This window comes from Coptis chinensis, chromosome 9 (genome assembly GCF_015680905.1).
Source record: "Coptis chinensis isolate HL-2020 chromosome 9, ASM1568090v1, whole genome shotgun sequence".
NCBI classification, from domain to species: Eukaryota; Viridiplantae; Streptophyta; class Magnoliopsida; order Ranunculales; family Ranunculaceae; genus Coptis; species Coptis chinensis.
In genome coordinates, this window is record NC_141464.1 from 40135131 (window position 1) to 40196078 (window position 60948).

The 60948-nt window shown below is 35.6% G+C and overlaps 4 protein-coding genes and 2 long non-coding RNA genes across 14 annotated transcripts in view; 2 read left to right on the plus strand and 4 right to left on the minus strand.

Moving 5' to 3' along the window:
• Positions 1-4582, plus strand: part of LOC147475964 (uncharacterized) — a 5182-nt gene extending 600 nt beyond the window's left edge. The window contains exons 1-9 of one of the 2 annotated variants that reach the window (XM_086583755.1): positions 103-224; positions 810-986; positions 1092-1187; positions 1283-1409; positions 1536-3174; positions 3311-3476; positions 3574-3738; positions 3856-4008; positions 4128-4582. In XM_086583755.1, coding sequence (XP_086439881.1) covers positions 849-986; positions 1092-1187; positions 1283-1409; positions 1536-3174; positions 3311-3476; positions 3574-3738; positions 3856-4008; positions 4128-4328 — 2685 coding nt within the window. In that variant the 5' untranslated portion in view covers positions 103-224; positions 810-848 and the 3' untranslated portion in view covers positions 4329-4582. Of the gene's footprint in view, positions 1-102; positions 225-809; positions 987-1091; positions 1188-1282; positions 1410-1535; positions 3175-3310; positions 3477-3573; positions 3739-3855; positions 4009-4127 lie in introns of those variants that run through there. The other variant, XM_086583754.1, reaches the window with a different exon arrangement.
• A 14249-nt stretch (positions 4583-18831) lies between these two features.
• Positions 18832-19816, minus strand: LOC147475965 (uncharacterized). Its single transcript, XM_086585592.1, has 3 exons — positions 19636-19816; positions 19234-19362; positions 18832-19187 (listed from the first exon to the last, which is right to left on the minus strand). The coding sequence occupies exons 1-3, from the start codon at positions 19814-19816 to the stop codon at positions 18832-18834; spliced, it is 666 nt and encodes a 221-aa protein (XP_086441718.1).
• A 10245-nt stretch (positions 19817-30061) lies between these two features.
• On the minus strand, positions 30062-31753 carry LOC147475966 (AT-rich interactive domain-containing protein 4-like). The gene is made up of 4 exons (XM_086585593.1): positions 31628-31753; positions 31145-31201; positions 30986-31017; positions 30062-30774 (listed from the first exon to the last, which is right to left on the minus strand). Exons 1-4 carry the CDS (start codon positions 31751-31753, stop codon positions 30639-30641), a joined length of 351 nt encoding a protein of 116 aa, XP_086441719.1. The 3' UTR covers positions 30062-30638.
• An 802-nt stretch (positions 31754-32555) lies between these two features.
• On the minus strand, positions 32556-33424 carry LOC147475967 (uncharacterized). Its single transcript, XR_015207448.1, has 3 exons — positions 33268-33424; positions 32900-32963; positions 32556-32775 (listed from the first exon to the last, which is right to left on the minus strand). It is a non-coding gene; the product is annotated as an uncharacterized LOC147475967 (long non-coding RNA).
• A 4736-nt stretch (positions 33425-38160) lies between these two features.
• Positions 38161-43268, plus strand: LOC147475968 (uncharacterized). Of its 8 annotated transcripts, none has more exons than XR_015208289.1 (5): positions 38161-40104; positions 40207-40498; positions 40574-40775; positions 40914-41160; positions 43252-43268. It is a non-coding gene; the product is annotated as an uncharacterized LOC147475968 (long non-coding RNA). The 8 variants fall into 8 exon arrangements; XR_015208288.1 differs by lacking the exon at positions 43252-43268 and adding an exon at positions 41504-41763; XR_015208286.1 differs by lacking the exon at positions 43252-43268 and having other exon boundaries at positions 38161-38421; positions 40005-40104; positions 40914-41193.
• An 11-nt stretch (positions 43269-43279) lies between these two features.
• Positions 43280-48318, minus strand: LOC147475969 (tryptophan synthase alpha chain, chloroplastic-like). Its single transcript, XM_086585595.1, has 8 exons — positions 48298-48318; positions 46276-46422; positions 46087-46154; positions 45871-45977; positions 45366-45442; positions 45022-45141; positions 43513-43572; positions 43280-43414 (listed from the first exon to the last, which is right to left on the minus strand). Exons 1-8 carry the CDS (start codon positions 48316-48318, stop codon positions 43280-43282), a joined length of 735 nt encoding a protein of 244 aa, XP_086441721.1.
• Positions 48319-60948: the final 12630 nt, after the last annotated feature.

The window sequence follows — 60948 nt, forward strand, 5'->3', positions numbered from 1 at the left end:
TCAGCTTCCTATCAACCTGCAACATACAAGGAGTACCTTCGGAGGTCGTTCATGCTCATACGTGGGCAAGGGGTTATAGGAAGGAATACAGGGCAAAATACCATAATCTGTCTAGCTAGAGGAATGCTTGTTCGTACAAATTTAATCATCGTTGCTCACCTGTCTAGAACAAAAACAAAAGATCTTCTGTTTTTGTGCATTTAAGTTAATGAATTTGGTATCAGGTTATTTTGTTTCTACTTATTTTTTTTTTTTATTTAAACCTTTATTTTTTCATGTATGATGCAATGGTTCAGTGTGGTGGGAAGAGTGACCATTACATAATAAACTAAAAAACTGCATTCATTATGCACATAATCAACTCCACATTTAATAGTATTAACGAACAAAACAGAGTGTATAAGGAAATTAAATAAAATGAGTACATGATATAGGACAAGTACACAATACAAGGCTCTAGAACACAAGTGTGTTGTAGCCATTAGAACAACTAGTTTACCAACTAAACAATAGCTTTTATGCGTAAATATAAATAGATTCCAACAAACCTACAAAAATAAGTATGTGATTTTTAATCTCAGAAGAAAAGAAAGAATAGCTTTATTCTCGAAATCTCAGGCAGAATAACGAAACTTAGATACAGTGAGGCCTTATCGGTGTTCTGCTTAAACATTTTAGAGCACAAACTGAGATGAAGCAACTAGCCTAGCTAGGATCACAAACTGAAAGAAAGAATAAAACACTACTTGTTTTACAGCCCTGTTAGTTAGTGAGTAATATCTGTTGACCGAAGAAACTTACTATTGCAGGCACTCAAGAGCTCTGACATATCTAAGAACCAGAGAGAAATGCAAAACCTACTGATAGATAACTCATGTACATCGGCAGAGAACTTACTGCTGATAGTGGAGTTACGGAAGAAGATACTTATATTTAGAGACATCATTGACCTTCCTCCTTGTGATGAACTGGGCTCCATAAATGAGGTACCTTTTCATTAGTTTCACAGCAACCGGCCAGCTATCAGCATCATCAATATGTAAACTTGTGCGTCAAGTTTCTTTCAATTTCTGACTAGCATCTTCATGTAGCTTGTCATTGGGACTGTGGAGGATCTTCACAACCTGTACCCCAAAATTTTACCTGGCCTTCCGATGGCAGAACAAGATGGAACCTCTACACACCAGGTCTAATAACTGCCCGGTTTTCTTAACAACAGGTTTATGCGTGCTTTGTAGCTATAAAAGTGTATTTGCTGATTGACATGAAGTGTAACATGTAGGTTGTAAGCGAGTTATATGATACTCTGACATCTATTGGAGATTCATGGGGCAGAAATCACCAGTGGGTAAGCAAATTCAAATGCCCGAAAGAAGGTGACATGAAGAACGTCAGTTTGGCTCAACTCGGTATGATGATATCTCTATCTCTGAAAGGGAGAAATATGATTTTATTTTATTTTCTTTATACCCTTTTATTTTTATTCCATTCGAGACCTTCAACCATTTTACTGACTCAAACCATTCTTTTGAAAGGTGAAAGAGTACTGGCGAAACTAGACTACATGATTAGGGTTGCAAGAGAAATGTTTGATATCATGGACGAGGATGGGAATAAAAATGATGAGAGTCCGAGGAACTCCACATTTGGAGACATATTAACTGAGTCTTATTCAGACATTAAAGCTTCACACTGTCACTCTCCGGTGACTCCCACCTCAGTCATTCCAGAGCTAACTCAAAGTTTTGCAGATGTTTCATACTCCCCACCTCTTCTCTATCCTCTTAGACTTCAGGCTGTGGGTAAGTTGAAATCATTCGACTTAAAGTGCCTCTCCTTCCACATCGTTCCCCAGGTAGCATCTCGCAGTCCCAGCCCTGATAAGAAGAGGACGACAAATGATGAGGTGCAATCAGAGAAGAAAAGGGCTAGGAATGGTTCTGAAATTATGGAAGTAACAGATGCCATTGTCAAACCTACTGAAGTTACAACACGAGTTCTGAAATCCAATTTAAATGCAGTGACATGCGATGCAAGTGCTGTTGAAAACAGTTGTGCACCTTCCATGCCGAAAGCCTCACCTTTGCAATCACCTAAGCCTGCAACACTAGGACATATGACACAGCCACAATCTAATGCATCTGCAGAAGCACCCCAAGTATTGCAGAAGATGCTACCTAAGGTACCTGCAGAAGTACCACCACAGTCACCTATATTGCCATCGAACCTATCCAGGGAACCATCCTTATCAGAGTTCATTTTGCCACCACAAGTAATTGAACCATCACTTTCACCTTTACAGATGATATCACAAAATCCGTGTGCAGCGACAGCAGCAGCAGCATCACCAGTAAATGTTGCACCAAATGCAATTGCAGCACCATCCCCACCACCACCACCTCCTTTGCAAAACCTTGCTGCTTCTGTACCATCATCAATGTTACAACAAATCCCCTCAGCAATGTCATCCCCACCACCTATGAAGCCAGGGAGTGTATGTGCTGAACCACCCTCCCTGTCACCAAACAATGTATCTGCAGCGCAACCCTCACCGTCACCACTGCCAATACAATCTATGCTGCCTAAAACTGCATCTACAACACCATTAACATCTGTACCATCAAGTGCATCTTTTCGACCACCACAACCACCACCACCACCTATGTCAGCTGGATCAGTATGTGTAGCTCCTCCTTCGGCGCCACCCAATGCATCTAAGCGCCCAACACCACCACCACCACCCATACTGAGACCAAATTCATCCACAACACCGCTCCCACCACCTCCACCAATGCTGCATACCAAAACATCTATGGCACCACCACCTCCACCCCCACCAATCTTGCGAGAGGATGGATCGGCAGCGCCACCACCCCCACCACCTATGGTGCCTTCAAGAGGATCAGTGCCATCACCACCACCACCAATGTCATTGTCAAATGGCTCTGCTCCACCTCCACCTCCGCCAGGTGCGGTTAAAGCCCTACGTCCAAAGAAAGCACATACCAAACTTAAGAGATCCTCCAACATGGGTAACCTGTACAGGGTGCTTAAAGGAAAGGTGGAAGGGTCTAATCAAGATGGTAAAACATCTAGTGGGAGAAAGAGCATTGGTGCGAGTGCTGGAGGCAGCAAACAGAGCATGGCTGACGCATTAGCAGAGATGACAAAGAGGTATGCTTCCCATACATGTGACATCTCTAAGGGACATACGGGGCAATATTAGGAGAATATTCTGAAGATAAATAGATTATAAATTGCTTTCTCTTAGGTCCACTAGAAAAATAAACTCTTTTCTTCCGTGTGGCAGATCGTCTTACTTCCAGCAAATAGAAGAAGACGTTCAGAAGCATGCAAAAACAGTCATGGAGATGAAAACTGCAATCACTTCATTCCAAGCAACCGAAATGGCAGAGCTCCTTAAATTCCAAAAGCACGTGGAATCTCATCTTGAGAAATTAACCGATGAAACCCAGGTAACTTTGGCATGTTTCTTCCTTTTAATTCTGATCTATCTGATTATCATTTACGATTGCGTGTATTGGCTTCCAACCTTTGTATCTCGGAAAGCAGGTGCTCGCAAGATTTGAAGATTTCCCAAACAAGAAGTTAGAAACGTTAAGAACAGCAGCTGCACTGTACTCAAAGCTGGATGCGATATTGACTAACCTTACAACCTGGAAGATAGAGACACCTATTGGATCTCTACTTGACAGGGTTGAGAACTACTTTAACAAGGTAAATGAAAAGGAAGAAAAACTCAATTACTATATTTATATTAGAATGGTATCTGCTTTTTTCATTAAGATTGTCGTCATCATTATTCCTACATTAACCGCAAACGCTAATATATAGATCAAGGGTGAAATGGATGCACTGGACCGAAGCAAAGATGATGACGCTAAGCGGTTTCAGAGTCACAAAATCACTTTCGACTTCCACATTCTGGTGCGAATCAAGGAATCAATGGTTGACCTCTCTTCGAGCTGCATGGAATTCACACTTAAGGTAAGACGATGAAGAGCAGTCTTGGCTGTGTTATTTCTTCAACAATTGAATGCAACCTATACTCCAGAGTTCATTTGGAACATTTTAAGAGATCCTTAGTGTTCTGTTTTCTTTTTCAGGAGAGGAGAGAAGCAAAGGCTGCAAGTGATGGAGAAGCTGGCTCGAAGACTGAGAAGAAATTGAAAGCATGCACTAAAATGCTTTGGAGGGCTTTCCAGTTGGCATTCCGGGTGTATACCTTCGCTGGAGGACATGACGATCGCGCTGACATGTTAAGCAGAGAATTGGCACAAGAGATAGAGAATGAACCTCATCACTAAATACACTCTTGGTACTCTTCACCACATATTACGGTATACCTCATACGTAACCTATATAGTATTTCACATCTTCAACATTTGATCACGTTGGAGATATTATTTTTGCAAGTGCATTTCATTGTGTCGTTCTTGTCCGTGTTAAACTTTTAAGTGGGAACAAGTTTTCTATAGTTGTAATACTTTATTCAAATACAACAGTTTCTCCTTGCGCGCTGTATAAATCTACGCTCTACCTTAATCTAATTATTATATGATATCTTGAATTCTTGATTGATTGCATGACTCTAAACAGAATGGTTTAATGAGCAACTTTTTTTTAAGCTTGGACATTTTCATGTTCATTTTTCATGACATTTTAGATCTTGGTTTTAGCAAATAAATTGATTCCGTGTTTAGAGATAAATGTTAAGGAGTGCACTCATATAAATACAAATTACCATTTACAGCATGAGACAAGGACTCTAGGAATTTCTCTGGGAATGAAACAACTTGAATAATTTGCCCCGCCAATATTCAATGACCGTAAGATGTTTGTCTTTGCTACACCCCTTCTAAATTGATGTTGTAACTAGAAAAGTTTAGTACATTTTTTTATGTTGCAAGTTCGTACCAATAAAGTGTAGCGACACTGGGGAGTGGGGAGTGACTTGAGGACAAAAGAAAGATGGATCGAATAGAGGCGAGATTTAGGAGAGGATTTTGCGCTATCACGATTCACGAGTCCGAGAAACAGAGAGCGATTATGAAGGACAAATCCCCCGAAAAAGTAACTCTCAACACTAAGTTTTTTTAATCACTCACAAAGACCAGATAGATGAAAGGTCAAGTATACTCTTGACGCAAAATAAAAAATGGCTCGGATAGATGAAATGTCAAGTATACTCTTGAGCCAGTGTATATAGTATGAACAATCATTGTTTATATACAAAACATGTGTGTTCATACCTATTGGAGTATGAACAAATCCGTGTTCATACCTATTTGTGGATATGAACAATCATTACTCATACCTTCAATATAAACGTTCATACCTCCACTATGAACGTGAGTTATGAGCAATGATTATTTATACCTATTGGAGTATGAACAATATGTGTTCATACCTATTTGTGGATACCTCTAAGCAGGTATGAACCATAAATGTTTATACCTCCACTATGAACGTGAGCTATGAACAATGCATGTTCATACCTATTGGAGCTATGAACAATGATTGTTCATACCTATTTGTGGGTATGAACCATAAATGTTCATATATACCTCTACTATGAACGTGAGCTTTGAGCAATGATTGTTCATACCTATTGGAGTATGAGCAATGATTGTTCATACCTATTACAATGAACACTCATTGTTCATACGTTTAAGCTGGTATGAACAATAAATGTTCATACCCCGAAATATGAACATGAGTTATGAATAAGCAAAATAATAATAATAATAATAAGATAACACATTAAAAACACCAATAGTTCATTTTCATAACACAAAAAATCATTGTGCACCAAAAAACAACACAAAATATATTGTTTTTTTGTCTTCCTCACATTTAGTCACTAAACAATCCTTTTCTGTAATTTTCGGAAAACTTGTGATTTTCTTGACTCCAGTTTCTTGGCAAGTCTGACAGCAATCTACATGCAATGTGCAGGCGCATGTTGCGTACTTCTCCTTCAGAGAAATCAATATGACCTTGTTCATACAAAATTTGGATCATTTTGCACACATGAAGCCCACAATCAACACTGAAATTTAGAGAATACACGGTCAATTTAAATAATACACAGTCAAATCACAATCAATTCTAAATATGACAAATCATTGTATTCATAATTGTTCATACCTATCTAAGGCATGAACAACCAATGTTCATAGCTATCTTAGGCATGAACACTCATTGTTCATACCCAATAGGTATAAACAATCATAGTTCACACATGTAACACAGGAGAATAAATAAATAATTACCTATTGTTTTGCTGCGAATATTTTTGTGAAAGTATTCTTCCTTTATTACTGAGAAGCTGGATTTTCAAATCCCCCTTTCTGACAAGATGGTTTATTGACTCAACTAGTACATTCTTCTGTAAAATTACAAGTTATTTCTTTATATTTCAACATAAAAAATTTATGTAATTTAAGTGTTTATTGTCGAACTCACAAGTTCTTTTGCAACTTACAACCCTTTTTGTGTGGCTTAGGGAGTTGAAGTGAAACCATTTTGTTTGTTGTCCCTCAACCAACTCCAACACAAGAAGAGTCCAATGATTGTCCGAATGAATTGGAATGGCAATGAATTTCGAAGAGAAGTCGATGCTCTTCAATATGGTTTCCAATCATCCTTCTTCCAACAATCTCTGTGTCAACAATTGTGTGAAATAATAAGAATGTGAAATAATAATAGATGAAACAATATTTTTTTGTAATAAAAAATTCACCTTAGTGTTTGCAAAGACTAGACAAGTCTCTGCTTTTCCAGTCTTCCTTTGTTGAAGTTCTATCGACCACCAGTCAATGATCTTTTGAATGGATAATTTTTTTTTTAAAATTGGCATCACAGAAAAAGCTTATGACTAGGAACAATGATTGTTCATAGTACAGTATGGATGTGAATAATGAGTGTTCATAGTTAAAGACTATTATGAACATTCATTGTTCATAGCCCAATTGTGGTATGAACAAAGAATGTTCATAGCTAACTACTATGAACAATCATTGTTCATAGTCCAATTGTGGTATGAATAAAATTTGCCTGGTGATCAATTTCTTTATCAAAGAGAAGATCTTCAACTAGAACACCTTGAACTTGTAAAATTCCATTTGACTAAGCAATAGCTCTTCAAAAACCATAAGAAATAACCATTAGTCAAAAAAGATATTTACTCAAAATATCATTTTTTGGTATCCTAAACTTACCTACTGTTCTCAATTTTGAAGAAAGTGTCAATGACTTCTCGATGGCTTTCTTCCAATCCCACATAGTATGGACACGTCTTCGGGTCAAGCAGAGGACGACTGTTAGTGTTATTAAATCCTTTCTCTTCAGTAAGAGTTTGCTTGCCATTGTCACATTTCTTTCTTTTTTTCCTCCCTTCACCAATAAAATCCTCGCCTATCATCTTAGTTTTCCTTCCTCTAATTTCCTTCACTCACTTTACTAGTGAACAAAGTTTCTCTCGTCCCTTAACACCCTTCTCCTCATCTTTATCTTTATCTCTAACATCCTTCTCCTCAGCTTTATCTTTATATCCCTCCTTGTCTGGAAGTGACAAAGTAAGATGTAGATCAAATGATGGACCTTCAAAGGGTTCTGCGACATACTGCCTCTACTGAACTTCAGCTGTGACTTCAGTTGTGACTTCATCAGAATGCCCCTGATGCACTTCAGCCGAGTAGCTTCATCAGGATTCCCCTGCTGCACTTTAGCCGAGTGGACTACATCCGTGACTTCATCATTCGTGACTTCATCAGGATTCCCCTGCTGCACTTCAGCCGGGTGGACTACATCCATGACTTCATCAGGATTCCCCTGCTGCACTTCTTTAGGTGGGGAATTCTTCAACTTTTCCTTTAACTTTTCAACTTCATCTCTGAATACATAAGTTGCTTTTCAAGCTTGATGACTCTCTCCTTCAGTTCTTTGTTCTCCAGTATCAGTGCATCAATGTCTTTTGCAGTAAACTGGACTGTTACTTCATCGTTTATTACTTCCTCATTTGTGACTAAATCACTGTACATGTCACGAAGTAAAGTCCTTTCAGTCTCCGTTGTTGCTTCAGCATTGACAATGATCTGACTTGCAGCTATTTCTGTAATTGGTGTCTTTTGAAACACATCAAGCAAGGTCTTCAAATTCCACCTTGCACACCTCGGGAATTTGGTTTCATGGTTATCTACTTTCTTGATGACTACATAGTGCTCACAAAACCAAAATTGCAACGCATGTGACGAAAGCCATATTAGTTCACACACCAATAAACCAAAACATTAAACAAATCAATGTTCATACCCTAATATTAATAGATATGAACATTAAGTGTTCATACACACAATATAGGTATGAACATTCACTATGTCAAAACAAAACTTTTTTTACCGTAAAGGCCGGGCAATATTTGATGGTTACTAACAGTAAAAAAAAAATATGACGGGCTTTTCGGTAATTGTCGGTCCATGACTGTGGAAAACTAAAGGCCGGGCAATTCTTCTTTTCAATATTTGCTACTTTTGATGCTTTATATATGAAAAATGTATTTTTTTTAATTGTAGGGCTTGCGTTTTCTATTTTTGCAAAGTTGTATGTTTATGCTGGATTAGCACTTCTTCGTATCTTTACAGATTTGTTCTTGTTTGTCAATATTTATTTGCTTTGAGAAATAAATCATATATTAACAGATGAGTGTTAAAGCTTTAAGTTGTGTTTGGAGTTGGTAATTACAGGTTCATAACAGAATTGAATCGTACAGTTGATATTAAAGTGCAATAAAGAAGTCGGAAACAAAGTAACTAAAGTATTAGTTCCAGTTCCTAATTTGTTTTTGAGTGTCCTTCTATTGCCCGGTATGTATCTCTAAGGTAAATTTTTTGGTGGTAAAATGTTTTGTTGTTTGAATTGAATCATGGATTTGTAGTTTGTCTGTTATGCCAAATGTTATTTTTGTTTGCTCGAATATTTGAGTTTTGAATGAAAAGTTCACACCCGAAACAAGGACATATTTTTGTCCATTTGATTATTAAGTTAAAAGTGTCGATAGATGTTTAGCTGCTTGCGATCTTATTCTGCTTTTTTATTGTTGTTGAATGTCTTATAATCGTATAATTTAAATGCTCAGGAAGGAAGGAAGGACACTTGCTTTTGTTCAAAATAATTAAGTGGTCTGTAGGCAAGCTTATGTTTTTGTGATCATATTGGTAAATAATGGTGTGATTTTTATTTAAAACTCCGATCCATACTAAAATTTTGTTGCAAACACAATGAATTAAATCGTAGTTTAACTATTTCAATTTCTTTGTAATAATTGTTTATTAGGTTGTGTGAATCATGTTCCTCAATTAAATGATGTTCAATCCCATAGTTTATAATAATTAAATTTCCTTCTCATTTTCTTTCATATTCGAAGTCCATATCATATTTGGACTTGGTCTAGCTCTTACTGTTTTAGATTCCCAAGCATTACTCCAATTGGCCGGAGTAGTACCAAGGGAAATAACATTGGCCGTTATAAAGTTAAACTAGCATTTGAATTACCCTAGATACATTTACCCAAAATACATTTCAATCTAGTGAATTTGTAATGGTTATGTGTTTGTTGAAGATGTCTGTGACAATGCCAAACAAGGCATGGATGAATGAACCGACATTGTCAACGATATACATCGAAGGTGCTAGATCATTCATCAAATTCACACAAGATAGTTTGGGAAAAGCCATTGACTGGTATTGTTGTCCTTGTATGAAGTGTTTGAACATAGAGAAGAGAACAGCCGAAGGCATTTTTTATCATTTGATTCGTAAGGGTATCAACACATCTTACACATTATGGGTTCAGCATGGAGAGTCCTTTTCCAAAACTAATGTCAATGTTGGTGTTGCTAGTACCTCCACTAGTATTGCCAATGAAGATCTGTTCCCGAGAATGGTGGAGATGGTGAATGACGCGTTTGGTCGTAGTCATCCTAATGACTTAGATGCATGCATGGATATTCGTGATGAAGATGATGACCATGATACTAATAATGTGCAAGAGGATGATACTAATAATTCGCAAGAGGATGTTAACCACAATTTGCATGAAGATGTTCTGTACAAAATATTGTTGGAGGTCGCATTACAACCATTGTATCCTATGTGTCAAGGTGAAGATACCAAGTTATCGACGACAATTGAGTTGTTGGGTATGAAAGCTAAACATAGGTGGTATGATAATAGTTTCACAAATTTGTTGGAATTCTTAAAGCGGATTCTACCGAATAACAATACAGTACCAGTGAAAACCTCTTGTGCCAAAAAAATGATAAAGTCATTCCGTATGAAGTGTGAGGTTATTAATGCATGTCCAAATGATTGTATGTTATACTGGAAAACCGATAAAGATTTAAATAGTTGTACCATATGTGGTTCAAGCAGATGGAAACCAGTCAAATCTTCCAAGCCGAGGGCTAAACCTGTGTCAATAAAGAAGCTTAGATATTTTCCTATAACCGAAAGGTTGCAGAAAATGTATAGCGTTCCATGGCTTGCAAAAAATATGACATGGCATGCAAACTCAACTGAAAACTCAAGTCATATGCGTCATCCTAAAGACTCTTCTTGTTGGAAGTCAGTGAACTACCGGTGGAAAGAATTTGCTAGTGAAAGTTGCAATGTCCGACTAGGACTTGCAACTGATGGATTCAATCCATTTGGTCAAAAAAATTGTATTCATAGTACTTGGCCTGTGATGATAGTTCCTTATAACCTTCCTCCATCTTTGTGCATACGCAAAGAGTTTGTAATGTTGACGCTGCTCATTCTTGGTCCAAGTAGTCCAGGAGATGATATTGATATTTACTTGCAACCACTTATCGAAGAGCTTCGTAATTTGTGGTCCAAGGGGACTGAAACGTATGATTCCTTATAGTAAGAAGATGTTCAACATGAAATCAATTTTATTATGGACTATTCACGATTTTCCAGCTTATGGCCATATTTCGGGGTGCAAGACTGCTGGAAGGTATGCTTGCCCTGTTTGTAGTGAAGGGATAGATTCGAGATGATTAAAAAATGGGAAGAAATTTGCATACATGGGGTGTAGGAAGTTTCTAAAAGACAAAAATCATCCTTTTAGAACTCAAAAATCACAATTTAATGGGAAGGTGGAACATGGAGAGCCTCCTCGCCGTTTGAGTGGTTCAGTAGTCAAGCAGAAAATGAGCCAAATCAAGACCATGTTAGGTAAGGTGAATGGTTTGAAAAGGAAGAGGCCCACAAGTGAGGAAAAGTTGACTGCTTGGTCAAAAGATTCTATTTTCTTTGAATTGGATTACTAGGAGGTACTCACTAATTTTTCTGTCAATATTCATTTTTTATATAGTACAACTGCAATTTTGTATTGCAACTTGCTTATGATAACATAAATGTCATGCTTGCTACAGTTCCTTCCTACTATTCACAATGTCGATGTGATGCACGTGGAGAAAAATGTAGTAGAGAACCTCCTTGCCTTAATCATGAACACTAAAAAAGTAAGGATGGGATGGAAGCACGTAAATACCTCAAGGCTTTGAAGACAAAAAAGAAATTGTGGCCAGTGAAAAAGGATGGGAAGTTATCATATGCTAAGGCTTCTTTTTGTCTTTCCTGTTCAGAGAGAGATATTATTTTTCGAACTTTGCACCAATTGAAGGTTCCAAAGGGGTATAGTGCAAATTGGAAACATAATGTGAACTTGAAAGATTTTCAGTTGAAGAACCTAAAGTCGCATGATTATCATATTCTTTTACAACACCTATTCATTTTAGATTAAGGAAAGTCCGGATGGTAAGGTCACAAGGACGCAGATATTTGTCACTACACATACAAGCAAGGATGGTTCCTGTTTTCCAGCAATGAAGCCTAGTCTAGTAAGGTTTAGCTTATATTGTTCTTTAAATTTTACTTTACACTGAAGTCATTTGCATTTAGATTATTGTATATGATTATAATTTTTTCTTGTAGGATGAAATCAAGTGGCTTGTGAGTCTTGGGAAATAAAGATTTAGATAATGACCCTGTGGCAAAGGTATATCCTTTTGAACCTTAGTTTTCCCTTGCATAAGTAGTGGTGCATGTAAATGCATGTGGTCTGGCTTTGAATATAATGTTTAAATGAGTCCACTGTTTGGTTTCTTTCATATGGGACAAGTTCCTTAAATCCTACTTGCGCACACTAGGTCTATGCGTTCAATTTCTATGATGCTTGTTGTTTGTATAGATTCTTTCTCCCATCACATGGTATATGTATCTTATCTATGCAGTTTAAGCACTGCTTAATCGGTGTATAATAGCTATAAGCTACTACACCAATATGATCATGTAAAAAGTTAAAGGTTTGAGTGGCGCATAATAGCTATAAGCTACTACACCAATGAAATGAAGTTGCATTGAACTTGGGCAAATTCCCACTTCTATTCCCAAGAGAAATTGGTACTGGACCTTATAATCGATATTCAAAACATCAAAAGACAAATATGCTGCTGATCCTAGCTTAATTAAACTGCACATTATCTTATAAGCAGTATTGTTAGGGTAATTCTTGTTTGAATTTGTTCATTTATTTGCTCTTTGGTTAGGTTTTAGGTCATGATGGCAAGGGCCAAGTCGAGGATTAGGAATTGGTGTTTCAAAGACAGTTGTACATGCCACAACTCCTTACAATCAAATTGCTGAAGAAGAAAAGAGAAAACGTGAAACAACAGATGGAAACTTCAGACTACTGATGCAACGACTTGATGAAGAGTCGAGGGCACGTAAGATTCTGGAGGAAAAGTGGGAGGTTTACGCACGTGACCCTCCAGAGTTTGAAAATATTTCACAGGTACTTATAGTTGACAATAAGACACCTCTTTATATATATTTACTATATACCGGCCTACATGAGTTAGATTTTAAAGGTGAAGTTACCATCAGATCAATTTACAGCCTGCCAACGGTGCTAATATTATATTTTGGCTTACGGCAGGTCTTTTGATATCTTTTGTGAAAATTATAAGTAGTATACTAGCTGCGACAAAAGTGAAGTAGTTCATTAGAGGTTGGCAGGCCATGATATACGTAATTGCTTGAAAACTCCGGGTATGATGATTTCATAACTCTGATTTCAGTGTAATCTTTAGGGAACATCTCTAGACTAACAGATTGCAAATCTGATCCCTTGTTTACCAACATGGACAAATGTTTAACTCTATCTCCAATGACTTTTCTGCTCATTTTCTTATCTCCATCTTGGATGCGTGGCTTCCTGTATCCTTATTATGCACTCATAGTATAATATGGCAGTCTTTATTGCTCCAACAGTTCTTAACCTCCTCCAGATATCTTGATCTATGTATTCTTAGTACATCAATATGATCAATTGTGGCACAACTCTCTCCTAGAAAAAAGCTTTGAACTAATCTTTTATTGGATGACAAGGTTTTGATGTATCACCTTAAGTGGAGGTACCTCTCGAGATTTTGCCACACTATATAGATCTAAATCTTCTGAGTCAATAAATATCTGAGCTGAGGTCTACTCATGCCAGAGTTTTAGGTCCAATTGTTAGAATTAGGTGCATCATATCCTAGTGTTATACATGGGGATCTCTTTCTGCGTTGCACTCCTTGAAAGTTTTCTTATTAGAATTGACTGTATCATTTGTATGGTGTTTGACTATCGAAGGTATTAGTTAGAAACCTTCTTAATTGTCATTAAGTAAAGAACATAAATAATCAACATAACCAAGTGCTTTTGTGAGTGTTTAGTACAATTAACCTGTTGGACCACAAGTTTCCTAGCTATCAGAGTATCATACCCAAATGTTGTCCCATATGGAAATTGGTTGTGCATGCTTAAGCAAAATGCTCTCACCTTCCTTTCTCTATTGCTATACTTGTACTGCAAAGCCATTTTACATTTTAATATTTTTCTTTTCATGTTTCTATATTTTGGTTTATATAAAAGCTCCAATGAAAAACTTCTATTGGAAGTTTGGAACTGAGTTCATGTACCTGCTAGTCCGTTACTCAAAATTATATGTAAATTATTTATTTTGAAAATGTTGCCTCGCAAATTTAATTTATCTAAAAAGAAGGCGAAAATTCGTGTGGCCCAAAGTGCTCATATACTATATTGGTTTAAATAGATAGAGCATTGTTACGAAATATATAACTTCTTATGTGAATTGTGAATTACGTGCATTCATGAATACTCTTTTATGTTTTAGACAAGACATCGTTCACCCGTTGTTGATGAAGAATCACATGTTATGCCATTCGGACAATGTCTATTGAAGAACTTCAAGAGAAAATCTATTGCACTTGGAAATGTGTCTAGTGATTTTACTTCTGCAGATTCATATAGTATCACAGTTGACGACATCTTTGATTATACTACTGAGTTGTATATTGGGGAAGGAACACTTGGCTATGTTTCAATCGGTGATACAATCAAATGGCCCAAGACTTTTGTTGAGCCGATTTGATAAAGGTTGGTTCACCTTTACGTGTATAGTAGCCAATTTTCTTTTGGATATTTTGTACACTTGAAGATCATATGAAGTGTAGGAAAAACTCAATGTTAAAGTTAAATTCTAGAATATTTTGATGTTTTGAAGAATGAATGGAATGTATATTTTGTTGGAAACATTACTTATCTAACTCATGTTAAAGTTGAATTCTAGAATTTTTTGGTGTTATGAAGAATGAATGAAGTCTATATTTTGATGGAAATATTACTTGTGACCTTTTGAATATGGAGGAATGATGAATAGGAAATATAAGTTTCTGCCAGGAAAATTGCTAGTATTTGCAGGTTGTTCTTTTGGGAATTATGTACTATTTTCTTTTTTAAAAAAACAAAATTTCCCATAAACTTGACGGACTATACCTGTCAAGAACAGATGGCCCCGTCAATATTTTTCAAAAAATGCACCTAATTATCTAGAAAAATGAAACAAAGTTGACGGGTAGAAAAGAGTAATTTGATGTTGGAAGACCGTCAATAAAAATAGAATATAACCACGGTTAGTGGCCATCAAATTTTAATTTGGAAATTGATGGATAATGACCGTCAAGAAAAAAAATGACTACGATAAATTGACGGTCCTCTTGACGGTCTATGTCAATCAAAAAAGCGGTTTCTTGTCGGGTTCTGCCTGTAAAAAATTCTCTGTTTTCACGTAGTGATTGATTGTTCATACCCACAAATGGGTATGAACATTGATTGTTCATATCCATGTATGAACATTGATTGTTCATACCCACCAATAGGTATGAACATTGATTGTTCATACCCACCAATAGGAATCTATGCAAGAACATTGATATATTGTTCATACCCACCAATAGCTATGAACATTGGTTGTTTATACCCACAAATAGGAATCTATGTATGAACATTGATTGTTCATACCCACCAATAGCTATGAACATTGGTTGTTCATACCCACCAATTGTTATAAAAACAAACAAACAACCATAAATTAAGGATATTAAGTTAAAGAAATATACCAAAAATATTATAGTGCATCCATTGATCATCTATTTCTTGGCCTCTTTGTATTCTCTGGCAGCAGCAATTAGCTCCTTGTGTATGGCAGTTGGCCAAGACAGATTTCTAAATGTATCCAAGCTGTCAACAGCCTTGATTAATGGCCATGATGCTCTGTAATTCGCATTGCTGAAGAAACATGTAATTAACATGAAAAACGACATCAGCGTTGAAAAATCTTCAGCTGCAGATTGCTTATCAGTGGTTGCCAAGGTCCTCATTATACCATCTTCAACTTGAGACTTGGAGTATCTGGTGTTGGCATCACCGAAGTACTTTTTAATGAAGATGGGTTTCTTTTCATCATATCCAATAGTCCTGTTTAACTGCATCAATGTCTCTGTGATAGGCAACCCAAACATGAGACTAACCTCATCTACAGTTAGCTTCACCATTCTTTTACCAATCTCAAATGCCTCTTCAGGTCCTGATTTGAAATTGTCCAAGAGATAGAATATTTCTTTGTTTGGCTTGAATTTGTTTCCTTCAACAATCCCACTGTTGTATAATACATCAAACATAAACCAGAACGGTGTCTTATTCATTTCATCAACATGTTTTTTTTGGAATTCCCATTTCCTTGAGTTTTTGTACCAAACTTATCATATGTGAGAAGGTACTTCGCAGATGCACAGGTGCTACTGTCCTACCTTTAACATTCTCTTTCCCCTCTTCCTCATCTTCCTTCTCTTCCACTCCTTTCTCTTTCCCTTTTACAGATTTCTTTACATTCTTGCCCACCACCTTCCCTTTCCTAGTATTCTTTGTCTTAAGTTTTTTAGATTGGCCAGTAGTGTTGCTCGACTCAAGTTTCCTTTTATTGGATGCAGATCTCAAACATAATTTTTTGTATGGTGTGTCAGATCTCGAACATAATCTTCTACTCACAGGGGACTTATCGACTTTGTTCTTCTTCTCTTTATTGTTTTTCTTCCTTCCTCAGATTAAGTCCTGCAAATAATTGAAGGTTAGGCATGCAAAGTATAAACATAGTTTTGTTATTGTAAAGGTATGAAATCAATGTTCATACCTAGGGACTATGAACAATAATTGTTCATAGTGAACAATTAATGTTCATACCTACAGAACTATGAACAATTAATGTTCATACCCAGTGGACTATGAACAATTATTGTTCATACAGAGTTATAAATAATCACTAATGTAAATGTACCTTTAATGGAACCTCCAAATCTTCTTATCCTAACATGCAAAAATAGACGTATGAACACTCATTGTTCATACCACTTTCTTGCAAAAAATAAAATCAAGAATTTAAAAAAAAAAAAAACCTTCATTGATTCATCATCATCTTCTTTCCCCTTGTTCTTCTTCTTCTTCTTCTTATTCATCTTCTTTTCCTTGTTCTTCTTCTTCTTCATCTTCTTCTGCATTTACATCATCATCGGTGTCTATTTTCTCTTCATCTTCAATCTCACCAACTACTTCTTTTGTTCTCTCCTCCTCCTCATCTCCTCCACCTTGTTCTTCCATAGTATCATTTACAATACTTTCCACAACATTTGATATTTCTTGTTTGTGTTCTTCACAATAAATGTCGTTCTCATACCTAGGGTTCTTGAAATTTTTAGTATTGCACAAATTTTCGTCCATTTGCAATGGAAAATTTTACATTTTGATATATTTTGATTTTAATTTTGGAGAAAATTTTGGTTTACAAAGAAATCTAGGATTTTGCTGTTTTAGTGTTAGTTGTGTTTTTGCTTGCGCTGTTTTTGCTTCAACTAGAAATGTGTGAAAAATGAGAAGTTGGAACCGTATTCGAAAGTGGACAAACAACCGTTTGTTTAGAACTTGACACGTAATACCCTAAATTTGGTGGGTATGAACATCCATTGTTCATACACGAAATAGGTATGAACACTTATATATTGTGCATACCCAAACAATCACTGTGTTTCTCACTATTTCATTCCCAAACAATAAATTGTTCATACCTCAACTAGCTATGAACAATCATTTTTCATATTGTCATACCTGCTAACTATGAACATGGATTGTTCATACCTATTTGGTGCTATGACAACATTGATTGTTCACACCTATCCATCTATAAACATTGATTGTTCATACCCTAAAATAGGTATGAACTTTGATTGTTCATACACACCATGTATGAACAATCAAAGTTTATTGTTCATAAATATGTATGAACATTGGTTGTTCATACCTATCCATGTATGAACATTGAACTTTGAATTGATATATCAACATTGATTGTTCATATCTATACATGTATGAACATTGATTGTTCATACCCTAAATAGGTATGAACATTAATTGTTCATACCTACCAATTGATATATCTATGTATTAACATTGAACTTTGAATTGATATATCAACATTGATTGTTCATAAATATACATGTATGAACATTGATTGTTCATACCTAAATAGGTATGAACATTGGTTGTTCATACCTATCCATGTATGAACTCTGCAATAACTCTGCAAAACACAATAAAAATTAAATAAATGAATGAAATCATAAGAAACTTTAAAAATAGATTCCAAAACTGTATTAATATCTATCAGTCAATCAAAAAATATTTCATACAAAAACATCAAACAGCCTCACTAGTGTTTCCCACATCAAAAAATTGCCAAGATCACCTTAATACCATATCACCGCTACCACTAGGCAACTCATCTCTTACACTAGCCAACTTATCTCTTGCTCTAGATTCCACATCAGCAGTGTCAGAAGTTTTCCCACGACAAGTCTTTCGGTCGTGCCGGTCGATTTTGTGGCATTTTCTGCATTTGTGGCCAGTATAACACATAACACCCGTGCTCTCATTCCTCTTAACTCGTGGTCTACTCGGAGCCCTCTTCACATCTAGTGGAAGAATTTCTACTTCATCAGAAACATTGGAATAGATCTCATTACGGCTAATTACAGTGATGCCATGAGAGTAGGTGTTGCTGAACGAAGTGGCGAGAAATGCAACTTCAATGTATGAATACATTGAATCCCCTTTGCAATAAATACTCGCAATTGCATGCCGACAAGGAAACACGTCTATGCCCCAACTATTACAAGTGCAATATCTACTAAGCAAGTCAACCCAATACTCATGCTTCTCCTTAACAACTTGAAGCACGTGCTCGTCTGACCTTGCCACAGTCACAGAACGAGCCTCCTCAACCCTGTCAGCCAATTTCAATTCCATTTTAGGATAAAGAATAGTTTTCCAATTCTTACACTCCATCTTTCAGTCCGATTCCATTTTCATCATTTTCATGTGAATTTCATCTAACATTGCTATGATGAGCAGATGACGCTCTTTCTCTATCCAACTATTGAAACACTCCGCCAAAGAAAAGCACATCTCACCATACCGAGCGCCACAGAAGTATGCATTAGCCCAATTATCATAAGATGCCCTAGATAGAAAATTAGATACTGTATCTCCACCTATATTCAACAATTCAGCCATGTGCTCCTGAAACTCCTCATGCATGGAAGCATAAGCACATTTCTTGAATAAACCCACCAACACTTTTGAAACACCACATGTCTTTGACAAAGCTATTATAAGGTTTGTTCTCCATGTGCCACAAGCAAAAACTATAATATGAACCAGGAAATACAATAGGAATGTTCACAAGCAAACCATGTTGTCTATCACTCAAAAAGGTATATCTTCTCTCATACCCAAAAGCCTTCTTAAACATATCGAGAAACCAAAACCAATTGGATTCATTTTCAATGTCAACAACAACAACAGCAAGAGGGAATAATCCTACAAAACAACAGAAAATAACCAAATATGAGATAACTGAAAAGGTATGAACAATACGTGTTCATACCCAAAACAGATATGAACAATGAGTGTTCATACCCACAACAGATATGAATAATACATGTTCAATAATAAAACATACAAGTAATATTAGGGGAACACCTTGATGTCCATTTTTGACAATAGCAGCCAACAAGCACCCTTTATACTCTGATCTCAAGAAGGTTCCATCTAAATGCACCATCGCTCAATAGTATTTAAAACCATTAATACTTGATTTAAAAGCAACAAACACCCTCTCAAACTTCCCACTCTTTCCATTCACCTGAAGATCAACACAATTTCCAGGATCTCCTCTCTTCAACTCTTTCATATACCACAAAAGTTCATTATATGATAAAGCAACATCACCATACAACTTTGTCAATGCCAACTTCTTACCCGCATAACTCATATGTTTAGAAATCTTAAGCCCATACTCATGACTTTAAAAAAAAGTAATATCTCCTAATGACAAAGATGGTTTATCTCTAGCAAAATCCAAAATATGAGTCATTACAAGATAAGAAGTGAGAGAAGGAGAGTTGTAGTCTTTAAATGCAAAACCACAAGTGTGTGTGAGATTAATCTTCTTAATTTCAAAACTTCCATATGTATTGCAAGTGTGTATACACCATTCATAGTTTCCCTCCTTTTTATTCTCACAAACCGCGGTCACTCTAAACTCGTCATTCTTGATTAATTCATATTTGTAACCACTGACTATCGAATACTCTATCAATTTAGAGTGAAACTCAGGTGCTACCCAACACTGCCATCAAAGTTTCTTGCCCAAAAATCAGACTTGTAAGGTTTATGAACAACAACCACACCACCACCACCACCACCACCAACTAAAGAACTTGAAGAACTTATAGAAATAGAATTACTAGAGGTAATCAATGAAATCACACAAGTCACACAAACATCCACTTTGATCTCAACAATTGCAATCTTCTTTGCAAAATAATAACAAGCCAAAGAATGCAACTCCCTATCAGATTCAATCAAGTATCTTTCCCGTCACTGTTGAAACACATATTATAACATTTTAATCCCAAATCAGGCCATTTTCCACATAACTCTTGTGCAACACCATCAATAGAAGAATCCAACCCAATACGAATGGAAAGATTACCGCCATTGTAGCAAAAAACTCCAATCACACTATGATCCATATAAACTGCAAAATCATAGTAAAACATGCATAATCAAATGTATTTACAATACGGGTACAACATTGGAGACATTCAAAATACACAACAACTATGAACATTGGTTGTTCATAACTGTTTGTGTATGAATAATGATTGTTCATACAACAAATATGTATGAACAATAATTGTTCATAGCAAAAAACAAAATCAAAACCTAAAGTTCAATTAAGAAAAGTACATAAAATAGAGTTTTCAAAACAAACATGAGACAAACAAATTATATCTCAAAATCACAGATCTGATCTAAAAAATGAACAAACAAAACATGATATAAAAACTAATGTTTTTAGACATCATTGCAACACATAATAACATTGCTATAAACAATAGATGATTTCAAATCAAAATCAATAGAAGATTTCAATATGCTATAAACATATAGGTTATAAATACAAAGTTTGAATAAACCTTTTTAGACGACAAAAAGAAGAAGCTATGGATCTAAAACCAGAGAATGTTGTTGATTTCAAATTTTGGAAACATATTTCATTTATATATTAACACACGAAAGGGTAAAAGTGGTATTTAATAAAAATATAATGGACCAAATCAACTTAATTTGTCCTTGAGGGTTATTAAAATAAAAAAATTGGGTTCATGAGTTGTTTCGACGATGTAAATGGTTTTGAGAGTGATTATCAAAAAAACCCTGAGTTGTTTTGAATCGAAATTCGGCCTTCGGCCAAATTTCTTGTATAATATAATACTTTTAAGATCTTGGATTTAATTTCTCCATAAGCTCGAATTTATGTGAAGGGTCAATTCTATTAATATATTAAAGGCTCATATATGTCAATACTCACTCCCACTCACCAGGACATGCTGGAAATACATACACAGGTAGAATGACTAGACATCTTAACTTCATCTGATATGAGTTGAACCCGAGACCTCTTAGAAACCAGTGACTCTGATACCATGTTAAATTACCAAATTCTCCAATTACGTAAAGGGTCAATTCTATTAATTAATATATTATAAGCTCATATATGTCAACAAATTTGATAAGAGGTGCAGATTCATGGAAATGAGCGATATCCTGTATTCTTGTTACTTCTAAAGTACATATTATCCTATGCATATGAGAAGTCAAAGATGGAAATGTGTGATGTCCTGTAACTTTATATAATGTAGGATTACTAGCCCCTCTTTCTTGTCAGAATTCCTTATGATTGTGTTAAGATTATTATTTTCAAATTATAATTATTACTTATTAGGATTTTGGAATATTTGATATTTTCTATTTAGAGTTTAATTAGATTTAGAAAACAAGTGTTCTCGGGAAGCTTACCTGCTCAAGATCGATTAAGGCATAAGAAAGTCTTGAATTCTTCTCAGTGTTGTTTCTGCAATTGTAAGAGAGAAAACTCAAAACATTTGTTTTTTTATTGTCATTTATCTTCAAATGTCTAGGCAAGAGTGAAACAGGCTTTGGGATTAGGAAGCAGTCTGAAGAGTTCAAATGAAGCATGGTGCTTCATTATTAATCACTATAGAAAACAATCTCCCAAGGCTGAAGTCTACAGAGCATATGTGAATGCAACTATAGGCTATCTTTGGTCAGAAAGGAATATCAGAAGATTCTAAAATCACTCAGTAACATGGCAAAACCTTGCTAACACCATCCTGCATGACATGAAACTCTATCTCAGTATCAAGATAGACTCAGTACTTGATGTCGTAGAGATCAAAGCTTTACTCACACGACTTGATATACAAGTTAAGTATAAGAACATGACTCCTCTTCCCTGTAAGTGGAAACTGCCACCCTCGGGGTTTTTTAAACTCAATATAGACGGATCTGCAGCTGACTAGAGAGTAGGCTATGGTGGCTTAACGTTTGATCTAGAAGGAAATGTGATCTTCACATACTCAGGGGGAGGATATCGAAGGTTAGTTCTTTTTCAAGAGCTTAAAGCAATAAAAGTTGGTATCACCATGTGCAAGGAAAATGACCTAAATAAAATACAAGTATGCTCAGATTCCCTACGTGTAATTCAGATTCGGAATGGTAAAGAGAGAGCCCCATGGTATTGTATGAACATCGTAGGTTCTATAATTAAGTTTGTAACTCATTTACTTGAGGTCAAATTTTGTCATGTCTACAGGGAAGTGAACAGTAGTGCTGACTACTTAGCTAGCCTATCTTCTTCCGCTGATGAGCAATGTACATGTAATATCCCCCCTTTGGATTCTACACTAGTAGAAATTGTAGCTACTGATGATGTAAGAGGGAAGGTTTATCTTAGATTCTAATGCAGGTCTAAGGGTCAGCCGAACCCGATTAATACTTCAAAAAAAAAAATTTAGAAGTGTAGGTTAGATTTAGAAGTTTAGGTTTCTTGGTTATCAAGTATGGCTTATCTATATAAGGAGGTCATTGTAGTTTAGTTCAGGTATTCAATTATCAATTATCAAATAATCAAATCTCCAAAACCTATTATATTTTTCTCCTTCAACTTTTACAATTCTTCTATTCAATCTTCTTCCTCTTTAAATCAATCCACCCTTTTGAAGATCTCCACATCTTTTTTTCTAAATCTCGTTTATTCCGCATCAATTGGTATCAAGAGCCTCACTTTTTAGATTCTCATCTAGAAAGATGTCTGATAAGCACCCAAGAGTGTAGTTTAAACCCCTTAATAGTATTACATTTAGGTCAATTATATTTATAATAAATAAGAGTTAATATTATTTATTTTTGTGTTAAGTCTTGATTGATTTTAAAGATATTTTTCATTGAAAATGAATGATTGTTAGAAGAGATATCTAAAATACTTTTTTTGTCTACAAATTTTTATTATTTTTTTAATGTCTCTCTTAGTTACTTGGTCATTTATTATTTGTCCTTAAATTTTTGATTATTTACCTAATTTACCCTATTTAAAATGAGTCAGATGATTGGCATAAAAAAGAGATATATGGGTTAAAGCCAAAGAATTTAAAGAAGAAAAGAAGAAAAGCTTTTCAACCCCAGTCAAAGCTGGGAAGTCAAAGTCAATTTGAGTAGAAAAAGGATAAAAAGCCATTAGAACTTCAAAAGGGCATATATTTGGACTCATGCCTTGGAATTGGGCCTACTTTATGCCAAAATGACCGTCTCGGAATAGGAATTCCAATGGACCCAGTTTTGCCCCAATCAAAGCTGTAAAAATGGATAAAAAGGGTACTGAAGTAATTTCCAACAGTTGTTTCCTCTTTATACTTAACCTAATGGACTTTGGGCTTACATTAGAGGACTAAAGTCCCATTTTTGGCCCATGCATGAAAATGTAGCCCAAACCCTCTCCTATATAAAGAGGGTTAAGGAAAAATCTAACTTGGCTACTTCCACATTAGTTTAGTTGTAATTAGGGTTCTCTCTCTCTCTATCTCCCTCTTTAGTTTAGTTTAGGTTTAATTAATTAGTTTAGTATTGTACCCTCCATTAATTCCCTATCAATAAAAGCTTAGTATGTATTCAATTCTTATTTACATTATGTCTTTATTCTATTGTTTAGTTAGTTTCAATCCGATGACGCAAGGCTAAACCTCCATTAGAGGGGGTTTATGAAGCCATGAAAGGATGAGTAGTCATTAGAATGGTTATTGTTTTATAAATAGCGTTCAAGTTTAATTCTTATGATTGTTTAGAAATAAAAATTATAAGAGTTGAACTAGAGTTTAGAGCCACCATCAAAGAGATTTGTGGTGGAGCTAAACTCTCATGCTAGTGAAACCATGATCAGAGATCACTTGGCATATTATTCACTAGGATCAACAAGCAATTCGATAACCAACCTAATGGTCAATCGAATTGCGTGGTGAATTAACCTTCTCTAATATCTTTCTCATAAAATAATTCACTGTTTAGCATATTTATTTAATGTTTTTATTATCATATTACTCTCTCATTAGTTAATAGTTGTTTAGTCTAAATTTGTGTTAAATACATACAAGCAAGAGTGGAGAACACGATTACTCCCTTTATCCTATGATGTTGAGAGTATTATAATAACTTAATATGCATGATTTAGTACTGTAGAAACACTGTTTTTACATCTATCAAATCTTAGTTATCAAATGGTGCCACTGCTGTTTTGCTTTGTTACGTATCGCGTGTTTAGAATAATCAAAACTGTTCACTATTGTCACCACTAAAACACTGATTTTACTGTTCACGATTTTCCGAAATATTTCTGCTACTGTTTTAGTGCATACGAGTTGGGAAAGCAACTCCTTGCACCTCCGTGACCTGACCCTAGAAAAATCACACTCCACTTTTTACTTATGAGCATGCACGCACCCTATATTTGCCTGTCTAGAGCGCGCCTCGCGCTCCTTTAAATTTATGAAAAAAAAAATACCAAAGCGCGACCTACGCCCAATTTAGCCTATGTTTTAGCGCACCCGGCCCTAGGTGAAGTAGAATAGATTTATTTTTTTATACTAACTGCAATATTTCTTCAAGAGTACAATACAATACTCATATGCCCAAAAACTTTTAGTAATTAAAATTAATTCTTTTCATACTATACGGTGTCTAGAAAACTGAAAGAATTGGGGTTCTCTAATTAAGGAACGTGCATGTACAGACAATGATCCTCAATTCATAAGTAGCCTGGCCATTATTTTCATCCAAAAATACTAAAAAAAAATTAATTAATATTAGTTTAATTTGTAAGGCCACCCACTACCAATGCCCGTTTCATAGGCCTGACATCCAGGCCCAACATGAAACCCATAGTAAAAAGCTTGGACCATATTCTTAAAACTCTAGCACTAATAAGATTAATCTTTTTACAGGACTTCACCATCCACCTCGTGAACTTGGACCAGTACTCGTATAATTGTTCAAGTAACACTGGACGTGCTTCAAGGCTATTGAAGGTGTTATTTATATGCCTAGCAAGGACGCTCCAGGTAACACCTCTATACATCCTCGAATCTACTGTCAGAGGATTCTATTTCTAGTAATAATCAGGCTTATTTTTGTATGCTCATTAGGAATTGTCTATTAGACTTCAAACTTGCATGAGATTAAGATCTGGTACACATAAACCTGCCTTATTAGTTTATCATCGATGCAAAAATAATCGCCTATCTAGAAATTCACACATCACCACACACACACCACCTACACACACCCCAACTACATTTGTAGCAATGGGTGAAAAAATAGCAGAGAGACCCCTCTCTAATTTTTATAAGGTTTTGAACGATGGACCTGAGTCCTGTATAATTCTTGCAGATACTACGGGAGATTTCAGAATCCCCCATATATATTTAATATGCTACCTGTTTTCCATGGGTTAGACCATGAGAAGCCTTATCAGCACTTACGTAGGATACAACAAGTTATTACTACATTCTATCATCCTAACGTAACACCTGAACAAATAAAGCTAAGGTGTTTCCTTTCACCCTAGCTGACAAAGAAACAGTTGGGCTAACAGCACAAAAGCCAAACTCTGTCGACACATGGGAAAAACTAGTTGAATTATTTATGGAACAATTCTACCCACGACAGAAGACTAACGAAGATGCTACAAAATATTCACTTCTTTCACCAAGAGCCTCGAGAATCTTTTTCTGAGGCTTGGAATCATTTCACTGGTCTTCTAGTAGAATGTCCCAATCATAATCTTGGTAAAGACACACTAGTTCGTGCATTCTTCAAAGTCATATCCCAACACCATAAGAAGACTTTAGATATCATGAACGGAGGTAATTTCTTAAGTAAAGGAGCTACAGATGCATATAACTTCTTAGATAATCAATCCAAGAAAAGTAACAACTTGGGAGGCAATGATTACTCCCGCTCCATCCCTTCTTCTTCTATAGCTAAGGCAGCCAGTATGTTTGAGGTTAAACAAGATCATGAACTTAGAACTTTAATTAAATCCCTCACTCGTAAGGTAGATGCCCTCTTTGTACATAAACAAGAAGCGAAACCCACTCCAGTCATGAATATAAACTCTCCTCGTTGTAATTTTCTATTTTAGTCCTGAGCATTCTAACTTCTATTATCCTCTTGTCGATGAACATCCACCACCACAGCCAGACAATGTCTGCGCTTTTAATAACAACCCTAACACACAATGGAGGCAAAACACTTTTTATAATCAACTACAACAAGCTACACCTCCAGGTTTTAATAATCAAAATGTTAGGCCCACTATATACTTCCACCTATTTAACCAACATCTAAGACAAGGCGATTTAGGACACCAACATTGAAGTTTAGTGCCCATGACCCAGAACTATCAACACTCAACAGGCCTTAGCCCCAGTCAACCCTCCTATTATCGCACAACCGGCTAACCCATCAAAAGATAACTTATTATTAACCATGATACAAATCCAACAATAACAAAATAATATGATCCAGGCATTGTGCCAAAAGGCACTTGATTTGTCTCCTAACCAAAATAATAACCAAACAGGCATGTTTCCAGGTCAAGATGTGCCTAATCCTAAGTCAACAAACACTGCCTTCGAAGTAAACATTCAGTGTAATGTTAATATAACCCTAGGGGAACTACAGGCAGTCACTACCCTTCGTTCTAGTAGAGTAGTTGATAACAAAGTAACTATGCTTGAAGATTGCCCGCAAATGGAAGCTAAGAATGAAACCATACCACATACTGTCATAGAAACTGAAGACCCTACAACTGTAGAAGTTCCAGTCAAACCACAACTACAAGGGTAAACCTTACAAGACCCCCTAATAGAAATTGATGATCCTACACCTATAGAGGTTCCAATATGGAAACCTAGTTGGAAAGCGGTAAAAGATAAAGACAAGGTTATACTTTGACCCTTATGCTAAGTATAGAGAAAAACCAATGTTTCCTCAGAGACTAGTTCTGTCTAAAAAAAACGAGAATTTTGATGAGATTAGGGAAGTATTTAAAAATGTGACTATAAACCTACCTTTCCTAGATGCTATAAAAAGTCTACCTGGACACGCTAAGTTTCTAAAAGATGTGCACCACGAAGAGGAAAACCAACATATCCAAAGAAGCCTTCTTAACTGAACAATATCCCTCTTTATCTGAACATAACAAAATTGTTAAGTACAAGGATCCTAGTCGTCCTACTATACAATGCATCTTAGGCGATAACTTCATAACAACTGCACTATTAGACCTCGGGGCGAGTGTTAACTTACTCCTTTTTTATTTATATAAGCAGCTAGGTCTCCACAAACTTAAACCGACCAAAATGACCTTGCAGTTATCCGATCGTTCTATTAAATATCCTAAGGGCGTAGTTGAAAACATTCTCGTTAAAGTTTAGGATTTTTACTACCTAACCGATTTCGTTATTCTTGACACAAAAGTTGCTCATGAATCTATTCCAATCATCTTAGGGCGTCTTTTCTTGGCAACTGCTAATGCCCAAATGAACTGCCAGGATGGATCAATGACTCTTTCCTTTGGAAATCTTTTTGTGGAAGTTAACATGTTTAGACTCAAGCATGGACAACTAGGTTTGCCTATAGAAGGAAAAGTGAAATCCATTGAGAGTTTTGTATATCACATTAGTGCTTCCGACACTTTTCTTCCCACAATAGTAGATACCCCTCTTAGGGAAGAAAACAAATATCATAATTTTGACTCCCTAAACATAACTGAAATAGAGGAAGAATTTTCCACCCTACCTTCCAACCCTATGGGAGATGTAGTCATTCTCACAATGGAAGAGATAGATGAATTCCTCAAAGATGTAGATGAATACCACAATTATGTAGATGCGAACAACCTAGATGAGGAATTCGATGAGTTTCTAAGAGCCTGTGATGATCCACCTTCTCAAGAACTACCTAAAGCACCACCCGACTATCATCCGGCCACTTGAGTTAATCCCTCATAAATACCAATCATTTACCACCACCAATATTCCCCGCCCTCCACTTTTTCAGAGGAACCTTCAGTTTGCACTAAATCTTATTGTTTCTCCTGTGTTTCATGACTTTCTAAACCCATCTGGTGAAGAAGTAATACCCAAGGACAAGCCACCTAACACTTTCTCATTTTTTCTATCCCTTCCTTCTAACACTTATCTAGATTCCACGTATTTTTCACAACCATTCTTTTTCTCACTATTATTTACTTTGAGACCCTTTCGTTGGAGGAAAAAGAAGAAATGACATGCTCCATTAGGTTCTAGATCCATCATAATTCACTCCCATTCCACTAAGCCACCTCATATAAAATCTTGGTGCTTAATTATGTTTGTGGGTGCTTTCTGTGATAATTATTTATGGAAAGACCCACAACTCTTTCGATTGTTGATATATATATATGGTAACTGCATACTAATACATGTTTTAGATAAAGTCTCGAGTATCTGACTATAAAGACTCACCATTAAGGTAACCAGACCCTCCTTTTGGAGTGAGTGGTTGTAAGTACCGGATTCTTAGTCCATGTTTCATTTAACTCACGCATTCATCTCTTATACTTTTTCTCGTTATTCACCACACCATAACAGGCTATTACTAATGGCAAAAAACCATTGTGAATAATTTTTGCAACACTTAAAAAGCATTGCAAATAGGGCGTGGGTAAAGTATTGGAAATGTTTGCAAAGGTTAAAAAACGTTGCAAACCAAATTTGTCAACGCTTATTAACCATTGCAGAGTGACAATTACTAATGAAAAAGCGTTGCAAACCAAATTTTCCCACACTTATTAACCGTTGTAGAGTGACAATTACTAACGGTTAAAAAGTGTTGCGTAGTTTGATTTGTAACGATTATTGATGGATGTTTTAATATTTAGGATTTTTTAGTATTACCCCCCTACTAGATGAGCCAATTAGGATTTCCCCCAACTAGATGGGGAAATTAGGGTCTCCCCTCTGAGTACACACAAAAAAAGTCAACTTGGGTTGACCGTGTTTTTTTTTGTGTACTCAAGGGGGAGAGTTGACTTTTTTTTTGTGTGTCCTCAGGGGGGAGACCATAATTTCCCCATCTAGTTGGGGGAAATCCTAATTGGCTAATCTAGTAGGGGGTAATACTAGTTAACCCTAATATTTATTTTTTTCTTTGCAACGGTTTACAACCGTTACTAATGTATTGATATGGTAAAAAAAATTATTTTTACTTTTTCCCTGCCCTAAACCCTCCACCTCCTAGTTTCATATAGAAGCAAATAAAATTACCAATGCTTTTTCATACCATTTGACAAGTAAAATAAACACAAGCAAACCCCTAAAAAAATATCATATTCATTTAACCATATATATAGCGTCAAAAGAGTTTTGAGGGTTACAAATTTCTATATGATTTTCCAAGCAATCCCGAATCTTCAAAATGCAATAGCAAGCATTAGTGACGATGACTTCACTCAATAGAAATCACAAAGCCCATCTAATTCCAAAAAAATCACAAAACAAATAATGAACTCAGAAAAACAATCATACTAATTAAATTTATGTAATAACCGTACCCTTCCCTTCCATACGCCAAAGCAAGTGGGCACGCTAACACTATGTCTATAACTTCTATAAGTTTTTCTATTTTTTTTCTTGAAAAGTTAAATATGTCCATTAATATGGTCTCAGAATAATCCACCATGGAAATCACAGGGTTACAAGACAAACTGGTGCATAGGAATTAATGTAAGGATATCTAAAAAGAGTTAAAAGACAAGTGTTATTAACATGAACCTCGTACAGTTGTGCTACATAAATAGAAGGTAAGCAGTCAAACGATAACAAAAAATTTAGAGGGAAAGACTGAAAAACCAAACCTGTGATGCCAATGCTGGAACCTTCATGCAAACTTCATATACAGTTGAGCCACAAGCTATTGAAGCAGATGTTCTAGGTACATATAGAGATCTATTGCTTTCACCACGGATTGGCAATGCATGGACTAGCTGACTTTTCTCGAGAAGTTTGTTTTTTATATTATTCTCCAGTTGTTGAAATTATTTAATGACAATAGATTCATGTGTATTTCAATACAAAATAACTACCCATATATTAGGTATATCAATCAGCCTGCTCATTATAACTGTTTATTACCTAATCATCAAAATAGGTTTGAGCACTGCCCGACACTAGAAGAGAGACATGGCAAGAACTACAGGTTGAAAAATCACATCGCATGGTCACAACACCTCGAGAAAATGCTCCTGCATGGAGAGGAGGTAGGGGAGCACTGCAATGAACAACTCAAATTAGCACAACTTTAATTATTTTCAACCTTTAAATACCTCTTCCCTGTTGAAGGTGGGAACCGATTCTGAGCCTTTTCTCAAACATATTCTATATAAACCAGTTAAATTTCATCTCTCAAGTGTTTTTCAAAAAATCCATTTCAAAATTGTTCCCTAGCTAAGCCGAAAAAATTGTTCCAGTTCATAGCATACCTGACCCGAGTATTAAGTTTACTTCCACGTATCTGGAATAACATAAAAGGAAGTAATCAGACAAATTCAACAGTAACAATCAGATGGCAAGCCGTGTTTAATAGCCTCTAGTTTTGCAAAACAAAAAAACACCCCACCACAATTCAAACATAAACTTACTTCAATTTTCAATAAGGCATTTAGGCCATCTTCTAATGATCCAAATAAGCATGCATCCTGAAAAGTTGAGAACGTATGCTTATCAACTCATCGAGAAATAACTACTTTTTCCACAGGAAGCAAAAATGAACTGACTCTAATAGTCTTCAATACTTAGTTTAACTAAGTTGTATTCATGAGCTACTTTTCCCTTAAGAGTTTATGGTTTACACCGCATAAATAGTCTTCAATACTTAGTTCAAAAGTGCAAGTTTTACTCTTACTACATTATTATTAAAACAAGTTTTATTTCAATTGCATAGTATCAGACTTCGATGTACATTTCTGAGCTTGGTAGTGGAGACTGTGTTCTGAGACATTAAGAAACTCTAAGGGTACATCAACTTAGAAGTTCAGCTTAGCCAGAGACATCATCAATTGAAAAATTCATAATAAGGGGAACCTTCCCTCATTGAGTGACTAAACATATAAAAATCACAATACCTCTGAATTGCCGACAACAACGTTTAGCGAAAATGGCAAGCTGAATAGCAAGAGAATGCATTCTTCCAATATATTACATAAGGAACTCCCTACATCAAAAAATAAACTAATAACAGAATCATCCATAGATTAAGAGAATGTGAGACCATATTAAAATGCATATGTTCACCCTAGGATCACAAATTGTTTGCAAATGACGTAAAAATGTTATAAGATATCTTTAAGCAAATACTAGCATTAAAATCACCTTATGGCAAAGTGCCTTTGCTAATTTCTCACCATTGGGTAACTCCAAATAAACCTGCACCCACATTCAACCATTTTAATTAACCACCATACTTCTATACCTGATGTTATCAAAGCGTACTTCAGTTCTTTGTAGGAGTTACTAAAATGTATATCAAATGTTAAACTATAGACACATCCTCTACTTTTATTAGCACGTAATCACTTACAACATCGGGTAATGTGGAACCAAAGGTGCCCACATATAGCTTCAGTCGTGGACAAGTGAATACCATTCCAGACAAGAGAGCCTACTTCTTCATCATTTGGAAGCTGCTCTCCTTGCAAGTAGATGATATTTGGCCTCGTTGATTCTAGAACCTGCTGGAACTCATCAGTTGTTGGATTACGCAATGTATGAACCTGCTCAAATTTAAACCTATGCGCAATGTAGGAGTTGGAGAAGAAATATCAAGTAACAAACAACATGTTAAAAAACTAGAACAATAGGGACAAGATTTGGACCTCAAGGCGACCCAAAGAGACAAGCTCTGGGAAGGGATATCTCGGTCCATCTTCTTTCACAAAATTTTGGGAACCCTACTACTTGCTCTATTAAAGAAAAAAAGTAAGATATAAGGAAACAAGTCCTACGAGTCAGAAAAGACTGTGTCACATAGAAATAGCAGTCTGGCTCATCCCACCCTGATGGCCAACCTTTCCATTTCCAACATTGTGCTCAACCTATTGATAGCCATCACCACCACGTCTTGATTGGCTTCGCCGACCAGAGAAGTCACCCCGGTTTCCATATTCATTTCTTCCATAACCACGACCGCCAACAAAATTACATCGGCCTCTAAAGTTGTCATTGCGGAAACCAGGTCTTGCAGGAGGATATCGAGGTCTCCCAGTAGCACCAACTACAATCAACAAAATATCCCCGTAAAGCAAGTGAGCATAAAGTTTCTTAAATAAAGAACAAGAAGATGAAACACAACAAAATTACAATTATTTATGTTATTATTGTATAAGAATTCCACTTACCTCTAGTTGAAGTTCTCTTTTCCTCTATGTAAACTTGAAGATCCCCGAAAGTGATAGGTGAGGCCTTCATAATCACATGATCAATTAATCAGATGAGCGAGCAAGTAAGAATAGCACGTATGAGCAAGAACAAAACTATATATACATATCAAGTTTATGAGCTTTTTAATAAACATCAAGCATAATCATTTAGTTGGCTTTTTTAATAGAAGTTGTAAGTTCTTATGAACAAAACCAAAACAAAGAATTCAGCTTCCTTAAATACGAGTATAAAAAAACTATGGGACCAAAAAGATGAGTCGTTCTAAGATTAGCCTACTAATTCACAAATCAAGATAACATATAATATTATACCAGAAAACTCTTACTCACTCATCTCCCTTGACGAACATAAATACAGTAGATTCAATATCTTTGGTTAATGGCAGGAACCTAGCCCAAACATCTGAATGTCTCTAGAATGGGATTATCAAGCCCAAATAAATTTTCATTGCATCAAGAATTTGGGATCAAACAAGCAGCCAAGCTCACTTTGTAAAAGGTCAAGAGTACTTCAAATATCATTAACCGAGGAAAGGCAAGATGGAAATAGAAAAAAGAAAAATGATGCGTGTCACCGACCTCGCCACGTAACTTTTATTGAATTACAACAAAATCCTCCTGAATCAACGTACAATTGATTAGTGCATTAGATCTCAAAGAAATATGGGCAATTCCAGTTTGGTGATAATGTTCTCAAACACGCCGCAGCTCAAATGCTTGAGAACTACGGTAAATGAGCCACTTCAACAACTCAATCGGCAATATACATTCATCCCGATCATTAAAATCAAATAGTTAACATTAATTATTGATTGACAGCCTCAGGTAGTGCCTATTTTAAACCATGGGTCAATATCAGTAATTGTTGAACTCGGCTGGGGATAACATATACAGATAAAAAAAACCTGAGACCAACATAATTTTCCAACACATCTGCCTCAATGCTCTTATTATGACTTTTGCTATTTACATGTATTCATAGAATGTGTACTGCAGAAATGAATTTTTTCTTCAGAAATGAGGATAAACAAACAAACTCGCAAAGTGAAAAACGATTTCTTTATTTAAAATTGCTTATCGGAACACTGAGTTTGCTTTATGGAACGGAACCAAACTCATTCTTTATAGAAGGACCATTAGAACAAGTTTTCAAGTCATGTTCTTGAGAAGAAACAGAAGAATACCCTTCTTCTTCTTCGTCATCATCTTCAACAACAAAGTCTTTCTCTTTCTCTTGAACATCTTCATTTGAAAAGTTTAGAAGACCTTCAACAAACAAGTTATCACCAGCAACACCATTAGTTCCATTTCCATACCATAAATCTTCATTGAAAACTTGTTGGGTCGTTGTTGTTATTTTCAAAGCAGACATCTCAGGCCAAAGACTGGTTTTCAAAGCTTTGGTTTCAACACAATCCATTTGTTGGGAATTAGAATAGGAAGAAGAAGGTAGGAAGTGATTGTTCTGGGGAAGAGGAGGAGGGGTTGAAGGAGAGAAAGAGGAACAAGGGTCACCAACAAAGATAAGAAAACCCTAACCTAGCGGCTGTGAGAGAGAAAGAGAGGTTTTCTATTTTGTCATACCGAGTGTGATTTCTTTTTTGTTTCCCTAGAACTTTTTGAAATTTCAAAGTTGTTTTGGTTTTTGGATTTGTAACACTTCTCAAATGATTTTCAAGTGTTAGCAATTAATTCCGAAAATTCACTGAAATAAAGTAATGCTTTACAACATTACTAACGCTTATATAGCGTTGGCAACTTGCTAACAGTAAATAACCGTTGCAAAGCAAAAAAGGTGCGTGTTGCAAATATCTTATTATGGTGTAGTGATTTGAGTAGTGTTTATCTATGGAGTGAGTTTCATTTTTATTTCTTTTTTGTAACTTTGTTTTTCCAAAAATCAAACATATAAAAATTAAAAAATTAAAACATAAACATATATTATTAAGTCCATGGAATTTGACTTTAAAAGACCCATATAATTTTTTGTAACATACCACCTTAATGGAGTATAAACCATAAAATTTTTCAAAACTTAAAAAAGAGTTTTCAAATGTTGTTTGGAGGTGGCGTATTTTGGTATTTCATTTCAAAACTTTTTACCACCCTTTGTCTGTCATGTTTACTCCAATAGAGTCTAGGTTAGTTAGTTAAGTAATTTAATTTTTCTATTGAATTATTTTTTGAACCCCCTTCTCCCAAATTGTTTGGGGGTGATATATTTAATTTTAGCACATTGTATGTTCACGTATTAAAATTGCATATATAAATATTGAAATATAGAACCCATGGGCCTTGATTGATTTACTTGGGATGCATAATGTAATTAGGTATCTTAATTTCGTAAAATTTCCCTATTTCGCTGAATTTCGAAAGCTAATCCTATAAGAGCCATGATATGTGCATGCTTGATTTGTGAGCGTATGGTATTATTTTATTTCTGTTAAAGTCCGCTTATGTCCCAAACAATATTTATTATTTCATGTTATCCCCATAATGGGAGGAACTCATATAGAAGTTGCGAATGTTTTTATTTTTTTTATATTAATATAGATTAACCTTCTTTTTCAGGTGCTCCCATTTACAAGTACGCTTCTATGGTACTCTCTATCATTTATTTTCATTCCATACTTTGGGGACAAAGCATGATTCCATTTAGGGGTGGTATAGAAACACATTGTAAATGTTTAAGCACATATTAGGTTATATATTACGTATTATTTGTCGTATAAAAATTAGAAAATTATAAAAAAATTATAAATATAGTCTATACTATGCACTTAGTGATAATGGTATTGTTTCCTTTTCCATGATGATATTAGTCTAGAAATCTCACGTAGTACTTGAATTAAGATTTAATTTTTGAAACTTAGATTAATATGTAGGTAATAGTCATTGCATCTTTTCTTGATTATCTTGGATGAGCATCTATGATTGTACTTGGTGGCATTTTTTTGAGACCTAGGTTATAATACTTAATACATATCATGTGAGCATCTAGCCTAAAAGCCTCATAAAAGTGAAATATTTGAGTGATGACACAAGAGAGAAGTCAAATTCGAGTAGAGAAATCACACATCCACTTGCTTGATCACCATACCATATCCAAAGTGAGAATTTAGGCCCTCTTTGGATCAATATAACTAAAAATTCACACCTAAATAAAATTTATCCGCTAGTCGCCCCACTATGTCTTTTCATTAGCCTTTTCACAAACCACAAATCCTTTACCCTATAAAACAAAATAAAAAATAAAATCAACCTACCTATCTAGATAAGTCTGAGAAATAGGATGAGTAAAAAAAAAAAAAAAAAAAAAAAAAAAAAAACTGTGTAAACAAAAATTATCTAGTTGCTTCAAAAGAAAAATAATTAGAAAAAGAAAATAAAATAAAGTTGCCATCCAAAGAAAAGAAAAATAAAATAAAAAGTTAGAACTCTAAAAAACAGAATAAATGAGTCAAAAGCCAAAACAAAAGGGATAAGGATGGAAACAAAGTGTAGAAGCAAAGTAAAAACAATATTTTCTCTAGTTATATATTTTGAAGACCCTATTATCTCAGACTTGTCTATTTGAATATCCATTTGCTTCCTTCTTTAACCAACACCTACTCCCTGTATCTCCTAATAAAGACATCTAGCTCAATTAGAAATAGGTTGGTGTGATAGTAACTGGTAGATGTGTCTGATCGACCTCATCATTCTTAGATTGTAATTGGGATTATGAGGAAACGTGTGCCCACTATACACTGGAGTTAGCAAACTTGAGTGGAAAAATAAGAGTGTTATATGTCTTGACCCATTCTTTGTGAAAACTTACTTAGGCACGCTACCCAAAAGTTTCATAAACAAACCTGCCATTGCATTTCATAGCATAATTCATTGTATATTTATTTATCTTGAGATGATTTGGTTATTATGCATGTATTAATGTAGGAGTTAGATTGATGATCTTTGTTTAACTGCTAGTGAGATGCATAGATATTTAATATAAATTTAAGGGACAATTACTTTTATTTTTTAGTCGTTGTAGTATAAATGAAGTTTGTGAGTATCTTATCTGAAAAACTCTCACGAGGCTATAACTCGTCCACTAGGGAATTCTTAGTGGTTTAAGGCCTTATTGCATATGGTCAATGCAATCATACTCTACAAAACGAGATTAGTTAGGACCACATTTTTGGCCACTTATCTGTTTTTATTTCTCATCTTTGCTTGAGGACAAGCATAATGTTGTTTGGGGGTGGTGTGATAAGCACCCAAAAGTGTAGTTTAAACCCCTTAATAGTATTACATTTAGGCCAATTATGTTTATAATAAATAAGAGTTAGTAATGTTTACGTGTTTTTGTGTATTTCAGGTCTTGAAGATGTTTATGTGCTTCAAGATGTCATTTTACGTGGAAACAAGTCAAGATGATTGCTAGAAGAGTTCTATGTTTAAAGCCCAAGAATCAAAAAGAAAAAGCCTTTTCAAGCCTAGTCAAAGCTCGGAAGTCAAAGTCAATTCGGGTAGAAAAATGACAAAAAGTCATTAGAACTTCAAAAGGGCGTATCTTTGGACTAGGGTCTCGGAATTGGGCCAACTTTATGTCAAAATGACCAGCTTGGAATAAGATTTTCAATGGACCTAGCTTTGCCCAAATCAGAGATGTAAAAGTGGACAAAAAGGGTACTGAAGTAATTTTTAGTAGTTGTGGCCTCTTTCGACTTAACCTAATGGACTTTGGGCTCACATTAGAGGCCCAAAGTCCCCATTTTTGGCCCATGCACGAAAATATAATCCTAACCCTCTCCTATATAAAGAGGGTTAAGGCAAAACCTAACTTGACTAGTCCCACATTAGTTTAGTTGTAATTATGGTTTTCTCTCTCTCTATCTCTTTAGTTTAGTTTAGGTTTAGTTAATTACACTAGTACAAAAAAAGGGTTTTTGTGGTTGGTTTAAAATGTTATTTGTGACTGTTATGTTCAAAATGGTCACAAATGGCGAAAAAGGTTTTTGTGACTGTTGTAGAAGCCCTTTTGTCACACGCACCGTGACAAATGTCATTTTCATTTTTTGGCCAAGCACATAAACTAACCTTGGCTATTTGTTATTACTATTAGGGCGAAACAGTCATTAGTGGTATTATTTTTCGTCACTGTTATAACTTCTAAGCCCATAGCCCATGAAGATAATTAGTTTCTTCTGAAACTACATTAAAACCCAATATCTGAAAACAAACTCATCTTATCGTTCATAACCGTTTAGTCATTGCTCTCATAGTCTCATCTTCACTCATGACTCTTATCTGGTTCGTTGATTTCAAAGCTGACGATCAATTAAAGCTCTTCAATTTAGATCTCATTCTTTCGCACTCAACGCTACTCTCGCTCTCTCTTCTTTGCTTTGGGACATGCCGACAGGTGATAATTTGGTTAGAGGTAAAGCTTCAAAGCTTTGGACTCTATGGTTGTTATCACCAAATTCCATAACCAGGTTAGCCAATTGGATACAAATCCATGTTATTATTTCGAGCTAATTATTTATTAATAATTGTTCTTGACTAGTATGTTAATCATAGTGACACAAGCAGACCCTATGTAATACCTAGTTTATTGATTTATTAATTTAGCTATTTAATTAATTGCAAGAATTCGTTGGTAATATTTTCTTTTGGACTTATCTAAATATCATTAGTATGGGACTATTGGAATCTATTCTTTGAAATTGATAATGTACAAAAAGTACGTTTGTGAATAAGTGATTTGGATGAGATTGTGTTTTCCTTAGTTCCTATTGACGTTTTGTAGAACAAAATGGTTAATTAACTAGTGTACCTTGTACACATGGTGATAGGTTGTTACCTTATTAAGTTCTACATGTTTCTTTTGAATGAAAATTGTTGATGATGTGGTGGTTTCTCACATGTGAACAGAGTGTGTTATGGAACTGGTCAATGGTATAAGAGTCATGGTCACTTAGCTAGGGACTTGCTAACGATCAGATAAAAGTGCAAAAGAATGTTAGTGGGAGTTGTGCATACTGGGTAGTTCGCTTAGAGGAACAACTGCAATATATAACTTCTTTTAGTGAGTGATTCCATTAAATATTCTTTTTCATACATTGAGAAAGAGAGAGAGGTGCTTAATATAGTCACTTCCATTTCCTTTTATTTGAGTGCTAAGTGGTAACTCGATAAGACATGGCTGATATGGGTGGAATTAGACTGGGGGAAATTAAGTACCTTAGTTTATTGAAAGATATATCATTGCCTCTCTTAATTAGATTTGACAAATTACATCACCTTAGATGACTCGTTTTCAGTGTTTTATTTCTTTGTTTCTATCCATCAGGTGCATATATTATTTATTTTCTCTGATTTGTTGGGGATGACTTATGTCCTTTTTTATTTATAGTTGTAAAGTGGTTGTGCATTTATCTTCTTTACCTATTTTGCACGGGATTGAATACTTCCAACCATCAGTCATAGCCTTCTCTTTGAAAATATCATCTTATCATTATCTAGTAGTGGGGTAGAATAGATATCAAAGTTTAAAGTATAGTCTCAGGTTTCAATTTCAATCTCCATGGTGGTATACACCACATCTCGTATCATCTTAAAGCAATGTTACTATTTTTAGTGAGTTTAACCAAGAACTTTTACGGTCTTATTTATTAAATTATAATCAAACACTTGTATAGTACTAAAGGAATAGTGATTGATGGCGGTGGAAGCATATATTCTAACTATGTGTGTAATCATCCACACAAAAGCCTTAGTCCTAGTGACAGGTACACTGTACTACCAATTCTACCATTAAAGTTGAGGTGAAAGGTGGATAAGGCTAAAATAATCATTTGCCCAATTAGAGTTAAGTGGTTATTTCATCCGTCCATCATCATCAATAAGTGAAAATTATCTAACTGGGTGTGTTGTCACGCCTTGAATATTTTCTTGTGGTTAGTGTTTTGGAATCTTAATTTTACATGACAAGTCTAGTAGTAATAAATAACTCTTTAGCTGCCTAATATTTTTATTGGTTATATGCTATGACTTGCTTTGTTGTAAACAAATCAAGGGCTTTCGTGTATTTAAGTTTCTGGTGCAGATGGCAACGAGGATAGAGATGACGACATACTTGGAGCAGTTAGTAGTCAACCAGGGGATGCGTAAACCTAGTTAATTTTTTCATATTCTTCCTATTAGTTTTTTTTTTTAATTTGAAGTTCTTACTTTCATTTATGTAACTAATAAATGTCTAATTGTTTGATGCATGCAAGGTTCATATATTGAAACTTCACTATTGGCTTTTTGCTACTTGTGATTATGCTCAGTCCGGTACATACTATCCTTTTAGCTGTTTTCTTCTTATTATTTTTACCTTTTTCTAGTATATGAGAACAGTACGTAACTGTTACATTTTGTGGTTGTTGAGAACATATGCTATGAGGACCAGACCCACAAGACAGTTTCCTTGATGAAGCTGATGTTATGAAACCCAACTTGATAGCTCCCGGAAATTGTATATGCCTACTTGGAGTTCCCTAGGGACTGACTCGGTTGAATTTCAAGGTAAAATTTTGGTTTTATGTTTTGCTAGGTTATATTTTGTCATTGGTTGATTGTTAAAATGAGGGCATTCCTTAGAAGTTCACTCAAAAGAGATGTTTGAAGGACTTGGTTGATCATATATGGAGGATATGCTATTACTGTTATTACAAAGAAAAATAGTGGAAGGTTATTCCAATGAAGAGAGTAGTACCAACAATTCTATACCACTATCCATGCCCATACGGAGCATTCGCAACCCTGGCTGCACACCTCTACTTCTTTGTAGCATCTTATCATGGTATCTTCTTTTCCTTTGTCTCGCACACTTCTATCACTCTTTATCTCCAGCAGAAGGGTAATTTTTTTCCCGTATCTTCAATCTTCTCACATCCTGCTAATTTTTTGAAACCTAATTCGTAAATCATGGGGTTTGCAGATTCGTTGGGTTTGTTTAAAAATAATGTTGAAAGCTCCAATCTCTGCCAAGAATTACTCTGCATCCATGTTATTCATTAGGTTTGTTAATCTCAGCTGACCCTGATACTTTGAAATCTAAATGTATTGTAAATATGAACACCAAGTTGGATTGAATTTTTTTTCATATCCAATTGTTAGGTTCTTGTTTGCGTTTATTTGTATTTGTTTTCAAGAGCTTCTTGTACTTTAATGTGCACATCTCACTGGTAAGGAAGGAACTGTCTTTTATATTGCCTTTACTTTGTTTTGTCATGCATGAGTGGTTGTTCTTGAATCAGATCTGCTTAAAGGTTAGATCAATATGAAGTAGAAGTGGGCTTTTGTGATCTTGATCTCTTCGTAGTTTAATACAATATATGAAGGTGGTTTTCATGGTCTACATAGTTAAAACAAAGTGTTATTGTGACTGGGTGTTGAGTTTTTTGAGTGTTAAGCTATAACGTGTTGAAACAAAAATGTTGAGCGAGGTTCCTGATATGAAGTTATTAGAGGTAGTTGGGTGTTCTTGTTTTCTGGATATGGCTGTTGTTAACACCTTTTCTGGTGTAGTGTTGAGGGAAGGACTGCAATTTATGATAGCGGTTGTTGAAAAACGCAAGTGGTTGGAAAGCCGGGATGTGCACTCCAATTTTATTAAGTAGCATATACATGTTCAAGGAGTTCTAGTGTTCTTAGTAGGGTATCCAGTTTGTAATTAATAACTTTTTAACGACTACTAGCTTTAAAACTTTGATATAATTTGTATATGTTACATGATCAAGTAGTGAGGCTTAATCAATACTCATCTGGTCACCTTGTTTTGCATTTAATATAGCTAACCTTTTTTTTTAATGCCAAGAAGTGTCTTCAGTATAATAAGGATATTTTTACCATACTTTTTATACCATAGTTTATACCACACTCTCTTATAAAATGAATTAAGTGTTAATAATTTGTGGATATGATCTTCTAACTATAGATAACATCTCCACAAAAATTCATCTAATTTCGAAATCTCTAACCTAGTTAAAAGTTGTTTTACACTTTGATTTTTTTTAACGGTTCAGATTTTTCGATTTTGCAATCATCTTTTGATATAGTTAAACATTATCAAATGAAGTAAAATTTTATATAGGTGATCTTCATGGTTAGTTGAATACATCCACAAAAAACTAGGTTAAAATTTCTGTTATAGGTAAAGATATGGGGCATGTTATAAACTATGGTATAAAAAGTGTGGTAAACGGAACCTCGGGAACAGACTTACAAGTTAACAAAAGTTGTTGAGTTTGGGCCTTTGGGGAAAAGGCTTAAAGGGTCTAGGCCTCTCGGAAAAATTAATTGGGTTGATTGTTTATCGTTGGGCCGTAGGCACGGGCAACCTCTAGTATCAAACAAATGACATGGCATTAAATCGTGTATTTTGGGGAGGATGACCTTAACACCATAGAGATCATCATTTCCGAAAAAAATCAGCTTGTTTTAACTTTGTCAAATGTCCAAATCTACTTCCCAATCTTCTATCACTCAAGTATTTAGACCGTCAAAATCTGCAGCCTTCTTTGGTGAGCTTAGGAATTTGATAACAAAGATTTTTTTTTTTTTTTTTTTGGTAGGATGATCTCTATGACGTCCAAATTCATTAGCGCCGTCTGGGGAGTTTTCACTCGTGATGCAGGATATATCTAGGACATTAAATATCTTCATATAAATAGAGACCAAACACAACTTTAACAATTTCACCACCAGTCTGATCTTCTAAGGTTGAGTCCAATGGTAGTGGCACTTTGTACCTGTAAAACCCGATAAAACAGTGTTTTAGAGAAGAAAAAGTTGAGGCAAACCCACATCTTGTGCACACTGAAATTACTAAAAAAAATAGAGAGAGAGAGAGAAAAACAAGTTGTGTTGGGGACACATGCCATATTGAGCTACTTCAACTAGCACAAAATGAACTTTCTATCTCTCAAATTACTCTGTATATATAGGGATAAAATTGAGATGAGGGGTAAAAACCGCCGGGTTTGCCATCACTTCTTGTGGGATAAGGGCCATTGGACTCAGCCCAAGAAACAAAATATCCCACGACACATGGACAGACATGCCAGTTGCCTGGCTACTGAGGCCAGAAGACGTAGAAAATGTGTGCATGTTAGATTACAGTAGAAAATATCGGCAAGGTAAATGAGATAGTAAAAGCAAAAAGAACATCTGCATTATTTCTAGCCAGAAATAAGAATTTTCTTACACACTATAAGATATCAATCTAGTTATTTTGTACATTTCTAAATGATATGTGATGGCATTACGAGTGACAGGCTATGCCATGTTCGTGGAAAGCTGTTGTTAAGGTAGAGCAGATTTGAGAGACTTGGTGAAGATTTCTAGTTCTTTCAAGCCCTTTACAGGAGAGTTTGCTTCCCCAAGGAGCTTCACCAGGGCACTACCGACAATCACCCCGTCAGCTCCCCATCGAGCTATCTGTAACACATAAAATTATAATTGAAATTGCATGTTGCCAGAGCAACTAGCTAGTGTTTACGCATTTATACACATCAACGCTACATAATTTAATTTACCTGTTGTACGTGCTCTGGTTTTGATATGCCAAAGCCAACTATTACTGGTTTACTTGTCACCTAATTAAGAAAGGATTGTGTATTAGGCAATAAGCCAATAAGGAAGAAATAATAGCACGCATCTATGTCATCTGGTATTAGCAGCTTAGCACTAGCCATTAAGAAGGTGCACACACTACCACTAAGCACTAGCTATGCAAAATATATATATGTAGGATCTTGTTTCCCTATTGTGTTATACATTTTTAAATGAGCTGATTTTTTTGTGAGGGTTATCTTTGTTGTGTGAGGAACATCTCCACCAAAAAAACCGTTTCTAATTCATTGATTTTTTGCTAGGTCCTAATAGAGTAATAGATATAGTGGTAACTAGATGAGCTATAGTACGCGGTAACTAGATGATTAATATTCTAGGTTAGTCTTAGGGATTAGGGATTATCTATCGCATTAACCAACAATTAGAAATTTATAGACAAGGTTAAATCCAATTTTAATTCTTTCGGATAAAAGTATAATATATATATATCGGGGAGGGATCAATATACCATGGTTTTCATACCATGGCCCACAACTTCACCCACAAGACGAACTAGAATCTAATTTTTTGTGGATATGTCTAACAAACCATGAAGATCACCTCTACAAAATTTCAACTCATTTGATGATGTTTAACAAGGTCAATAGTTTTTAAATAGATTAGAGGTTTCCAAATGAGCCAATTTTTTGTAGAAAATCTATCTATAGTTAGGAGATCATATCTACAAAATATTAGCTTTTAACTCATCTTTTAAAAGAGTGTGGTATAAACTATGGTAAACAAATCCTTCTTATATATATATATATATAATTTGAAGATTGAAGAAAATTTGTGATAATGAACTTGATCTGAAAGAACTGATTGATGCAATTATCTTCAGATGATGCAACAGGAAAATGTTAACAATATATAACTTAACACATTGAAAGGAGACTCTGTCTGGGAATCAAGAATGACAAGATTAGAACCTAGGATACAAATATTCAAATGCCAAGTTGACCCTCAAACAGTTAGTTTTCCTTTGCAACTATGTCTGGACCTTATTTAACTCAAGCAAATAAAGGTATGATCAAGGGGTGTCACTTAAAATTATGGCGGTTTTTTGTCTCTGTATACGTACTCTTTTCTATTGAATATCAGCATTTGGCCCCTTGACCGATAAAAAAAAAATAGGGTTAACTAGTATTATCTCTCCACTAGATAGGAAATTAGGGTCTCTCTCCTAAACACACGGTCAATTTGGTTTGACCGTTAACTTTCAAGTCAAACAATTGAAAATGACACAAATGCCTCCACCTAATTAAAATTGAACATTTTCTTTTTGAAAATAATGAGGACATTTATGTCATTTTTAGTTGTTTGACTTGAAAGTTAACCGTCAAACCCAGTTGACTGTGTGTTTAGGGGAGAGACCCTAATTTCCAATCTAGTAGGGGGAAATCCTAATTGGCTCATCTAGTGGGGGGTAACACTAGTTCACCCAAAAAAATATTGAACGAAGAACCACAACTTACAAGATATACAAATCCTTCCGCAGCTTCAACAATAAGTTTCATTCGTTCTATTGGTGTAGTGGGTGTTGTCAGCTGTACCTGGTGTAGCAAATTTATTTGTTAATTAATAATTACATATTGCAATTATGAATTTCCCTGGACCATATGTAAGAAAAGGAATTGAGACTGCTCCTGTACCCGAGTTTTAAGTTTTAAGTAGTGATTATATGTGGTAAAGGGTTCCTTATTTTTTTCTAAAACAAGAATCACATTAAGGAAGATCAATGATCGACAAGATGGAGAATTGGAGATAAACGACCTACCATTTCAATGTCGTTCTTGGCAGCTTCCTTTCTCAAGTATGCAGTCTCCTCTAGACAAACATCTGGAACTACAAGGCCTGAACGAAGGATGGGTGTAGTGAAGTTACAATGCAGAATCACGTTCGTAGAACTAGAAAGAGAAAATTAAAGGAAGGTGGCATATGTTTGTTTTTCAGGGTAATTATATTTTTGAGTAGAAGTCGAATTAATGAAGTTCTTATTATCGCAAATTTATTTGTAATACATTTATTTGTAATAAATTTATCGCAAATTTATTTGTAATCTGGAGCAGGACTTTATTTGTAATACAGTTGTTGCTTTTGAAAGCAAATTTATCACAGTTTTGGGCAAATCTCTGCCTCGTCCCCATTCTTTTCCAAGGAAACACCACCGTACCAGACTTCATAGATATAAAAGTATAAATTATACAAAACTTTGATTCTGGATTTTATTATACATTAATGTGAATGAGACAGTTATACTCAGGAAAAAGGTTGAACCTAACCGTGTACACCAGCATCATTTAAGGCAGCCATAAAATTTCCAATACCACGCTTATGTATCACATTGTAGTATGTGAATAATGTAACTGGACAAGATATTTCCGGTAGCACTTGGCTTGTCAAAGTTGAATTCAGATTTTAGAAATCCACAGGACACCAAATCCTACCCCATAAATCAGAATTATATATGATAGTCCTACACGTATGGCTAGACTACTACCTTCTTCAGCATGGACATTATTGAATCCAAACTGGTTCCATTTGCTAGAGCACGAGTACAGGCAGCCTAAAAAACATATAACCAAAAAGAATTTACCAAAAAAAAATATATCCAAATAAAAACTTTAGAATCAGATATTGCTAAAGTAAAAACGACATAAGAAATAACACAATAACCGAATATTAACCTGTATAACGGGGCCATCAGCAATAGGATTAGAGAATGGTATAGCCAATTCAATTACGTCTGAACCACAACTGTCTAGTACTTTCAGTGCTTCTGCCGTTGTGGAAAGATCAGGATCGCCAGCCACGACATATGGAATGAACACCACCTTTGCATTTGAGAAAGAGACTCTTAGTGAAATATAACATCACTATCAAGAGCCTTGTTAGCAATTTGGGATACGGCAAAAATTCGGTATGGGACGGTGATTCAAAAAAATGGTACCGTCAAATATTCGGTCAAAAATTCGCACTACGGCAATTATGCAGTGTTTAATTAATATACGTTTTAAATGTTTGGTTGCAAAAATTCGGAAGTAAAAAATTCGTGATATTATGTTAGTAAATATTAATAATAGTTGTCATTCTTTACAACATAACAAACATATCTAAACAATTTAGCTACAAAAACATTGAAACCAATTGAATGGTCCACATAGGTACCTTAATTTATTTGTTTTTAGATTAAAATTACTGTTTAAATTTTAAAATACACACACTATGACATGACAATTTAAATATTGCCCAAAAAATAGAAAAGCAAAGCTTTTGGATTAATTTATCATTAAAAATATAAGAGTTAGAGACTTAAAGTAAAAGTGAAGACATAAAATACATAAAAAAATAACAAAAGCACAACTGAATTTTCATTTTTTTTAGCCCAATATTTTAGCCAATTTTTTGAAAAATTTGTCAAAATCCGTATTATACGTTTCAAGATAAAAAATAGCAAATTATTCTAAAATTTTCAAACATTCGAAACTATTATACGTTTTGCCCTTCAAAAATTCGATTTGTATTCCCGAATAATTCTTGGAATTGCTAACAAGGATCAATAGACATAAGTTTCACATTTGAAAAAAGTTACGCGACAATACATTTGTACGAGAACTACGAAGGGCCTCAGTCCGTGCGTGTCCCCTATAACATGACTTGTCCAAAATATTGGTTGTTTAGGTGCTCTCATGGGCAAAGGACTAGCACAATGTAGGCCTCTAGTCATAGTCATACACGTTAGTCGATGGGGCCAGTGGCGAAGCCAGAAATTTGTTCCAGGGTGAGCCAGCACTAAAAGTTTTCAACTCAAGTCAACTTGTGTGTACACAACTACAGGAGCTTAGTTTGTTTTATTTTAATTAAACATTATTCATCAATATATATAAATATTTTACGTAAACAAACATTTCTTAATTTATTTTGTCAATATTTGAAAATAAAAAAATTATGTTAATATATTTAGGTAAGGGGAGGGATAGACTCACTCCCATTAGAGCCACCAGCTCCCGAGCCACTCCCAAAATGTACAAAGTCATATCCCATCCTACCAGTTGAATTAAGAGCTCATATTTTGTAGATATGATCTTCCCACCATAAATAACATGCCCACTAAATTTTGGCTCATTCAAATATGTCTAACTTATCAAATGTTATTATGAAATCGGAAAATTCTAGACTGTTAGATAAACATTTAAAATTGAACACTAGTTTTCGTAAGGTTAAACATATCCAAATATGATGAAATTTTGTGGGCATGCTATCTATTGTGAGAATATCATATCCACAAAAAATAGAGTCTTAATTCAATTTGTAAGCCGATAGAGTGGCTCGGGAGTGGTTCTAATGGGAATGGGTCTATCTCTCCCTTTTAGGTAATGGAGATTTCATAATTCATAAATAGTGTAGAATTGGGTTACAAGCCACAACTAATAGCAACTAGTTAATCTAGTTTAGCCTTGGTAAATTGGACTAAATAAGATTTTTAGTATTTATATTTATTAATAAGTCATATGTCTTTTGTTTTCCATCAATCATGACTTGTCACTTGTCGTAAATTCTACATGACTTCTAACAATTAAACTTAAAGAACCATGGAATCAGATATGAGAGGCTTCTATATCATTAACCATCTTTTCAGGTACAGCATTTCTAATGTGAGTACTCTGCTGAGTCCGATGAATCCATCAGCCTAATAAAAGAAATATTACCTTTACCAAATAACCCCTCATAGTTTACTTTTTTACAACTAATTAAAGCCCTTATTCAATGGCACAAAAAGAAAATTCAAAGTATAATAGGAGCAAATAATGTTATCAGTTTTCCTGACTACCTACTCAAAATTTTTTTGCCAAATTTCAGGGTGAGCCAGGGCGTATCCTGGGCCCCCCTGGCTCCGCCACTGGATGGGGCCGAGCACCTATTATATGCATGAGTCGGATTAACAGTGATTGTCATATCATAAATTAATAAAGCCCAATTGGATGGTATGTAAACAGTGAAATTAAGTTTAATTTACATGTAACCATTGTCACCAAGTACGGTACGGGTTTAAAACGGTGTATTTGAGTAAAACGGTGTATTTGAAAAAAACTTAGTTCGTGTTTTAAACGGAATGTCTCGGGAAAAAAACGGAAAAAAACGTGGGGCATAAAAAACGGGTTTAAAACGTATAATACGTACAATACGTAAAAGAAACGGTAAAAACCGATGATAAAGAATATAATTTTTTTTTAAGAGTGGAAAAAAGAATTGACACATAAAATAAAAATAATACAAATGAAAGAAAATTCAAATACATGAAAGTATCAAATTATCATTACTCATCCAAATACTAGAAGTTTTAGATTCAGTACCAAAACATGACTCTAAATAAGATACTACTAATTACCAACCATAATAGCATAATCAAGTTCTACAAATAAGTTAATAACTTTAAAATTTATAATTAATTATTAATAGTCCAAAACAAAATAAAACTGTCTCAATAAGTCAATCTAACTTCCACTCTTCAAAAGGTAAACTCCAAAACCTCTTTTTTTTCTTCTTCGTTTTTCTTTTAGATTAAAAAAAAAAAAAAAAAAAAAAAAAAGTTTTAAACGGGAGATTTTCAAAATCTCGGTTTTAAACGTTTTTAAGTTTAAAACAGGTTTTTTTTAAAAAAACCCGGGTTTTAAACTGGAACCAGACGCCTTGCCAATATCTCGGGTTTTAAACGCGTTTTTTTTTCAAAAAAAACGCCGAACTTGGTGACAATGCATGTAACAAGAGTTCAAAACGTCCCCTTGGTTTTAGCAAAGACGTGTCATTCGAAACAATACGGAAGAAGATAGACCCCTCCTGTAATCAAATTTAAAATAACAGGTTAAAATTTGATTATTGGCTATTAATAATAACTTGAATTATGACAATCATAATAGGCATACTCGTTAAACATTGCTTGAAAAGAAAACACAAAGATAACAACAATTTTTTGATTATTAGAGCACACGACGAAAAACTTAATTAATAATTTATTATTATATATATATATATATATTAGAAGAAGATCATGGACCAGGATGACGATGATGATGGTTATGGGGACACAGATTGTGCACAAGACTGTTTAGTTCATCAATTTGTTGGCTGAGTTGAAGCTGAATGCCCCCCTGGTTGGTAGAGAGCGTAGTTTGATTCTCCATTAGGAGAGCGTGATTTTCCAAGATTTCCTCCTGTTCAATGTCATGCATTGCTTGACGTTCTTGAAATTCAAGAAGATTTTTTATGATGATTTCTTGGCGTGCGTGTAGTTCCCGCATGCATTGGTGAAGAAAATGAATGCCTTTCATAGGATTAAAAATGTTCTGCATGACATTTTCATCAAAGAAATGTTCAGAGTATGAGATTTGGTTTTCTTGTTCATTTGTTAGAGTATCTGGAGTCCAAAAACCAGCGGCGCAGTCTGTGTGAATTACAGTAAGGCCAGCTTTTTGAAGAGGTATTTTTAGATAAATAGCTGGATAACCCCAATGCAACATAATTTTTGTGACTAGAGTAGGCAGAGGTGCTAACCGATTTTTAGGCCTGGTGGTCGCGTTCCAGAGATATTGGATTATGCAAAAGTCATCCCTTTGATTCTGCATAATCCAAAGTAGGTGGAGTTGAGGTTTTGTCACTTCAGATGTTTGTGTTGTACCTGCCACAATGTGTCCTAACCAGTGGAGTACAACTCGTTGATTTAGTTTCAAAGAGCGTTGAAGAACAACGTGATGTCTGTTTCCGACTTCACCATAAGATACAGTGGCTTGTAGTAGTTGTTTGACAGTATCAAAAGGGTGACTCTGGAATATGGAACTTCGGGTTATTCATTGGAATTTGAAGTATGCTAGAGATAATTTTCCTAGTCAATTCAAATCATTGTCCATGGGCATGGAAACAAAATTTATCACGTTCAGGTCTGCTAAATTGGTAGAACATCAAAACCAATTCTCTGGAATAAGTAGCTTCCGAATGATATAGAAGAAGCATCCATCCTTGACATACAAATTTTGTGTCAAAATATGGAGAAAATAGGTCGCCATCAAAAAATTTCAAATAATTTTTCTCTGGTACTATCTTTCTTGGTTGATCCATTTGAAAGTATAAGTGAGGGAAGACTAGTGGAGAATGTGTGAAATGAAGATGGCTGAAAAGAAGAGATTTATAGCCAATATAAGAGGCTGTACGAATCAGGATGGTAAGTGTAGTTAGATCCAGAATTAATATGTGGAACACAAGTGAAACATGTGTCGTTTTATGCAAAATTATGTAACAGAAACTTATGGGTATCCATAGTAGGTCTTTCCATGTCAGATTCCTAGAACAATTACTGAGGGGTTCACAATGTTAGAAAATACGGAGGAAGGTTTCACATGGCAATTAGACCAACACATATTTTCTATCATAAGTTGTCAAATAGGGTATTGAAAAAATGTCCCTAAGATTGTTACTGAGGTATGCAAAGAGATAGAACGTACGGAGGTGCAGTAGCCACAGTATAGTTAGACTTACAGGTAATTTCTGAATTGATGTAGCAAACCTCAATAATGGAAGATGGATAGAATGATAGAGCTGCATGCGCGACATGTGTTATGCCTACCGTGTAGCTTGCACGACCTTCAATGAACACAATGAGTCGAGATTGATTTATTTTTGTGAGTTCTTGATTTTGTTTAGTTTTTATGTTTTTTTATGTTTATGATAAGGTAAAAATACAACTAATACACACAAATATTAAATAGGGGACTTCTCCATTTAATACGTAAACCGTACAAATGTTTGAGAATTATTTAACACACCACACTAATATACAAAGCGACAAAGGAAAAGAGAGATGTAGGTTACATAGATCTAGATATTATGGAGGATGTTATGCATGTTTTACAGTATCACAACGATAAATATTGTTATCCGGACGACTATGAATGCTCCATATCATGTTGCTCCTTTTCGAATTTCTCGATCGGATCCATTATTTTGAAGAAGATGAGAATTTGTAAAGATTAAGTTGTGGAGAGTGGGAGAATGGGATGAGTGAAGTTTGATGAGGAGTGTCGGATTTTATAGGCGAAAATCTGACCATTGGGGTATCTGACCGTTGGGCCTAGTGAATAAATCCAATGGAGTTACTATTTGAATTAGTCCGTTGGTCCTAAAGATTAGGCCCAATGCATAAAAGAACAAACTAATATATTTATAGTAGGAAGACAACAATCTCGATCATAACATAAATAATTTCTCATTTAATCCGTCTGGAGATACAAAATTATGAGAAATTAACCGACATACCATTTTACATCACTAGAAAAATAAAATGCAATATGTAAGGGAAACAAATGACCAAGTCATTATCAAACTGAAAGAAGGAAGCTACTACTGTGAATCTTCAGGGTTAGCTGAAGATGAACCAGGGTTCTGACGACGACGGGCATTGCGAACTCCTGAGTGAGATAACTGGTTCTATATGTTGCCTAAAGACTGAACCACTTGTTCCTAAAACTGATGCTGGTTAGCCATCAACATGCGCTGGAAACGGCTCTGACGATTATGCATCTCTTGCTGAAAATCACTCATGGAAGTTTGCATCTGTTGCTGAAAAGCAACTACGAAAGTTTCCATGCGCTCCTGGCGAGTAAACATGTTGCGCATGCCAGTGTTCATTGTTCTCAAAGCTTCCATAGGATGACTGATTCTACGCATGGTATCCTCATTAAAACAATTAGGGGGTGAAAGAGGAGGAGGAGGTACATTATCACGCTCAGCATCATCTCTTGTTATAGGTTCCCAGTGATCCAGGACACAAGTCTCGAAAATCCCAAATTTTTTGAATGACCTTGTTTGAATTAATGGAGTAGTAGAACGGAACCCTAAATTAATTATAATATGTGTAACAAGAACAGCAAGAGGGGCTAACATGTAGGATGCAGTAGTAAGGACATGGCCAAGGAAATTGACCATACAAAATGTTTCTTTCTTCTCTTGGAGGTTCCACAACAAATGCAAGAACATCTTGTTGACGTCGGACGTCTTCAATGTACCAATCACATTGTAAGCCAGTCAATGAGTGACTGCTAGTTGGTTCCGTGGGAGGGAGTGTTAGTACATGCATCTCGAGCCATCGTTGTATTCTCCCTCGAGTAGCGTGTCGAACATCAATTCCATAGTGTTAGGATACTCTAATATCAACAGGGTTGGACTATCGGAGTTGATCGGAATATTCGTTATAACTGACAACAACTCCAACGTGAGTTCACGTTCCATCCAATCGGCCCTAATCCAAAACTCATTTCCCCAGAAACCACCATTATTATAGAAGTTCAACACTAAATCTTCAGAGTAGTGTTATGGAATTAGGTGCAATAGATACTCCCACTCCCTACTTGCAATTTTCGTATAAAAAAATGGGTGAAACATGCCGGCATCATATAGATTTTTGAAATTTCATTCTACTGTGATTCACCGATCTCCGACCATAATGAGATCGAATCGGTTCTCTAAGGGTGTATATGGGGTGAACAAAGTGAGGAGAAGACGCTGTAGGAAAAGATTTTGCTTCGGTGAGATTTCGATCGCATGACGCGAGTCGATTTAGAGTATTGGTATCGCGTGCACGAGTTTTTTAGTTGGGAACAAGATCCATTTTTTAGGGGGGCAAAATGGGAGTGGCTGACCCGTGGTATGGATCACATGAAGGTTTTATTGGTTGGGCACGTGACTTGGGTCGATTTCGAATTTTTGGCCCAAGCCCAAATGAAAAACAAAAATTCCCATTATGTCCCTAAATGTCTGAAACTTCCAATTTGAAATCTCGATTCGTTCCAACTCCAAATGGAACAAATGAGGTGCCAAAATGATCGGCATTAAAAATGCCATCCAATGGAATATGGCAAGAGCACATTCAAACTTGTTTTTGAAAAGGTTGAAGAAGATTATATAATATGTTAAGGGGTTGAGTCTTGTAGAAACAAAACTCAATTTTTTTTTTTTTTTTTTTAATGTACAAATTTACAAGGGGAGATGAACGTGTTAACAACACCGGACGTCTAGAAGAATCACCACATGTAGTAAAATCAGGCAACTATCATGTCGACTCTGGAGCGAACCCAATCCTGCCAGACTGTGGCTTAGCCTTTATGTTTTGGGGGCTTAGGGTGTAGGGCGGTACCATCCCTGACCGTTATGCAATGGTCTAATAATAATATTACCCTTAGTACATATGGTATAACCTCAAACTGCCCCAAAATGAAATCAAATAGCAAACAGCTAGGGGCTGGCCTGGTGAAATCCATTGCCCGTCCGAATTAGGGAACATCCGATGGTGCACATCACGAATCTCTTTGTGCACAATGCTTAGTGTAAAGGGAAAAATAAAAGACACGAGTATATACATGTTGAGTCTTTTAACATCAGATCCTCAAGATGAATCCCAACCTGAGGGAGCAATGGGGCGACGACAAAGTTTATCCTACTCAGTTGGTGTAAGACAAAAATATACCTTATACTGGCAAATATCGGATAGTAATTTAAAACCCGGACAGAAAGGTGTTTGACAATGCATACACCACCCCATCCTTCGCGCACGTCACTTTCGAGCAAAAGTACTACGACCATTACCTATTCGAGATGGGTGAGATTTATACCAAATGATGATATGAAGTTTGCGAGGAAGAGAATAGAAAAGGGAAGAGAAGGAAGGAGGGAAAATTTTTGGTACCCATTATTTACCAGAATGCACATTTACTTGATTATCAGAAGACATTTATACTCAGTTCTGAAATAGAGTTTTTGTGGACTATGGTTCCGGCTCTTGCAACCACACACTCTAGGAGATTTGAGAGAAGAAAATAGAAGAGGGCCTTCCCCTTTTTTAAACATATGGAAGGAAGTACACCAGTGAATCTAGTAGTCTCTATTGACTGGATCTTGGAGATGGGCCTTTTCGACATCTAGAGAATGTAACTCATGATAATATTTAAGGCGTTGGCCATTTACTTGAAATTCACTATTATCGTTTAAATTTTTCAAAGAGATAACCCCATAAGGGGTGACAGCAAAGACAGTGAAAAGACCAAACTATCGAGTTTTTAATTTTCCTGAAAAAATGTGTAATCTTGAGTTGTACAACAATACTTTTTGACCAATTTTGAAATATTTTCTCAATATGTGCTTGTCATGCACTCTTTTCATGTTGGCTTTATAAGACTTCGAGAGATCATAGGCATCACTCCGAATTTCCTTAAGCTCATTTAATTGTAATTTTCGCTTCTCGCCTACCGCATTGGTATTATAATTTAGGCTTTTGATGGCCCATAGAGCACGATGCTCAAGTTTAATCGGCAGATGACAAGGTTTTCCAAAAACGAGGCGGTAAGGAGACATGCCTATAGGTGTCTTAAAAGCCGTTCCATATGTCCACAAGGCATCAGATAATCGAAGGGACCAGTCTTTCCTAGATGGATTAACTATTTTTTCTAAAATGGACATAATTTCTCTATTAGAGACTTCTACTTGCCCACTGGTCTGAGGATGATACGGAGTTGCCACCTTGTGAGTGACTCCATATTTCTTTACAAACAACTCAAAAATTTTATTACAAAAATGTTTTCCCCCATCACTAATGATAGCTTTGGAAACACCAAAACGAGAGAAAATATTTTCTTTTATGAACAAAATGACAGTCTTATGATCATTCTCATGACATACCATTACCTCAATCCACTTTGACACGTAGTCAATAGCTACCAGTATGTAGAGAAAGCCATGAGAACTTGGAAAGGGACCCATGAAGTCGATGCCCTATACATCAAAAATTTCAACAATTAAAATTGCATTTAAGGGCATCATATTGCGTTAAGTAATGCGTTCTAGCTGCTGGCAGCGGGTGCATGCTTTGCAATGCTCATGTGCATCTCTAAATAGTGTTGTCCAATAAAACCCACATTGTATAACCTTGGCTGTAGGTAATGTTGCTCCAATACCCAACCAAAGGGCTACTGCGGTACCAATCAAAAAGACGGTTATAGCTACTGGACGGCGGAACGGGTTTTGGAATTTATTAACATTCTCCAAAAAGGGTACCGTTAATAATCCTGGGTAATTGAAACCATTAAAAGAACCCCAATAACTTATTGAGTAATTGTCACGAAGTATTTGAAATCTGGGGAAGAAGTACCATTCGGGTAATATTTCCAAAGGAGTAGCAAATGGATCTGCGGTTCACCAATCATCGACGGCTCTAGAACCGCTAAACCTACGTTACATGCAATAGTACCTAAAATTACTCTTGGAAAAATATATAAAAGATTGTTGGGCCATGCAGGTTAAGCGTAATAATTATGACCCATCCCTTTTGCCAATTTAGCTCTTAATACAGGATCAATCAAGTCGGTTTCTTTGTTATTGGGATAGGTGAATTCTTATAGATCCATCCCGAAGGAACCGGACATGATAATTTTTCATCATCCGCTCGAGCAAGAATCAAAGGAATCAAAGAGATGCAATATATAAAAAAAATTTATATGTCATGCATATCAACACATATATGACTCTATGTAAGAAAAGATTTACAGATTCAATTTTATAGAGTTGCAACTACCCATCGCAAAAAGAATTCCATTTTACAATTACTGAGGAAATGCTCAATACCCACGGAGGCTTACAAATTTGATCATGATCAAGTGCTTTTTGGGTCGTCTCGTGCCTTAAAATTTGTGTTTATCCCAAACATATCTTGAGTCATCCTACATACAAAGGATTTACTTGTTACTAATATAGTCTAGCCTCTGTTCTTCTTTAGATCCTTTGTTTCACTCCAATAGTATCATAGGTCAGAATCGATACAGAGGAAATGAATGCATTTCCATACTATTAAGTAAGTAGAATAGATAGAATAGAATCTGGATCATCCCACATCCCTTATTTTACTGGATCTTACGAAACCTGTTCATGCACAACATGATTCGGGTCTGATTAAGATGTACGTATTTTAAATCCGAAGGAATAGGCTTTAAGTCAGGGGTGGGAGGAGTGGCTATTAAAGATTCTTGAGGAAAGTCGTCTTCCATAGATAAAACAAATTGATGTTCATCCAAGTCGCTTGACAACACGGTAGTAGGGTCAAATAGTGGTATTGACTCTAATAACACGTTTACTTCTGATAAGTGCTCAAAAAGTGCAATTTAACCCTCGATTATGCCTCTTGTTTAGTCATCTTAGTAGACTAATAGTGTTTGTAAGTTATGTTTTATGATTCTATAGGTGAAAAAGAGAGTTTTGTAGAATATTAGAGAAAAAGGGGTAAAACGGACCAATTTAGAGCATTAAGGATCACATGGGAAGCTTGTGGACAATCATGGAGAAGGCCAAGGAATTGAAGCTATTAAATATGCGACTTAGACCTATTTTAAGTCTATTTGGAAGCCTAAGGCCAAAGGATTCGTTTCTTGGACCAAAGCCCACAAAAAAGGATAGAAAGATAGAGCAAAAAAGGGAAAATAGACTTCCGCGTCTGGGACGCATGGATCGTGCGTCCAAACACAATGCTCATGCTTGAGACGCAAGGATCGTGCGTCCAGACGCATGAAACGACACTGTAGGCACTTCCTTCTCAATTTTGGAGACGAAGTTCGACTCTGAAAGAAGTTGATTTGTATTAGGAAACAAATGGCGCTTTGGAATGCTTTTAGAACTCATTGTAACTTCTATAAATAGAGCACCTAAGTGCCTCATGTAATTTTCCAATTCACTTATACTCTTGTCTCCAGAACTTGAGGCAGAGAGAGATTAATAATAAAATATTCAGTTTTAACTAGTCGAGTCTTAATAAATTAGTCTTTCTAATCTTATGTTCATTGACTCTTCTTCTTCTCGTTCTTCGTGTTCTTCCTTCTTTTGGAAGGCTAATCTTCTCCTTCAAGGGAGAAGATGAAGTCGGTGCTTAGGGTTCATTAATTCTTCTGGTTCATGGTATTCTCCAATCAGGTTAGTTCTTTATGTTTTTAGTTATTAGTTCCATTGCCCAGACCAAGGGATAGAAGTATAGATTAAGATTTTTATTTATTGCGATCGAATATCATGCTAGTTTAGGGTTTTATTTATTGCAATTGAATGTTTGCTAGTGACATACTTTTATTTATTGCAATTGAATATAATGCTAGAATAGGGTTTTATTTATTGTAATTGAATATTATACTATTATTCTCCACTTTTCTTCTAGTTGTGTAGTGTTTTAGAGTAAGGGAAGTATTCCTTGTGTTTGTCTTAGATGGTGATTCATTGAATAGCTGCCCAAACTCACATAAAAGGAAAGAAGATATTAATAACATAAATATAGGAACAACCTTAAGTAGAGTTATTCGTTAACGATGTTTCGTCTAAGAGGGCATCGACACTCACTCGATTGCCTAATTGTAGCCTACTTGTGAGAACAACCATGAAGCAAAAGGTCATTGAATCAAAAGTATTGGTGGATTATAATATCTTGAATTCCCTCTCCTATAAATTCTTAATAGTTTAGTTAGTTTAGTTTAGTTTAGCATTAGAATCTACAATATCTATAATAATAGTTTTTAATCCCTCAAACCCCCTTTCCAATCATGTCCTTCACATAACATACACTTAAAAGTGGAACGATACCCTACTCATCCTTTACTTATTGAGGGATAATTAGGTTTTGATATGCTTCTATTTGTTAAATTACCATCACCTAACTACATCGTCCATATACCATCCAATAAACACAAAAGGAGCGTGTGTCAAATGACGCCGCTGCCGTTTTAAATTGTTTATGTTTAACGTTTTCTTTCAAGATTAGAACTTTGGATCTTAAGGTAATTTTAGCCGCATCATCCATCCTTTTGAAAAAGAGAGAAGCTTGAAGGACATCTTGAAGACAAGATCTACCATCCAGGTTAGTCGAATCTACATTTTTTTTATTTCATTCTTAGTATAGTTGCATCGTAGTTTAGTTTTATTGCTTTCTAGTATAATTACATTTAGAACCTTTTCAATAATTGAAGTTGTAAGCTAACACAGGGAAACATCAAACTCTAGTGTTTCTTGTCTGAATCTTGACAAACGGACTATCGTCTGTGGGCCGTAGTACTTAAGCAATCCAAGTGATTCACCATAACCCTAGAAGAGACAACTTTAGACAATGGGCGAGATACTAGCTGCAAATCCCAACCCAGTTGAAGGAAAGTAGTTTTATTTTTATTTTTAAAAATCTAAAAAATTAGTATAATTGTATTTTAGTATAAGTTAGAATAGTTGCGTATTAGTTTAATTGTATTCAAGCATAGTAGAATAGTGTTCGTCATTTTTCGCATAGCATTTTCTAGTGTATGCCCCATCGTCCATATCGTCGTCCAGTAAGAACACAACAGTGGACAAGGTTTAACAACCGACTCACAAGAATACTAGACGAGATTGATACAATGGCCGCACGCAATGATGGAGGTGTTGTGGACCTGAATAATCCTGAAGCTATCCCACCCATGCAAGCACAGCAGAGGAAGAAGCTGAGCGATTTCTATTTCGCCAATCATTGGAGACCCACTCAGCAGTATTCCAGAGATAGAATCTAACCAGTTCGAACTTAGAGCATCAGTAATTTCTATGCTTCCAAAGTTCAATGGTTTAGACAATGTTCAACCATATGTTCACATGAACAAATTTCTATCAGTCCTCAGAACTTTCAAGAACCAGAATATCAAAGATGAGAAGTATCAAGTTGATTCTTTTTCCACTCTCACCAAAGGTAAAACCTCTGAATGGTTAACAGCACAGTCGATCAATTCAATAGACAACTGGGAGAAGTTGAGAACGAAGTTTATGAACAAGTTTTACCCACCCCAAAAGACTAATGCCATGCAGCAAGCTATCAACAATTTCAAAGGAAAAGCGATTGAAGAATATCATTATAGTTGGGAACGATTCAACAATCTGCTAGTCTCGTGTCCACATCATGGATATGACAAGAGCACACTGGCTCATTTTTCCATCGAGGACTCTCGATGATGAATAAGCAGATGATACAGTCAATGCACAAAGGCAAGTTTACATCAATGGATGGAGAGGAAGCTTACAACTTTCTCGAGAATTTAGCTAAAGAAACACAACAATGGACTACTAGCAATGAGGATGTCGCTAGCATGGAGGGGGAGCCAAAGCAATTTGGTTACCAAGCACATGAACAATCAAATCAAGAACTGAAGTCTACATTGGCCAGCCTGGCCACCAGCATTGAAACTCTGAGTAAAAAATTCTGCCAGTTCTCCATGAATTCCTCTAAGATCAACAAGTCTCAAGCTAAATCTCTCCCAGTCATGCAAGCTAGCCGATAGTGCGAAGTCTGTTCAGACACTTCCCATGCAACTCTAGAATGTCCTGGTTACTATCAACATGCATCAGTTGGAGAGTACAATATAAACTTATTTCAGAGGCCCAACCAAGGTGGTAATAACTTTCAAGGCAATTATTAGAGACAGAATGCTGGACCCCCAGGTTCCTAAGATCAAAATTATATTCCACAGACAAGTCAAGTTTCACAGTTGGTTCCTCAACAACAATTTTACTCTCAACAGAATTCCAATACAAGTGGAGAGTTAGTGCCTAATCATATGAGAAATTATGCCGCATCTGCCAACCTGGAGAGTGCTATTACTTTGCTATCACAGAAAAATCAGAAGTTTGAAAGTGTTCTAGAGCTTATTGCACAATCTCAGCTCAATCTCTAGCAATCTAAGGCAAGTCAATGTTCTAGAATGGAGTCTCTAGAGGCTAAGGTCGACCAACTCACAACTGCTTTGTCTGTAAAGACACAAGCCACTCAACCTAGCTTATTGGAACCAATATTGAGGAGTGAAGATGTGTGCCACATTGGGACAACTTCTAGTACTGATCACCTCCATGATCATATCAACTCAGTTACTACTCTCAGATCAGGATTGAAGATAGACAACAAGATTGACTTACCTTCTCATGATAACATTGCCACATAGCAATCAGTCAAGATTTCAAATGAAGTTCAAAAGGAAGTGGGGGAAATCCTTTCCACTCCCATTTGTCAAGATGACGAAGACAAGATTTGCAAGAATACCAAAGAGAAAGAAGAGCAGACACATGCTGATGTGTTTGTACCGAAGGAACCTTTTCCTATGTTTTTTGCTCAAAGCAAAAAAGACAGGAAATTTTTAGAGATGAAGGAGACATTTGAGAAAGATAACATCAATATCCCCTTTCTCAAAGCAATCAAGCAGTTGCCATCATATGCCAAATTCTTGAAGGATGCATGCAACATAAAGAGAAGTACTCATGTTCCAAAGCGAGCGTTTCTAGCTGGA

Bases quoted from the DNA above. Each gene is read 5' to 3' on its own strand.
- LOC147475969 (XM_086585595.1), bottom strand. From the start codon at position 48,318: ATGAGGGGTTATTTGGTAAAG. The intron at 45,142-45,365 runs GTAGGTCGTTTA...TTGCTACACCAG, and splicing joins CCAAGAACGACATTGAAATG to GTACAGCTGACAACACCCAC. The intron at 43,573-45,021 runs GTGTTACCCCCC...TTTCTTAATTAG, and splicing joins ATATTTTTTTGGGTGAACTA to GTGACAAGTAAACCAGTAAT.
- LOC147475965 (XM_086585592.1), bottom strand. From the start codon at position 19,816: ATGAGTTATGCGGGTAAGAAGTTGGCATTGACAAAGTTGTATGGTGAT. The intron at 19,363-19,635 runs GTATTAATGGTT...GTTGTTTTGTAG, and splicing joins GTTTGTTGCTTTTAAATCAA to GATTATTCCCTCTTGCTGTT. The intron at 19,188-19,233 runs GTTTGCTTGTGA...TTCATATTATAG, and splicing joins TTTGAGTGATAGACAACATG to TTTTTGCTTGTGGCACATGG.
- LOC147475966 (XM_086585593.1), bottom strand. From the start codon at position 31,753: ATGGATGATTCTGTTATTAGTTTATTTTTTGATGTAGGGAGTTCCTTA. The intron at 31,202-31,627 runs GTATTGTGATTT...TCAACTTTTCAG, and splicing joins TTGTTGTCGGCAATTCAGAG to GATGCATGCTTATTTGGATC. The intron at 30,775-30,985 runs GTATGCTATGAA...TGTTCATTGCAG, and splicing joins AAACTTAATACTCGGGTCAG to TGCTCCCCTACCTCCTCTCC.